At 31.7% G+C, this 72,089-nt stretch overlaps 2 protein-coding genes, 2 long non-coding RNA genes and 1 pseudogene across 8 annotated transcripts; 2 read left to right on the top strand and 3 right to left on the bottom strand.

Moving 5' to 3' along the window:
* LOC109345116 (telomere repeat-binding protein 3-like) lies at window positions 15,713–21,100 on the top strand. Of its 5 annotated transcripts, none has more exons than XM_019583923.1 (10): window positions 15,713–16,021; window positions 17,238–17,382; window positions 17,478–17,929; window positions 17,963–18,276; window positions 18,369–18,602; window positions 18,693–18,772; window positions 18,978–19,210; window positions 19,802–20,116; window positions 20,194–20,257; window positions 20,733–21,100. In XM_019583923.1, exons 2-10 carry the CDS (start codon window positions 17,302–17,304, stop codon window positions 20,916–20,918), a joined length of 1,959 nt encoding a protein of 652 aa, XP_019439468.1. In that variant the 5' UTR covers window positions 15,713–16,021; window positions 17,238–17,301; the 3' UTR covers window positions 20,919–21,100. The 5 variants fall into 5 exon arrangements, with proteins under 5 accessions (XP_019439468.1, XP_019439469.1, XP_019439466.1 ...); XM_019583924.1 differs by having other exon boundaries at window positions 17,478–17,980; window positions 18,083–18,276; XM_019583921.1 differs by having other exon boundaries at window positions 17,478–18,276; window positions 18,378–18,602.
* LOC109345115 lies at window positions 22,888–29,663 on the bottom strand (annotated as a pseudogene).
* On the top strand, window positions 42,855–43,854 carry LOC109344789. The gene is made up of 2 exons (XR_002107338.1): window positions 42,855–42,891; window positions 42,924–43,854. It is a non-coding gene; the product is annotated as an uncharacterized LOC109344789 (long non-coding RNA).
* LOC109344788 lies at window positions 42,923–43,947 on the bottom strand. Its single transcript, XR_002107337.1, has 2 exons — window positions 43,717–43,947; window positions 42,923–43,023 (listed from the first exon to the last, which is right to left on the bottom strand). It is a non-coding gene; the product is annotated as an uncharacterized LOC109344788 (long non-coding RNA).
* Window positions 46,230–47,048, bottom strand: LOC109344541. The gene has a single exon (XM_019583306.1). The coding sequence runs from the start codon at window positions 47,046–47,048 to the stop codon at window positions 46,230–46,232; it is 819 nt and encodes a 272-aa protein (XP_019438851.1).

The following is a 72,089-nucleotide window of genomic DNA, read 5'->3' as shown; positions in this document are numbered from 1 at the left end:
TATTCCTATATAATGTATTGCATGTATTTAATCATCTATGGTTTTGTGATGCCATGATTTGAAGTAATCTAGCACTAGAAACATTCATAATTAAACAAACATTGATTAAACAATTCAATACAACCCCTAATCCAAACCAACACAACATTGTAATTATCCAACTATGATATGCAGTAATTTAAACTCCTTTTCATTTCATTGTTGTTGACTGGTATAGAGAACAGGAGAGATGAAAGAAAAGGGGTTTAATACATGAATTAGGGAGTGATATACTTAGGCTAGGGTTTGTTGTTTTTTTGTTCCTCCTAGAGATTAAGAGTTTTCTGAAAAACAGTGAAATATAATTGAATATGGTTGAGTGAATGAGTTAAGTAATCAGCATATGGGATGTGGATTTTTAAAACACATATACCCACTATTTATAAAAGATAGTTACTAACGGTTTTAATGTTTGTTACTAGAATTAAGAGAGAGGAGAAGTAATGAGAATAGAAAAGACAGAGGAGTGTGGATTTTTAAAGATAATAAAGTATATGATGAAATAAAAAGATAAGTTACCTCCTTACTAAAATTATACATATTTAATTATTTTTTCAAAAATATTTCTAAAACTAAATAAAATATTACACATGTCATATTTTTATTAGTTGAAAGAAATAAATTATCTCATAGTATAAAAATATATTTTATTTTATTTTTAAAACACCTACAGCTATTTTTTTTATTATAGAAAGATAGGTATATAATACATACACTCACGGTTTTAATATTGGTTACTAGAATAGAATTAAAAAGGGACAGAGAAGGTAATGAGAATCTAAAAGACATTTTTAAAACACATACTTACTGTTTATGAAAGACAATAAGTATGTGATACATATATCTACAGTTTTAGTGTTTGTCACTAGAAGTGTCCGTATATATATCACAATTTTCTTGTAGTGACGTGATCATAGTTATAAGTGTAATAGAATAAGTTGAAGGAGAATGAGAATCCATTGAGTATTTACAAAAGGGAATTTATTCGCCATCAGTTTTTGTTAAACATAGCAAAGTTACTGAAATTGTTAAAAAAGGAAACGAAAAGTTGAAGATATAATTGTAATGCAAAATGGTAGATTAGTACAAAAACAGGGTGAAGAAGTATTTTAGTAATCACCACAATCATGATAAATGGTTGGGTTCCTCTTTAGCACTCAGACCAAAATTTTGACAATGAAACTATTTTTTTTAAGAGTTCAGAGGGATTACCACGTACATTTCCTTTTGTCATTTTGCTTCCTTGGCGGCATTCTCAAAGTTTGTGGGATCACAATCTGAAAATAATGCAAAATGAGTAACATGATCATCAATTTGATTAATTCCAGTTACCTCAAAATCTTCCATCCAATATGGCCTTTTTTGAATGCGACTTGTAGGAGGTTCAACATATGCATCTGTGTTGAAGTTTCTGCTTTTGTTGGTGTTGCAATTTTTCCTTCTCCTCCATGTTCAACTTGTGAATTATTTGTACAAGGTTGTTGCCAATTTTCTTGTTCCTCTTCTTCAATTCCAAATTCTGAAGTATTTGGAGTAGGTTGTTACCCATTCCACTCCCAAGTTCTTTCTTCATCAAAGACAACATCTCCGCTTGTCACAATCTTTTTAGTGAGAGGGTTGTACAACTTATATGCTTTGGAGGCCTCACTAACACCAAGGAATATACATTTTTCACCCTTACCATCAAGCTTCTTCCTTTTCTGGTCTGGAACATGGGCGTAAGCTATGCAACCAAAAATTCTGAAATGCTCAACATTCGGCTTGTGTCCATTCCATGCTTCTTCAGGTGTCATATTCTTCACAACAAAGGTGGAGCTTATGTCTAGCAAATGAATGCTCCAATTTACAGCGTTTGGCCAAAAGTTTCTTGGCACTCCACTCATCTTCAAAATGGTTCGAATCATATTTAAGATTGTTCAATTCTTCATTTCTACAATGCCATTCTGTTGTGGTATGCAAGCTGCTGTAAGTTTGATCGAGACTGTACCTGATACAAACAATATAACAATTAAAAACTGCAGTACTAGGAAGTGACTCGTAGGTCGTTTCCCAATGATTATCTTTCAAGCAAAGTTTCAAACACCTTATACTCACACACACTAGGGGTTTTGTTGTTGTTGGATAGTATGAACATAAATCAAATTCAGAAACAGTAGTTAAGCAATGTAATAAAACGGCTAAATCCCTTTGGTTCGTTTGTTCACAACTCAATCCCTGGTTTCAATTGATTATTTTCAGATTCCAACCATTAACTTCTGAATTTGTTGACAACCAATTAACTAAGCGATAATCAATTCATAGTTCCAAAATCTAAGCCTCTAACTAAGCGAAATCAGCATAAGCATGAAACAGTTAATAAATTCACACAAACTAAGCATTCATACACTAGAGAGTAAATCAATTAAGCGAAGATAAACTCATAAACCAGTTTCTAAGATAGAAAAAATCAACAATAAAGAAACCGAAAATGCATTAATGACAAAACCTCAAGAGTTGTAATACATTATCAAAGGAATTTAGTCTGCAAGTTTAGCCTTCCATTTGGTAGAAGATACAAACTGAAAAATGAAGAAGATAAATGAAAACCGAAAATGAAGAAGATGTGAAACCCTAGTGAGCAAAAGAGGGGAAAATGAAATTCTGAAAATGAGTGAATGTAGAGAGTGAGAGTGGAATTCGGGTTCCCTTTTTTACAAAGAGTAAAATCGAAAATGGGTCATAAACAATGGGCCCAAAACTAAAACCGAATTTACAAATAAAAACTACCAAAATAAAAATACAATCTTCACTTCAACACATATCTTCCACTTCTATAATACCTAAAATGTCATTGGTGCCAAATATAATCTGAAAATGATAATAGATTTAATCAGGCTAAATAATCTCAAATTAACTCATTTTAGAAATATTAGTCCAATAAAGTCTAAAACATTAAATCATGTGAAACAAATTCCATTAGGCACCAAGAATCATCAATCATGCTAAATTAAGGTTATGAATAGTGTGTAATATATTGTTCATCAAAGTTGCCTCTTGATTCCATGTGTGTCACAAAAATATGAAAATTCCTATGAGTTGTATTTACCACCACGATCACTAAAGAGAACCTTGATTGCATGTCGACTTCCTTTTTCAACAAGTGCTTTGAAGTGTTTGAAAACAGATAGAGCCTCAGATTTTTCCTGTAAAAAATAAACCACGTTTTTCGACTATAATCATCAAGTAATGTAATGAAGTAGCGTTTACCACAATTTGAGATAGGATTAATTGACCCACAAATATCAGAATGAATCAACTCTAAAACTTTCTTTGCTCTCCATGATTTTCCTTGTGGGAATGATGACGATGTTTTTGCCAACAACATATTCTTCACAAATTTGAGATGGATTGACTATTTGTGGAAGACCTACCACCATGTTTTTCCGCTGAAGAATGTTCAAACCATTGAAATTTAAGTGATCATAGCGGAAATGCCAAAGCCATGAGGGATCCTTCACTTCACTCATCAAGCATGTTTGTGCACTTTGAATCTTCAATGGAAACAATCTGTTAGAACTCATTTCAACAACAACAATGGCTCATATGATAGGATCATATATTTCATAAGCATCTTTTTGTATGGTTATTATATAACATTTTTCCTGCAATTGACTAGCACTCAACAAATTGTTTTTCAAGTCAGAAACATAAAATACATTAGAGAGGGTTTCCACCAAACCATTCTTGGTTTGAATTTTAATATCTCATTTTCTCATCACATTTATAGTAGAGCAATCACCAAAACTCACTTTAGATCGAAAGTTTTCATCTAAAAAAGAGAAAAATGACTTACTTCCACACATGTGGTTTCTACAACTAGTATCAACATACCACACTTCAGGCTAAAATTTATCATGAGATGTCATCAGCAATGTTTCTTCTTCCTTTTGCTCTACAAAGTTAGACATTTCTTCTTTTCTTTTGTAGTTAGGCAATTTTGTGTAGCACCCAGAGGCATAATGACCAAACTTATGGCATCTATAGCACTCTACCTTAGGCTTTTCATAAATTCTATCTCTTCCTTATTGTTGGTGAGGATTGCCTTTAAAGTTCCTACTGGAATCTCTATTTCCTCGATCTCCATGTCCTCTACCTCTACCCATACCCCTTCCTCTGAAGTTATTGGAATGGGTATTGGTAGAAGCCTTCAATGCTTGTTCCTCCGTTGTTGAACTTCTATGCATCTTTTGTTCATGAACCAGTAAGGAACTTTGAAGTTCATGAAGGGAGAGTTCATCAGTGTCACTGGACTCTTCAATTAAGCACACCACATACTCAAATTTTGGTGTGAGTGAGCGTAGAATTTTTTTCAACAATGAGGGTGTCTCCCATCTTTTCTCCATGAATTCACATGTTGTTTGCAATTCCCATGACCCTTGAACAATAATTAGTAACTGACTCATTTTCCTTCATTTGCAAAGTTTCGAAGTCTCTTCTCAAGGCTTGAAGATGAACACGTTTGACTCTAGAGGAGCCTCGATATTTCTTCTTCATTGAATCCCAAATATCCTTGGAAGTTTCTTTGCAAAGAATGGTTTCCAGGATAGAGCGGTCAATGGCTTGAAATTAGAAATTTTTGGCTCTCAAGTCTTTCAATTTCATTACATCATACTCTATGTTTTGCGCAACAGTAAGTTCTCGGCCTTCTTCTGGTATTGCAACCCTAAGAGATTTTCCACCAACATACTCCAGTAATCATAGTGACCATCAAAACGTGGGATAACTGGTTGCGCAAAATTATGAGTAGTCATTGCAATTTATTTATGGGGTTCTGTTACAGAATTTTGTCTCTAGCTCTTGATACCAATGTTAGGCAGAGAAAATTGCAAACTGATATCTATTATGTACTAAATGGTAGCCTTAAAATAGGCAAAGAAAGAAAGGTTACAATCAGTTTCAAAATTAAACATAATAACTCTCCTAAAATGGAGATAACTTGCAAAACTATATATCCTATCACTAACACAATGCATAAACCGAATAAAAATATCTAAAAGTAATGCTCATGCTGCTCAAAAAATGTCAAATTAAAGAAGGACAATTGTGCTACAATTAATTTATTTCGCTTTCTTCATTTTGAAATTTGTAATGCTATGCCATTTGACAATCAGATATTGGTAACGCTCTGACAATTTTTCTGCATAGCAATGTAATTTTATAGATGTTTAATTTCCAACCATTACTCAAAACAAAGATATGACAGTACATAAATAAATTCAATCGTGCATGCTGTTTTTAATATTTTGATCATCTTTCAAATCCAAAGATGTATCTGATTTGTGACAACAAGTAACATTGCTCACAAGTTAATACTAACAAACAAGAAATGATATTTAATCATCAACACATTTCTTGAAGACGACACACCTTGACTTATATATTATCAACATAGATATATATACCGTACTAAATCTTATCTTTATATGATGTTTTATGTCAATAAAAATATGTCATATTAATTTAAAAAATTAAATATTTTTTATTATTGTTATTTTTTATTCATTTTCCTTAGAGGAAGACAATATATGAGACTTGATTTTTTGGTAATACTAATGATATCTTTTTATCTTTTTGAGTAATGAACTAATCTTTTTTGAGATTTATAGTTGCCTCTCCCAACAAATATCGTTCTTAATAATCCAACTTTCAACTTTTGGTATAACAAATACTAGTTGTGATATTAAATATATATTTTGTATTTGTATATCTTTGAAGATCTAGTGATAGAGACCAATCCAGTGAGGAGTGGTTTGGCACCATGATTCCCAAGCATGGTTGAAATTGCCAACCCCTTGTGTTATCACTGAGAAATCTTAACTTTTGTAACGTGCTTGCTAGCTCTTGCCACACACCAAAACAAATTTTTCTTTACAACTTAACACTTTCTTGTCTTCACAAAAGATTTAAATTATTTTACTATATTTTAAATAGAAGAGCACATCTATATAGTGTTATTATATATTAAAAGTTTAGTACTATATTATATATGAAAGCACAAGTAAAATATATTCGTGATCGTGAGAGATAACAAGAATCTGAATGCAATGTATACAGTGCTATCCGACACTGCCCTTGTTATAAATATATAAGCACAATTATTGGATAGAAAGTTATGAAAAGTATTATTAAAACTGAAGCATCTAACTCTAGAGTTAAAGATATCATAATTTTCAGTGAAAAAACTTTTCTTCCACATTTTCGCGACTCATAACTTTCACTCTTAACAAATGTCATTCTCGGAAATTGAATCTTCAATTTTAGAAATCTAATAGGAATTTATATCATTAATCTAACGTCTTACTGATTATCTGCAGTTTTAGTTTAATTATATTCTTCTGGGCCCAAAAAAAGTTCCATCGAGTAATCTTTTGTGTACTTTTATATATATCCAAATCCTGATCAAAGCATCTAATAAAATAAAATTTTCAAGCAGTGATTATTCTCAGCCATCTACTCTACTATCAGCCTATCATATTAATTTAACCATCAAAAGTTTCAATGTTCACAATTTCACACTACTCATGGTACCTTTCTTCAACTTTCAGCTACCGCTTTATTAACCGACTTCTATTATTTGGTGTACAAGGAACCAACTCTTTCACCAACCATATTTTATTGAAAAAAAGTCGTCATAGGTAGTTTAAGTAATTCATAATTACGTTGTATTTAATGAGCACATTGCGTAATTACAATTCCTACCAATAAATATTGATTCATATAGATTATAAATAGTTTCCTCTTCTAATTTCAGGTTAAATTTAATTTACCCAATACGAAGAATTATATGATTTTAACTTCGTCATTTTGCTTATTCAACATAATGTTACTGGGTGGTTAGTCTTATTGGACGTAGATTTTTTCCCAAGTGAACATTAGTTGCAAGTAGGAGGAGCATGAACAGGATTAGGATTGGTTAAGACTTGTTTTTATCCGCCATAAATGTTTGATAAATCATTTTTTAATCTGGACCTAGACCTGAAGCGAACCCGACTATAAATATCAATTGAGTCAACCTTTAAATTCGAATATAACCCTAGACTTGATTAAATATAATGCACACTTATTTTAGATAAAATATTCCATATTCCATATATTATTTATTATTATGAATATGTAATTTGACATATAAAATGATATATGTATATATCATTCATATATATTATTATCATTCATATATAATGAAAAATTAGAAAATTAATTATATTTTTGATCAAAAAAGTATATTACTGTATACACATTTGAATAGAGACACATACAAACATAAGTGGATGACTAAAGACAAGTTGAGACATGTCATATTTAGTCCATACCCAGCCTTAAATATTATCTTGGTCTAGTCTTTGAACCCAATCTAACCAAAACTCAATGAGATCAGATCGTACTGGATGAACGGATATGATCGAGTCCTAGTTATTACCTTCAAAAGATTTTACCTAACCACAACGTCAATCATAAATTCAGAAGAATTATTTGATTTTAATTGTCATTTAGCTTTATTCAACTTTGATTAGTCGTAATGAAGACTTCGGGATGATTTTACCTAACCACCACAATTTAAACCTCAAAGTTATGCATATGCGTCATTTTTGCTTCATGTAGCTAATTTCGTTGGCACAAAATCCCATTAATTCTATTACCGGCTAAATATTTGGATGTATATTAATTAAAACTTAGTACCACTTAGAATTAGAATAACACGAATATAAAAATGGCGAGTGAGTAACACTCATTGGCTTCCAAATTAATTAAGGATATATATACCATGGCCATTAAATAGATACACTACATCTCAAATCACTAAAAGTCTAAAACAACATAGGGTATATATTTTATTTACTGATTTTATTGTATATTTGGGAGATTTTGAAGGAGCTAGATTTGCGATGAAATAAAAACTATATTTCATTCATTAGGCTCCACCATAATTTGTAATTAGAGAGGGAAAATGTTTCATTCTATTTCTTAGAAAAAGCTCTAGGATAATGAAACTCTTTTTCCTATTTCATCCCGTTCATTTCCCCTTTTATTTCACCAATACATATTCAGAGACAAATTATTTTTGATGGTCTTCTCCAGCAATGGTTGGATTATATTCTAATGTTTGCTTTATATTTTATATAATGAAGAAATTGTTAAAAAATCTTTAAAATAATAATAATAATAATAATAATTTAACTGGTGTCATCATCAATAATGAAAAAAAATTTGAATCTCCGTAGATTAAACGTTGAACAAACTATTAAACTCGTTTATTGTAGTTGATTATCTTAAACATGTTGCACGTGACAAGTTTATCCAACCATATAATTTCTCTATCCTCTCTCCTTTCGTGTGTTGTGGTGAATTTTGCTTTCTTTAATTAAGGCCAATATTATCAACCAATGACAAACTCCGGTTTTTTAAGAGAGAAAAATACATGAGAATTTTTTATATCGTTAATTATTAACTTTTAAATATAAATAATTTAAATAAAATATATATTATATATGTATAAATTTTTACATCTATAATATATAAATATTACGTTCTTTTTTAAAGTAGGTCAAAAGATATATTTTATCTATAAAATGATTATATAGGGAATTGACACATTAATAAATTAAAACTTGTGCTGTGGCTAAGGTTCTATTTCAACCTCAGTTGCCCCATCTGACTAAATTAAGAAACCATTAATAATTTCTTATCCCAAAATTAATTAAATAGAAAATAATTCAATATATATATATATATATTATTACCATAAATAATTAAAACTCTAAGTTGAAAACAAAATATTAATAGTTGTTACGTATATAAAAATTTAGTCAATCGCCAAAACGCAAGTAGTAGATGTTTGTATACCATTGGACCGTTAGAGAATGCAATTAAGAAGATGGTAATGGCTACAATAATATACCATCTCAACATTTTTATACATAGTTAGCATATTATCTATTATTGATTTATATATATTTTTAAAATATAATAATGATTAAAAATGAATGATAAATGATAAAATAACATTATCTAAAACAGTTATGTATATATATATATATATATATATGTGTGTATATTTGTCTTAGTATAAATAGTTAGAAAGTAAAAGTTGTAGAGTTTCTAGCTTGTACGCTTTTCAAAACATGACATGAGACCAAGAATACTTGCAAACATAAACCCCTAATTTTAGTTAGACATTTTATTTCTGGTGATGGTAGATCAATATGTAACCAATAAATGTAAGGCAGTGTAATGGAAGAAGGAGATAAGAAGAACAATAAATTAAGAATTAACGTAAACCAATGACCCATCAGGGTGCCCGAACCCATGGTGGCCGAAAAGTTTGACCCGAAGGGAAATTGAGTCATTGACACGTTTCGAACATATGAAACGTGGGACCCGCAGTAATTGTTGAAGAAAGTGGTGTTTCAGAGTCATTGGGAAACATAGTTAAGATAAGGTGATATAAAACTAAAACGTGCAATAACTGCAAGTACACCTTGACACGAAAATATGTGGGATGAGATGAGAGTAAACTGTTCGTACAAATTCTCTAGATGATAGTGTAGAAACGTAACCTATATCATAAAATGATATTTTATAGGTGAAATATGTTAACTTTAAGAAAAATTATAAAATAATTTGATAAGAGGATAGATATATCGTTATTTTATACAGTTTTACAGTTCAAGTTAATACCACTGCTAACACAATTTCGTTTACGTAAATACCTGGTTCCATTTACACGTCTATTTAAAATGAATTACACGATTCAAGATAAGTAGGTTAAGTTGAGTATTACTATAATATTAAAAATATTACAATGTTTTCATTGTATCCTTTATTTATAAATTTTAAGGCAATAAAGTTAAGGATAAAATTAATTACTCCTACTCCTATATCATTCCATTATTTGAAACTCGTCATTTTTATTACACTTTATAACTCGCCACATTATTCCATTAGAGGTGGTCCATTGGTAATGTAAAACAATAAAGAAAATAGGTGAAAAATGAGTTTATTTGGGAGATTGAAGAAGACAGTAATAAAAACAAATCAGGAACATAATTAATTACTCATATAAAACGTCTTTTATAACATAACTTTAAATATAATATATCTTATGTCCCACAAAATGTATCACTTTATGTGTTATTGATGTGATTGATTCAAAAAATATATTTAAATTAAAATTTTATTAATTATTATTTTTATGACTAATCACAACAAATGACACAAACAGTGATATACTTCATAGGATATAAGATACATAAGGTGTGCTCCCAACTTTAAAAGTACATTTTTATTATTCTCTCACATTTTGGTTAAAAAACTAATTTTTTTTTATTTCGAAATATGTGTCTGCCTCTCAATAAACATCATTTACATGAATCGAACTCTTAACCTTTAGTTATCCTAAATATCTAGCATAAGCTAATACTCATACACCGAGTTTTTTTAATCTCATTTAGTTGATAATTATTTTTTATATAGGAAGTTTAAACTAGTTAGATATTCCGAGTTGATCATGCACATCCCACGTGATCCTTAGTGGGGGCAAGTGTCCCAATTATATTTGATTCTTTTAGCAAATAATTCACATGGCCAATTATATTTACTTATATACACGCTCCACTCAAAAGTCAAAGTTAATCAATTTTTTATTTATGTATTTTATTTTTAAAATATAAAGTTCAAAGAGAAGTGAATAATCAATTTACATAATTTTGAATATATAGTTGTTTCTTTACAAGACTTAAATGCAAGAGATTCATTTTTCAAGAGAATTTGATATATTTGACTCAATTTTAGCGTTTAGATTTTTCTCGTGTAAAACTTTTCACGCTAGATAGTTAACTCAAAAATTATTCCAAGGATACATGCTTGATATGCATTTTAGAATTTGAGGCAATTCTTTTTATAAAGTTTGTGGAGACCAAAACAACATGTTGTATATTACTAATAAGTTATTCGATTTGATATTACGGAGGACAACCAAAACAATTGACTATCAACAATATAATGTGAAATCATTAGGAGATGATAAGTAAATGATTGTCTGTTTCTTATGTCTAGAAAGATATTTTTTATAATGTTAAACGTGAGAAAATTATTCATCGTTTATAAAATATAAAAACTCATCATAAAGACAATTATAAAATTTACGGTTGGATTTTTCTCTTTCACATTTTATTGTCATGATCCTATGCTATTATTATAACATTTGTATATAGCTCCATGACTCACATTTATACACATGTTATCAGAAAAATGTTATATTTTAAATTATATAAATTTAAGTATGCGTTGTCCCAAAACCTAAAGTAAATTATATAAATTTAAGTATGCGTTGTCCCAAAACCTGAAGTTCATGGTTTAAACTGTAAAGTAGAAGAAGGTGGAAAATATTCTCAATAATGAATTTTGAAATCAATAAATTAAAAGAAATCAATCATAAATAATACATCAAATAATGAATCTCCAATGTAAGAATTGACGTCTACTTTTCTTTCCCATGTGAATTTTAAATTTTAAAAATCAACCGATCAGTGTTATTACTTAAAAAATAATTTAAACATTTAAAAATAGTTTCAATTTCAACCTTGATGCCTATCTTTCCTTTATTTGGAATTCTTGAAGTCTGGGATCATTGAATTTTTTTCATGATTTTTGTTCTTTTACAAAATTAATGAGAAATTTGTGGTTAATATATATATATATATATATATATATATATATATATATATATATATATATATATATATATAATTATATTTAATATTATTCATTGATTTTCTTAAATTCAACCGATCAAACGGGTTAGTGAAATAATGTTGGTGCAGTGGAAACGATCATTGCGCAGCGTTGGCCACAAACAATCAAATAATGTGCATAAAATAAATAGAAGAGAAGAAACAAGAGAATTTGTTAACGCGGTTCGGCCAATTGTGCCTACGTCTCCGGGAGCATTGAGCGGCTATCAAGATATTAGTAGATAATAAGGATTACAAACCCTAGCACACTCATGGGCCTACCTGCCCATGAGGTGTTCCTATTTGGTGTTTATATCAGGTGCACATTATAACAATAACAAGGGACTTGAGTCCAATATATAACATTGATATTCTACTCTATTCTAATTCTAGGGAATATGAGACTTCATATAATAACATATTTCAAACATCCCCAACAATCTCCACCTTGATTGAAATAGACGAATATCTCGCTCCTTAGGAAATCTACACAAGAATCTCTACCTTAGTGAATATATGACTTCACATTGTTCAATGTCTAATTCTCTTTAATTGTTCCCCTACAGCATAGACCTTATGAGTATCATTGACGATGTTATCAAGAGCCTAGCTCTCCAAACTTATAGTGCAGCTTCCCGTACCGCCATCAAATGGAACACGCCGTCTAGCCTCCTATTGCTAGGAAGTCTTTCGATATATTGGAACCTCTACACAAAAGTTCACCAACAATCGTCCTCTTCAATACTCAGTCAAACTGAACCTTAGAGCTTCCTTGGAAAGCCTCAACCGCTACCACCATTGTCTACTTCGACAATCTTAGTTTAAAAGAACTATCATACTCCACCATAAGGAGTATACCCAGAGCATATACCTTGCATCAATGCTAACTAATGTCCGTGTCACATCCTTGCATCCAAGCCAATGCCCATGTCACACCTCTGCATCTCTACCAATGCTCGTGTTATAACTTGCATCAAAACCAATGCCTATGTCACACCCTACATCAAAGTCAGCCATTGCCCTTGTGCTTTTGTGGATCTGCTAACAGTTAATATCTTTTACTATGATGTCTCACACACGCCATTACGATATTATCTTTCTCATCTCCGATGAGAACATTCTCTCAATATCTAGAGAGATATTGTCAGCATCTAATTCAACACCTTTGTCTCTATCTCCACTTGACCCCAACCCAATACATGAACTTATGGGGTTCTGGATCAACACATACATCACCCACACTACAATTCCACCATGTTTAATTCTCATTCAACTCATCTACTCTATTTTTGCCATTACCTTTGACGCACCTTGTCTAGCCATCACGCCTTCACCCTCTTTAGCCATTATCTGACGTCTGGATTAAGAGACAACTACCAATTGGCTCTGATACCAATTGTTGGTGCAGCGGAAACGATCGTTGCACAGCATTGGCCACAAGCAATCAAATAAAGGACATACAAGTAAATAGAAGAGAAGAAACAAGAGAATTTGTTAACGGGGGTCGACACCAAGATATTAGTAGAGAATAAGGATTACAAACCCTAGCACACCCATGAGCCTACCTGGCCATGGGGTGTTCCTATTTGGTGCTTATATCTGATACACATTATAACAAGAGACTTGAGTCCAATATATAACATTGATATTCTACTCTATTCTAATTCTAGGCAATGTGGGACTTCATATAATAACAAATAAGTTATGAGAGAAAAAATGAATCTTAGATGATTTTTAAGTTTCACTTATTTGATCCATTAAATTTAAAAAAATCAATGAATAAGATTGAGTATAACTTAACTTGGGTGGTAATAAAACTCTCCATGTATATATATATATATAAATAAAAGGTGATTCAAATTTATATATAAGGTGATAAGATGGATAATATTTTTATATCAATGCAATAAAATTAAAGGAATTATTTGATAAGGATTCGTCTAATATTTTACAAAGACATTAGTTTGAATTCGAGTTGTAAAAAAATCTCCTAGAAGATAATATGAAATTGTCTCCATAAATGCGGTTCTTAAAATATGTCCCGACCTTAATAAACCACTAGAACATCAATCATCTAAACTTTAGTCGATAAAAAATGTAATAATAAAACTAAAGTGATCAACACATGATATATGCAAAGTAAACTAGTGTATGCAATCTTGGCATCTTATTCTTACTCATATTTGTTATATTGATTTTTTTATATATAGAACATACAATCATGTTCTCTTTTTTTTTATTATTATTATTATTATTATTATTATTATTATTATTATTGTTGTTGTTGTTGTTGTTGTCACGTATCATCTCTGCTGCTATATATCGTCAATACTGGCTCAAGTTATATGGACGATTTCTGTATAGCTTTGGTTTACATATCTCCAAGTTTTTTACATACCAATCTAAAAAAATTAAAGGAATTTGATTAAAAGGATTGGATTTTAATAAATGATGGAAGAAAAAAGCGGAAAAATGTCCTTCTTCTTATAGAAAAATGGCACCCCTCTAAAATTTTAATAACAATAAAAATGGGATATTTATATATTTAACAAAATTTTCACTCCCTCTAAAACTGCACCCCTCAAGGCAATATTTATTAAAAATTATATAAATAAATGATAAATAATATATTAACTTCTATAAATCTAAACTATGTATAAATGTTACCCTCTCTATAATGTTATCAGTTTAAGAAATGCGTGTTGAATAGAGCACCTCATCTAGACCAATCTTATTTCTCTTCTTGGTATGATTTGTAAATATAATGAGTAAGGTATACAAGTTTGAATAGAGGAGTCAGGGTTTTGAATTAGAGTCATTTACAACAAGAAAGTAAATAACTATAACCAAACCATAAGAAGAACTCACCCACAACGAGTAATAATAATTAAAAAGAAAAGATACCCATAAGATTTAATATAGTCAATAGATAATTGATTGCTTGTGAGTGCACTTTTTTGCTTTAGAATTTAATATGTATGATTCTAAATAAAATTATGATATAAGTTTATTAATTTGAATATAATAATATCAACTATTTATTATATTTACTAATTTAATTCCTACATAGAATATTTTAAAAGTTAGAGATTTAATCATTGACTTTGTACTCAAAAACAAAAATAAACTTCTTCATCTGTCTCTTAAAAGTATATCTTAATTTTGTGAGAATGTAATATATAAGTACTCATAATTAATATAAAGATTTATATACTATTTTGTATTTTTTATTTAAGAATTATGATGATTAAAATGAGTGATCAATAATACAGTAACAATGTATAAATTTTTTTAACTATCAATATATATATCTTTCTTTTTTCATCATTTTTAAACTATTACCAAACTGAATTGAAATAACCTCACCCAAAACAACAAAAATCATTAACACATAAAAGCTGAGTATTTAAAAAGAGAAGTAGATAAATATTCATATCCAAACTGAACTAAGATGAGCTCAGCCACAAGACACAACCACATTCAAAAAAAGGAAATAAAAAGTGGACCACTATAACCTTGTTCAATTCTCATCTCTTTATTTCCCAGACAAAGGTTTCGTAGGAAGAGAAGCCTCCACGTGGCAGGAGCTATCCTTCCCTGGGTTAAGGAATGGGTAAAAAAGAGAACAATAAGTTGTGGAAAACTATATCCTAAATCTTATCATACATAAAAAAAAGTTATATTAATTAAAAAATTAAATATACATTATTTTGTTGATTTTGTTTTATTGTCATGAATACGAACACTTGAAACCTTATAAAAAAAGGGATTTTGTGGGTGAGAGCGACCTCCTACAGCCGGTAACAATACCTTTTTAACTGGCTAGTCCGGTTATGTGGTGACAAAAGATATAAAGGGTTTAAGGGCACTGTTGCGTGGTTTTTGTTAATGGTATTGGTGGGGTTTTTGTCCTTTTAGAAACTCTCATATCTTCAATTTTTTCTCATTATCCTTCTGCTTCAACCATCTCACAATAACAAATAATTAACAAAAATGAAAAAATGATTTTTTTACCATCTTCAAAGAGAGAAACATAGAAAGTTCATAACTTTGGTGATATAAGATTGTGAATTCCCTTTAGATCTTGCATTTTCAGACAGAAACCTGGGTTTTGGATTTGCACCTCTACATTTTTATGGGTTTCTCCGAAAACTTTGTTTCTTGATCATAGTCTGGTTCCTTGGATCGTTGCTCGAATGTTATTTCTGAATCAGGTGAGTTGGTCTTGGAACTTTTTTTGCATGTCAAAGGTTTTGAATTTCAGGCCTCTTCTTCTTCTTCTACCTGTGATCTAATCATGGTTTTGTGGTGAAGATCGTTTTGTAAATTCTGCGTAGTTCTCTTTGTTTTGGAGCTGCAGAGAAAAGAATTATGGTAGCTTTTTATACAATTTTGTTCTGTCTTATGAAAATGTTTACTTTTTTGTTTTTTGAAAAATATGTGATTGAATTGAGAACTTGAGATCCGAACGTGGAAGTTCGGCTGTGTTTTTCATATGCAACTTGTTTTTGGTTCGTTTCAATTCAAAAAAATTGATATTTTTTGGTTGGTCGTGGACTTTTTTTTCTTCCTGTTGAGTTGGGGTGTATTCAGGTTTTTTGATTTGGTCTAAAACTCTGTATTTCATAGATCAAATAGGTTTTTGTGTTTTGATCTGTGCACAATTATCACAGAGCAACTTCATGCAGCTTGTAACTGCTATTTCTAGTTGTGATGTTGAGTTTTAGTGTTTTATGATCCTTCCACCATTAATTGTTTTTTCTTTCCTTGTGGCTTTGAATTTCGATCATGGGTTTCAATATGATTCTTTTATTTGATTACATCTTTGGAAATGACCATGGAATCAGAATCTTTTTCTCTTAGTTCTGTCACTTTCTTCTAATTCATCAAAATCAATTTTAGAATTCGGGTCTCATGCTATCTCCATTTCCCGTTTCTGCATTTGCTATGGCGTGGATTTGATTTTCTGTCACTTGTATGACAGTTTCCATGCAATTGAAATAAGTAGTTTTTGTTTTTTAATTCTTACCTTGACCGTTTCTTATGTATTTTTGGTAGATTTTGTTTCTCTGATGTCTTGCTTCTTTATTTAGTTACCAAATTAATTTTGTGAATTTTTCTCTCGTTCATGATCTATGATGGCCAAACAAAGGAATTGAAAAGGAGATCTTAATTATCTCCTATAAATCTATACAAATAGAATTTGCCCCATTAATTGAAGCTTAGATTATTAAAGTTGCATTCTTAGTTGGATGTGAAGAACCATTAGTTCTTTGGTTTAAAGAAGCATTTATGTTTTTTACTTTTGATTTGAAGTAGCTGCATATGTCTTATTACAGTGGTGATTAATATTCCTTTACCAATCTGCAAAATCTACCAAAATTGGGAAAATTGACTTGATATATTGTTCTTCCTTTAATTATATGACAGTGACAAGGATCTGCTGCACTGATGCTTTTGGTTATTTGCCGAGCCTTATATGTTTAATTAAGCTATGGTGTTGAAGAAGAGGCTAGGTTATGGATTCAATGGCTTTCAAGTCCCCTTTATACCTCGCCGTCCAAGATCTGCAAGAGTAAGCACCTGCTGAATTATGGCAATTGTTTAGTGGTGTACACTTCTTTTGATTTGGACTCTATTCTAATCGCTTTAAATTTGATAATTGTTCAGAGGAAGTGTCCTTCCAAGAAAGATGATCAAGTTTGTGCCTTTGAACTTCTGGCCTCTTTAGCTGGCAAGTTGTTGGAGGAGGGTGAAAGTTCCGCTTCTAGCAATGCATCTGAATGTAATCATCAGCCTTCCCTTAGCCAAGACGTCAACGAGCTAGATAGGCAAGAAGAAGTTAAACCATTAATAGCCGAGGACATTCATCATGTAAGTTGTGCAGAGAGTATTTCTGTGACTGATGTAGCCTCACAAAATAGTAGTCAGAAACCTCTTCTGCATGCCAAGACTGAATGTGTACTAGGACACAATTCCAGTGTGAAGTCTGAAATTTTCAAATTGGAGAAAAAAATTGAACACCGTCCTAATAGTTATTCTAATAAATTAGTAGAATCACCTGGAGATTTTAGGGGGTCTTGTGATGGTAATGTAAAGAATGGATTTAGACGGGAACTGGAGGCTGGCAGTTCGGGCTTTCAGAGATCAACTTCGGCTGATAAATGTAGTTTGAAGGACCAATTGGAGTTACATGACTCTCCTGCGCTAGTTGACTCAAGCAGCGATGTTAAACCACAATATCATAGGGAGTCTTTTCCCAATGCTTCATTTTCCAAGCATGGGAATGATGTTAAGTTAGGTTTTAGAGATGATGGCGAAAACTTTTTAAGGTGCAATGATGTTTGCAACAAGTCAAAGGCTTTTAGGATTCCACAACACATTGCACACCGGAAAATCAGGAAACAGCTGTTTTCCAAATACTGGAAGGCTGGTCCAAAGTTGAAGGATTGTGAACTTTATAAATCTGGTAAGTTGACTTATAAATGTGCTATCAAATGCAACATATTTTTGTGCATGCTATGACTATTATGAATAAGTTTTTCACTGAAATTAATATAGAATTTGCAGATGTAGAAGTAAAACCTCTTTATCATAAGCGGAAGGCTAGTTATGGTTTCATAACATCTCAGCACAACACTGTTGTTAAGAAGAGGAAATTCTTTGACCGAGTTTCGGGGGTAACTTCTGATGGAGTATTCAGTAGTGAGAGTGTGTCTAATTCACCCGAGAAAGGAATTGATGGAGACAACCCAGACTTATCTGCAAAGATGCACGCTCCTAAGGATTCTCATGGTAATCAATTGTCCGTTCGTTCATTTTGCTTATCTTGGTTGTTCATTACACACAATATTAATTATGTGCTTTTCTGTACCTTATGAACAGTGAAGTTTAGCATTAAGTCATTAAGGATACCAGAAGTATATATTGAGGTTCCTGACACTGCAACTGTTGGTTTTCTAAAGGTATAGAGATAGTTGAATATATGAATATCTATTTGTTTACTTCAAAAATATTATTACTGTTTTCACTTAGCCTCATACACATGTCAATGTGGAGAGTATCAGTTTTTCTCACTTGTGTTTCCCCATTTTCTGTCTTATAACTTGTCTCGTATGACTATTGTTTTGTTGTAACCTTTGCATTGTGTATTTTTAACTTTTTTTGTAGAGGAGAATCATGGAGGAGGTGATGGCTATACTTGAAGATAATGTTCATGTTGGTGTTCTTCTTCAAGAGGAAAAAGTTAAAGATGACAATATAACACTTATGCAGACTGGTATATCTTGCAAAGAAAATCTGGATACTCTAACTTTCGTGTTGGAGCCGAGTTCTCTACTAACTTCTCCAACTGCTTGTGTTGATGATCCTTCTTTTCAATTGGAAACATCCCAGCCTGCTAGGTGAGCTAAACTTGATAACATAGTTTCTTTTAATAACCATAGTAGCGCAGCTGACTTATGAAGGAAAAGTAGGCCTAGATTAATTTATTTTGAAGAAATAAATACAACAACCAAGCTTTAGTCTCATTAGGTGGGGTCAGCTACATAATTCGAATGAGACCATAATGTTATATCGTAAATAATGTCCATTGAAAAAAACATTGATATCTCTCTTGTCTCAACCGTCGCTCAATTATTCTCTCTCATAGCTTCATAGCATGGCTCAAGAGCTTAATCCCCATATAGTTTGCTTAATTTTGTATATCTCCTTGTTCTTATAAACATGGACTAAAATGTTTCTCCTCCGTTCGTCTAGCATCTTCTTAGACCCCATAATCTCATTAAATTGTGAGCCAACTAATGTCCTTCTCTCATAGAGCCTTCTAGGCCTCAATTGGTATATTATGTGGTTCAACCACTTTATTGTTCTCCATCCTTTTCAAAACTTCCTTTTTATCGTAATAACATTTGCTTATGATTCTATTCTAATCATTAGTCGAATATATGCTTTGACATGACACTATATCTAATATTATTATTTAATTTTTCTAGGTCCCCAATAACCCCAATCTTAGAGTCAGGGAATACTGATATTTTGGGCGACTCCTCCTTGCTGACAAATCCAGGCAATGTAATTGAAAGTAAACACGAGTCTACTACTTCCCCGGATGACACTATAGGTGACGAAATAACACCAGATTCCAAAGCGCTGGTTATTGTTCCTACTATCCCTGAAGCATTAGCTGTGGTTCCCGTGAGTCAGAAAACAAACCGTGCTGAGCTTGCCCAGCGTCGAACCAGGAGACCATTCTCTGTGACCGAGGTAGAAGCACTTGTACACATGGTTGAGGAACTTGGAACAGGAAGGTACGATATTATTAATATCTGACTTACCTGCATATTTACAGCAAAACTGGCTCGCTGATAATGTTTACACCATGCAGGTGGCGAGATGTTAAGTTGCGAGCTTTTCAGAATGCAGACCATAGGACTTATGTAGATTTGAAGGTACATTATTTCTTTCCTTTCTTGACACAATGTGTTCTTTATCTTGACAGGTTACTCTGCATGCTTAACTGATAAAAGATAGTATAGATAAGATATTTGAGGCCCTTATGGTTAATTTGGACTTGGCTTGGCCCTCATAATAATTTTTGTTTGCTTCTAAAAGGATTCTTCTACCTATGATAATATGATTAATTTTTGTTAGTCCAATCTCAATTTTGGATAGGTAGATTTGCATTGATTCAATTGAAGTTTATGGTTGGTTTGGTTATTAGTGGCTTGACATATATTTTAAGAGTGTAATATCTATCCACTGTCCGTGTAAATATTTATACATAGTCGATGCATCATCCACCATTCATTTGTATTATTTTTTGGAGAGTGTATGAAACTCTTAAACTGTCAGTACATACATTTTGTTTTTCGTAATTAATGCTACCATTGCGTGGCACATGATATAGCTAATTGGTGTGAACAGGATAAATGGAAAACATTAGTGCACACAGCAAGAATCTCCCCTCAACAGAGGAGAGGAGAGCAAGTACCTCAGGAGCTTTTGGACAGAGTTTTGGCTGCACATGGTTATTGGTCTCAGCACCAAGCCAAACAGAATGTCAAACATCAAGCTATGCCTGCAATATTGAATGTGTCTAATCACTTGTGATAGTGTAAAAAGGACTAATTTGTTGACATGACAGAGAGGAAAACAAACTTGTACATTTTGATTCAATTTCATGTAATATTTGCATACCAAATTCTTTTGCCAGCCTTTAATTTGCATGCAAGGTTGGTCTTTGTATATGATTTGATGCAATAAATGTTATAACTGGGAACTCATTCTCTTTATATGTGATAACCTCGTACACTGGGTCGTCTGAAAGAACATTATAGCAGTAGCAAAGGAAAATTCAAATGTTATATTTGTAAAGTTCATTCTGTTAATGGAAGTTGTCAATGGATGTTATTTTTCCTGTTTGTTTGATTTGTTACTCTCTATTTGTCAATTATTTTCTGTTTAATTTAAATCACTTTATACTATAATTCACTCTGTTTAAATTTCTGTATATATATACCATATTTTATTTAACTTAATTATATTCATTAATTATTTTTTTGTTTAAAAGATTACACTATGGGATAATTGGTATAATGATGTATATAAATTAAGGGTTATATAGGTACAAAAAAAATGAAATGGACAATTTATGTAATTTTACTAAAACTTATAAAATGGGAATGAAATTCAATCTAAAATGATAAAAGTATTAATATCCTCTCGGCCAATTATTTGTTAATGGATGATTGTTAAAAGATGAACCATATTTGCTTGCAAACTTAGAGCAACCACAATTATTGTTCTTAACATTATTCTTAAACAAGAACAATTATTGATTATTCTTAACCAAAAGAAAAAGAAGATAGAAAAATGTTATACGAAAAAGATAGATTTAGTGAAACCCAAATATGAATAAGAATGACATTTATCATTGTAAAAAAAGTAGATGTTATTATTCATGGTGAGTTATAATAAATTTTAAAATAATCGTGCAACACCTAAATAAGAATAAATATATTGTTTCTGAGGATAATGTTTGGCCCCACTATTATTGTAACTTTATAATTCACTTTATTTGACGTGAACAATTTGGATTTCAGTACATTGTCGCTGTACTAAAGAATATTCTTTCTTCAAGATCCTTATCCGCATTTTGCACTAAATGTGATGTGCATGTACACCATAAAAATTTCTTCCATTAAAAAATCATTACTATAATTTTTTTACGAGAGAAGAAAATCAGTTATTCCCTCTTTCTCTAATTATAAGCTACTTCAACCTAATTTATTTGGATTAGAAAAATGATAAAAATAGTTATTATTCTCATATTCATTAAAAACTATGTTAAGAACATCCACAATGGTGCAATGCATTTTTTGTTCTTAAATGAGCCACATTGATTATTTTATATTTATTTATACATTCCAACAACTTAAACAACTTAAATCAAAATCATCTCCAATAGTACAACTCTGTTTTCATTCTTAAATGAACCTCACAAACCTACCCTATATTTATCTTCTTCACTTTTATTTTATTTTATTTAATAATGATATCTTCTCTCTTCTAACATTTTTTTTAATACAATCTCAACTATAAGTATGGTGCCTATCTTGTTCACTATTGCGAAATAAACACAAAAACAGTCCTTCTCATGAAAAAATTGAAAAAAAAAATTCTTATTTAGCTATGAACTTAATTTTTTTCAACACTATAGGTGCTCAATATTCTAAAATTATCCGTCCATATATCATGTAATTATTATAACCGTATTTTATATAAGTTATTCGGAATGCACCAAACAAATATATAAGTTATTAGGTACTACCTAAACATTATAAAAAACTTATACTTATAAACAACGAAATTGTCTAAAATGTGATTTATAAATAACTTTTTAAGTTTTATGGCTTAGATATATTTAATACTTAAAGTTGCTACCTAATAAAAACTTGCCCATAAGGCTAGATATTTATTTTTCTGATTCTGGAACTACCAATTCATAGCTCATTCACATTTTTACTCCATGCAATGTTGCAAACCTACATGGTATGATTATGCATTAGATTAGTCTTATGAGAATGTGATGCATATGTATTATTGTGATGCATTCATTACTACTACAAGTCTCAGTGGACAAAAAAGAGCTAAGAGATAAATCTACCAAGTCAATTACAAAGATAAATCTACAAGCCTGGCTTCGCTTTTTTCATAATAATCCATCTTACTGAAAGTTTGTGTATAGAATTGCGGCGCTGACGCATAATCAGCAGCCCCACCCCACGCATCAATTACTGGATAAAGAGCTCTAACTATTTTTAAAGGCGATCCACAAGGTCTAATCATACCAATTCCGGCTTCGAGGCGATACCAGGGAAAAGGGAGCTTCCACCAGTCACAAGTATGGAACTAGTCAATCTCTCTTCTAAGCTCTTATCCATGTATGGTAACCTTCTTAATGAGACCCCTGCCATCTCATCTAATCCTAACTGATCAACCGCAATCCAGTTTGGACTAAACAGAATTTCGGGGCATCTGAAAAATCTTCTTTGGTGAGAGAATGCGAACGTGGCACATCAGCAGGTTCAAGGGTACTTGCTTCTGTCTTCAGCACAAATGTTGGGTCCAAGTCCAACCGAAGCAACAATTCGATTTTTGTTGTTGTTATGCATCAAGACACTATTTACAAGGGTGATTTAATAAAACCATGCCAATTGCTAATAAACTGTACACCAATACATAATAGCTGTAAGCTTAACATCGCAAAAGAAATAACCTAACCTGGAGCCTCAAAGAGATGCGAGATAGTTCTGTTTCATCCCGATCTGGTCCATCATCGTTCGTCATCATCATTATCTTTGCTCATCAGTTTGTAAAGTTGCCAATCTTCATCTTTGGCGCCAAATGTATCCTCACCCTTACCGCGATCAAAAGCAGCAGCTGTCAAGAGGCGCATCCTTTCCCTTTGAGCAGCACCCAGTCTCTCACCACGGCCAACACCTCCAGACAAATTATTTCCATTGGTATGGCCACCTCCATTTGTCTTGAGCCGTTTTCGCTGGTCAACTTTATTCAAAAGGTCTTTGTTTATCTAGCATGCAATTGTTCCAAGTAAAGCTCTGGGTTCTCTCTACAGTAATAAGAGAAAAAACCAAAAAGAAATGTTTAGAGTATAATATACAAGTACTGGATCCTTTACATTATTCAAGTCATGTACTGTGCAAAAGCCATGCCCGAAAAAATAGTTAAAGCATATAGTACCGTAGACACTATTCCCTCTCTTGTTAAGGCCTCTAGTAACCTTAAATTAGACAGAAGGTGTATTCCTCTCTCATTTAGTTGTACCCATGTGACCATGTTAAAAATGATTGAAAGCCCTTATACTCACATAAACAAGCAACAAAATAATTTAAAATAAAATAAAGCATGAACTGATGAAACATAGAGGTGTTTCTCCTCCTCAAGGTGTTGTTTCCTCTCTCGTTCCAATTCTTCTTCATGGCGCTTCTGTTTTAATCGCTCTCGTCCTTCAAACATGGATTTGAGTGATAAACGTTTCTTCTTTTCAATGAGCTATCAATAGAGCACAACAATGAATATTGTGAACTTCACTAGGCACAAAGAACAGCATGCAAAGAAATGACTTGCATATTAAGATTGTAAGCAAATATGTCTCGGAGCAAAACATTTACTAGTACATTTAAGGGGTCGGAAAACAGGTAGTTCAATCTAATGATGAATGTGATCAGCTATTTGATACGCAAACTGACCTGGTCTGGGGTCAGCATGTCATCGGGGCAGATTCTATCTCCTTCCGAGATTCTAGCCAGTCTCTGCTAGGAAAGATGGAATGTTCCTATCTCCAACTTGTTTGAGCTGATCTAAAAGAAATTTCAAGCCATGTAATTCATTTTCCAGTTCATTTATCTTAGATGACCTCTTCGCCTCAGCCATTTCTCCAATCTTTGACCTTGTTTCTCTTTTATTGCTGCTTTTCTGGCAATCTCATTCTCAGAAGGAGGCTCGTCAGTCGGGGGAGGAACCCAAGGGAGCTGCCAGCATCTGGTCTTTTCTTCAGCCTCCTTGGCTCCTTTCTGCCAGATGATTAATGAAGTAAAGTCTCAGAAACAATAGGGCTTAGGAAACAGTTGTAACCCAAAAAAAAGAAAGCCCGACAAACATAGACAGAATAGAACAATTCTTACCTGAAACAACCAAGCTTCAGAAACATAGTCTGGTGCAATATAACAATGTTCCATCTTCAAGTCTTCGACCTTTTCCCATGTAAATCTAGTCCTGCATTGAGAATTTAATGAAACTTAATAGGTACTAAGTATTTAGCACTCAGTTGGACAATAACAGAAGCTAGTGATTTAATTACTCACATATGAGAACGATATTTAAGTGAAAGAAGTTGCTTTCAATAATCAGTCACATGGTATCCACCAACATTAATGCAGCAGCTTCCTTTATAAATAGGCTCCCCATCTACAAACCGGAAAAAAACATTGCTATAAAGAATATTTAACACATTACACACTTGGTAAGCGATCTAAATGCTATCAGCAACTCTGCTATATAGAAGAACTGAAATACTGGATTTTTACATATTTCAGAAAACCAATTACCTATTTTTTATATATAGGAGTTCCTTATTCTTATATCAGTAAATCTTTTCGCTAGAGGCATATCCTCCTTCACAGAAAAGTAGGAACAGCTTTTGCTCTCAAGTCTCAACTACTCACACCCTCTTTCACTCGCTAGAGGCACATCAACCTTTTAATGTTTTTTTAACAGAAAGACCATAATAATGTCCCTTTATCTGTAGGTAGTAGTATACACCAAAATATCTTGACAATAAATAAACAAGACGCAGCCAGGCACGGCGCAGCTAAGAGCAAAATGAGGCATAGAGATACAAAAATTACATGCAACTGCTAACAAAGGCACATGCAGGTGCAAAAAGGAGAGTTGTTTCCATTACATTACAGCCCTCCCTCAGTGAGACATTCAACAAAGGCTCAAGAGAAAAGCAAGCACATAAAACAATATTAGCTATTATAATTACAATAACGACTATAACATACAAAACATATAGCATTTACAAATTTAACTATAATAATCTGCATCAAAGGATTATAAGCTCATTTCCATGACATATAAAACCCGTAGTGTTAATAACATAAAAAGAATACTGGTATCACATGGGTTGTAGTAAATTCAGGACACATAGCAAGACCATCTTTATCACAAACTCCTCATTGTTGATTATACTTATAATAGCTGAATGCTGCATCAACAGCAAAGGCTGCCATTGGCATAAAGAGAAAACCACAGATAGCTTTGTGAGTAAAATAGTGACAACTACGAGATACACTGAATATAATATTTTCTTTTAGGGCTTTACATAGAAATTGTTTTTCCCTTTGAGAATGGATCATGTGGTATGGATTGGGCATAAGCCATAAGGTAGCAGGCCAGCCAACATTTCTGCTTCGACTAAGGCCGCTTGTAAAATATGAAGACTATATTTCTGGTAAGGTTAACAATGTATCAATACCTATAGACGGAACTCCATAAGTCTCGAAAAGAAGTTCTCCCATTTTACTATGAGACTGAACTGGGTTGCATACACATTCTGTGATTAGGACATGATGATCATTCTGCTCTGGCACTAAACATAAAAATAGAAGAGTGGGTTAAAATTATGCAAATCCTAGAATGGCCAAAACAACGAAAATATGCATTTACTAAACCAAGGATCTCCTAGGCAACAAAATCATGCCGACCACCAAGTTTTACTTGCACTCCAAACTTAATCACATCAGAGTTTAATATCACTATACAATATCAACAGCTATGAAGCACGGATTCGTCGAACACCCTCGCATGTCGGTGTCCGACACGGATACACTCGAATTCACGAAGGATATGTATCCCTAGAGTATCCAAAAATTAAAAAATAAAATAAAATAAATAAATATCAAGACACGTATTAGATTCGTTTTCAATAAACACCAACTTATTTAAAGGCCACAAAGACTAATACCATACCGACTCTCCGATCCACAACATCACCGTCAAAGAGGAGATGAAACTGATATTATTTTTATTTCTAGGGCTAGACAATAAGTAATTTTATGAATTATTCTACTATATTTTCTAGTTTTGGTACTTGGAATTTTGGAGGACAATGATTTTCAATTTCCATTATATTTTTTACTTTGGATATTTTTAGATATTTTGATTTACACTTACAATTTTATTATATTTTATGTGTTTTTTATTATTTCATACACGTATCCTTGAACGTATCGTATCCTATATTTTAGAAAAAATACGTGTCAACGTATTGGATACGTATCGTATCCGATACACGTATCCGTATCTGTGCTTCATAGATCAACAGCATAAAAACAAACTGCATGCTAGTGAATGAAAATGAAAAAAAAAAAAAACACTGTTCCACATACAGCCATACCCGTGATCCATTTGCACCCAACCGGTCAAATCCAAAGTCAAGAATCTGTAGATGAAAGAAAATGTCAGCAATGCCTTCCTTGACAAGTTCTTCAGAATAAATGAAGCAAACACTTTAAGCATGTCGACAAGTGTGACCTTATTTAAAAAAAATTAGCATGGTTCCCCTCCTTCCTAGCTAGCTGTTATGAGCCTATGATTCCATATCAAGCCCCACTATATCACATAAGTTTATCTATTTACTTCGTCTCAGCATTGCCTAGAGCAAGGCACCACTGTCATTGTACTGGTGCTAGGACCGTAGGACTAGTGGGAAGTATCAATACGTAAGACCGTGAAGAAATGTTGAGATCTAGAATAGAAAATTATAATTATGAGATTTATCTATGAAGAAACCCTTATGCAATAGTTAAATATATATCGGCAGGATGCAACAGCTGATATCTATCCAGGGCAAAAGAGAAGATATTTTGACACATTTAGTTAGTAAATAAATATCTAAGCAGGATTCAGGTATTGCTTCTTGTATTCAATTTGGCTGAACCCTGAATCAACAACTAAACAGCATGGATATCTCTTTTAGTCCAAATGGATCTTAAAGCAATAACAGAAGTGACGCTACAATAAGTTCTCATCAAGTACAACTTCTAGTTATCAATAAAAAAAGGGCATGACATGCAATCACCAAAATAGACCATAGCCTGAATAAGAAGTGCAACTTCAAACACATATAGCACACATTACAGAACCAAATATCACAGACTAGTAGATGATCATTGGAAATTGAATCCTTAAACATATCACAAATAATACCCAAAAGGTTCAAAACACTAGTCCTATTTTCCTTCCTATATTTACAAAAAAGTAACCAGAGGATACTTACATATTCCATTGTTTCAAATTGGCAAACAACATTGCTGTCAAATGCTGAGGGTGGTCTAGAGCGAGTGCGATCAAAGTATTTCAATAATGCTGGATCATGGTCACCCACAATAGTGACAGTTTCTCCTGTTTTACAGAATGTTAAAGAATAACCATTCAATACAAGACATAATTGTCATTTTCTTTGCTGACTTTCATGCAGATTCTTCTTAAATAATAAAAAGGTTCAACAACAAAAACCAAGTCTTAATCCCACTAGGTGGGAATAAAAGGGTCAGACTTAATAAATACATGTCAATTCTTACAGAATGTAGTAAAAAATAATCATCCAACACGTAACATAACAGTGTTTCTGTATGCTTAATAGCAAATACAACAAGGCATTGTTCAAGTGGTGTAAGACCCGCTAGATCTTCAGGATGACCAAAAGGCCAATGGTTCGATTCCTGAGAGCGACGCTTGTTGGGAGCCATGCACCCTGAAAGGGATTAATTCCTTACACATAGTGTGAGGGATACCCTTGATAGTATCAAAAAAATACAATCTTCACATACATAAGGGCATAAATTCAGAAATAAATCATGGGGAAGTTATAAAGGAATCCAAGATAGAAACCTTACATTGGAAATTTGTGTATACAAATATATTAGTAGTTTAAAATATATGATTTCCAATGCAATGTTTCTATTTTATTATTTACCCAAGGTCCAGAGCAATTTTTTTATTGAGTTTAATTTGTGTAAAGTTTTTAGGAGGTAACATCACCTGTACAACTATGTGTACTCTTTGTGCCACTACTCAAATTGGTAACGAAAACGAAATTTAAAATTACGGTTTAAATATTAAATAAGTATTGAAATGTATCACATAGAATAAGAAACAGTTAGACCTTTAATCTTTTTTGTTAGCTCATATTCAACTATATTTTGTTTCTTTCCAACTATAATAAAAAGAATGGTGATAGTGTAGGAACATATGATACCAGTGATTTTATGGCGTGGCCTTTGCACAATGTTGCGGAAAATAACACAGGTTTCACTATCTCCTGCTCATCTAACAATTCACCAAAAGAAACGAACTTTAAACTTAAATTCAGAACCCATTTGTATCCAATTCCAAAACAAAACACGCCCACCAACAAAAACAAAAAAGTTCAAATTTTGAGGTGGAATTAGGGTTCAAGAGAGTACCCAATACGGAAATAGGAGTGGTTGAACTGAAGAGGTTGTAATCAGATTGGCGCTGAATTTTGGAAATGAATGGCATTGTTGTTGAAACAGGAGAAAACAAAGTGGGTTTAGAGAGGAACAGTGTATGGTAAGTTTCATGAAGACAAATGGTAAACGACAATCTAAGGAAACAGACATGGTGGACTCCGAAATTTGCTTCACAACACAGTTCAGATAACTCAAACCGGTTCTTGTCGGGTGAAGCTGAAACGGGTCGTTGATGGCCGAATTTATTTGTTTTTCTTTAGGGCGAAGCCCGCTAGGGAAAATTTACAAGGCAGCCATGTGATTACTGCTTGTAAGTTAGAATAAGGGCAAACGAAAAAAAAATAACCAAGAAAAAGTTTTATATATTGGATTATCATTTGTTGTTCATATTTATTATTATTTGTCTTCTAAAAAATAATATAAATGAATATTAAATAATATATTGATTGTATAAGTGTTTATATTTTTTGGTACTACTAAGGGTATTCTTTATCTTTTATGAGTAATGAATTAATTCCTTTAGGATTTATGGTTGTCTTCTCAACAAATATCGCTCACAGTAATCAAACTTTCGAATTTAAGGTTCAGTGGATTTTACAATCTAAATTTTCATAGATAAGTGGGACTAACTATCCCAACGGGTATTTTTTCCATCCACAAGACTCGAATATGAGTTCTTGCTTAAGGGGAATCATATATGTACCATTTGAACCAATGCCTGTTGGTAACTTTAATTATAATTTGAAACTGAACAAATTGTCTGCTAATTTTTGCAAAATTCTATTAATATTTATCTTTTTTCATTACCCTTATCTAAAACGTGTTTATGCCACTTAAAAAACGTGTTTATGAAAGTGCACTTCCAAAAACATGTTTAATAAAAAATAGTCACTCAAATTTTTACACAAAAAATAATTTGGAATCAGGAATGCTATTACCTATTTGGTTTCGTCATACCCATATTTATTAGTATGAGAATCCACTATCATGCAACATTCTCATGCAAGTCAATCCATGAATGCTTATCCTGCACTCAAGAAGACTTCAATTTCACCTGAAATTTTAAATGAGAGCTTACAATACGTCACTCCTTTAGGTTGTTGTTGCATTAAATTGTGTGGTAATTACATATGGTTCTGAGAAAATATGGTTGATGTGGTCACAATGTGATAGGGCCTCCATTGTTTCTTTAAGGCCCAACTATACCAAACTAGCCTGGTTGGATAATTGCATATTATATTAATTTAATTATTTTAAGTATTGTTAATTGTTCTTAATTAGTCAACTGCTTTTAAACTTCCTTAGTTGTAGGATCTGACCAAATGTATAGTCTAGATTATGTGACAGTTATATGTTGTATCTATATATATTCTCTATTAAGTATTGGAAATAAACATGAAGTAAATTTCTAGAATTCTATTTTCTAGTTTTACTTATTGCTATCCTTACTCAATTAAGAAACTCTCTAAACATTTTGGTGTTTTCATTACCCTCAATGCCTCCTAAAAATTCACACAAAGAACCTGATAAATCTTTTTTCTAGAGAAACTAAAAGAACATCAAGATCAACATGATATTCAGCATGACACTCTTATTATTGTTTTACACACACTCATTGATAAATTGGCTGCAATTCATGTTGAAAAACCTGTCCAATCCTAACCCCCTACTATTCCCTATGCTCCCAATTCTTCCTCCCATACCCCTACATACATTCCACCCCCATTTATGACATCTTCCACTCTCCCACATACACAAAACCATTTTCCTATTCCACCACACCATAATCCTTCCACTTCAATTCCACCATTGTTCTCTAATTCCCTACCTCGTCCACCCAAACTACAACTTATTCCTTTTGACGGTTCTGAGCCCTTGGATTGGATATTTCAAGCAGAATAATTTTTCAAATGTATTTAGTTCCCCGATTAAAGATTATCTATGATTTCCTTCTACATGCAAGGAGAGGCCCTTAGTTGGTTTAAGTGGATGTTCCATGATTCTCAACTTACTAGTTGGTTTTCTTTTACCAGAGATTTGGAGATTCGCTTCGGTCTCTCTTCCTACACAAACCATCAGGCCGGACTATTTAAATTGCAACAATTTGGAAGTGTGGCTCAATATCAACAACACTTTGGAAAATTGTGTAACAAAATTTATGGCTTATCTCAATAGGTCATTTTAAATTGTTTTATTTCAGGCCTCCTCCTTGAGATTAAACGAGAACTTGCTACTCTACGCCCTAAATCAATCTCTGATGCATTAGGATTGGCAAAACTAGTTGAAGCGAAATTTTCAGACTCTTCTCACTCTACACACAAATTTTCAGACTCTTCTCACTCTACACACAAATTTTCCTGATTACCCATAAACTATCCACAACATACTCTACCCAAACCCTTGTCCAACATTTCCACTACACCTCAACCTATTCCCACTACACACCTTATTCTTATTCATCATTTATCTACTGTTAAAAAATGCAAGAACGACGAGCACAAGGTCCATGTTATAATTGTGATGAAAATTTTATTTTGGACCTTCATTATCAAAACAAGAAATTTCTCTTACCATTGGATGATGATCCTAATCTATCCACTAACAATGATTTACAACCTATGGACTCTAACATTGAATTGCCCTCCAATACATTAGTTCACATGGATACTACTGGAAGTAAATCTATCACTCTTATTGGTGAACATACTCTTGGACCCCTACATTCTACCCTCCATTAAATTACTCGACTATTGCACACAGACAACATGGCTACCTTCCATGTTATCACAATTCTCTCACCAAACAACTATTCATCTACCTAATCCTATAATTCCACTCACCATCCCAATCCTCAAATCGAAACACTCCTAAATAAATTTGATTCCATGTTCGAAACTCAAATTGAACTACCACCATATAGACCCCACAATCATTATATACCCTTACTTCCTAACTCTACCCATGTCAGCATAAAACCTTACCGCTATCCTCACTCTAAAAAAGAAATCATAACTTCTATGTTGAAGGATGTGCTAAATACATGGATTGTTGCTCCTAGCACCAGTCCATTCTCTTCACCAGTTCTATTGGTGCGCAAAAAAGATGGTACTTGGCGTATTTGTGTCGACTATCGAGCTTTAAATTCTATCAATATTCCTGATCATTTTCTAATTCTAACGATCAATGAATTACTAGGTGAATTGGGAGGTACTATCATATTTGTGAAGAAGATCTTGCTCCTGACCTTGACACGATTTTGATGAAGACACCAACATCACATAAAGAAGAAAAAGAAGAATACTTATGAACACAATGAAGATAAAGCTTCAATGATTTAGAATCTAAAACTTTATGTACTTCTATCCTTATACTCTATTATATACAAATAGTAGTAATGCTCAAAAGTATTTTAAAAAAATTGAAAACTACAAGTATAAATAAAAACAATTTTCATAATATTGTGTAACAAGTTACTGGATCTAAGTCACAGGTTACTATGACTAAGTAGTTACCAGAACTAAGTAACATGTTACATGAGTGAGAAATGAGTTATCCAATAAAAATTGATCAGGGTAATTGATAACACCTTTTTGAGTAATCCATTACACAATACGGTAAACAATTACTTTGTTGGATAGAACAATTGGGTAATCGATTACAACCTGTGAGTAATCGATTACAGCCTGTGAAAATTAATTACTCGGTTGGACAGAATGTTTGGGTAATCGATTAGGTAATTGATTACTGAGAGCTGTTGCACCACTTTTTAGATTCAAACTACACAACTTTCATCCCAAACGAAATGGTTTCATTGCAATCAATTCCTACCTTTTCGTAGAGGTGTTATGACTGATGGGAAATCCTATTTAAAGGCATTAAAACTCATAATTCACAAGATATAACTCACATACACAATCTAAACTTTTCTGAAATACTTGCTTTACACTTCTTGCAACTTGTTCTTAACTTTCAGAATATATTTTCTGAAGTTACCTTAAGTGTTGGTTCAAAGTTATTCAAACCTTCTAAGCATTAGTATTAAAGTACACAAAAAGTTATTAGATTGCAAGAGTTCATAGTTTCAAATCTTGTAAAGGCAATCATTGCCATAGCTAAAGTTTTCTTCATTCAATTTGTTGAATTACTTTCTTTCAGAAGGATGTGATAAGAAAGGGGATATAGTAACTTGAAAACGGTGTTTTCCAAATAGTGATATATGTATTAGAGAGTGAGTAAGGTACAAGGAAATCTCGGGGTGAGAATTTGTAATTGCTACTCTTAATATCTAGGGATAGCAACGGGTGCGGGCGGGCGCAGGTAGTGCTTTCCTATGCCCAAACCCAAAATATTTGTGGGTACCCGTGCGAGTAACGGGTATTTGCAGGTACCCAACGAGTTTTTAATTTTAATTATATATTTATATAATTTGTAATAATCAATAGGTAAAAATAATTATTACATGAATAATATGATATTTATATGATAAATTATGATCATAATTAAATAGGTGTAATTTATTATGAAATAATAATAAAGTATATGATATATAATCTTAAAATAATAATTAATATAAATAAAAATTTAACTAAAAACTAAATATATAAATTTAACACAAAACCCACTCCCGCCCACAAGCTATTATTGTGGGTACCCGTTGCGGGTATTTCCAAGGGTACCCACAAGTCGGGTTGTTTTGTCATCCCTATTAATATCTAGTGAAGAAATCTCTTGTGTTGCAAGAGTACTGGATGTAGCATTTGGTGGACAAGAAGGTGAAACAATATAAAATCTTTGAGTACTCTCTTCTCCCTTAAACTCCTTAAATTTACTTGATATTTTCTGCATAATTTTTCCACTGCTATTAAGTCTTGAATTTTGCATAAAAACCCGTCATAGTTTTTAAAAAACTAATTCATCCCTCTCTTAATTGTCATCCCAGTCTTACAATTGGCACCAGAGTTTGTTTGAATAAATTATTCTCAAACCTATTCCTGAATCTAAGATAACCGCAATATCATTTCTCAGAGAAGGTTCTAACATTAATCGCCCTCCAAGTTTTATTAGAGAATGTTATGATTTCTGGAAAATCAAAATGAGAATCTTTGTAGAATCTCAAGATCTAGACATTTGGAACGCGATTGACGAAAGACCGTATGAATCCTTCATAGTTGTCAATAGTGTGAGGGAAGTGAAGCCGAAATCTTCATGGAATGATGAAGACAAAAAGAAGGTGCAATACGACCTTAAAGCCAAAAATATTCTTACTTCTGCTATAGGAGGGGGAAAAATAGAGTGTCAAGTTGCAAATCATCAAAAGAAATTTGGGACACTCTAGGAAGAATACATGGAAGTAAAGAAGTACAAAGGTCCACAATAAATAATGAAGTATCAACATCAAAGCAAGACTCCACATGTTCTATATGCAGAAAACTAGATCATCTTAAATGTACTTGTCCAAACCTACAAAAGGAAGTGTATGTCATTTGGTTGTATATTCAGATTTTTCTAGATGCAAAACTGAGAGAAAAAGTACAAGTGATACTTATTATATATTAAAATGCATTGGTCTCATGGTAATGCAAGAAACAAGTATGTGTTGTCCTAAGTACTGCTGAGGTAGAATACATAGCAGCAGGTTGTTGTTGTGCCCAAGTGTTGTGGCTTAAACAACAATTACAAGATTATGACTTAGACTTAGGATGCATTCCCCTAAAATGTGACAATATTAGTGCTATAAATCTCACAAAGAATCCAGTAATGCACTTGAGAACCAAACACATAGATATAAGACATCACTTCCTTAGGGACCATGTCCAAAAGAAAGACGTGTCTGTAGAATTTGTTGATACTCATGATAAACTAGGAGATATATTTACTAAACCTTTAGCAACATAACCTTTCTATAAAATTAGACGAGAATTAGGTATTTTCTGCATAACTTTTATGCTGCTATTAACTCTGGAATTTTACAGAAAAATCTGTCATAGTTTTTAAACAACTAATTCACCCTGACCTCTCTTAGTTGTCATCTCAGTATTACAATATTCTCAAAAATTGACTTGCGGTCAGGGTACCACCAAATTCGGGTCAACCCATCAGTTACACATAAGACAGTTTTCTGCACATTTGACGACCACTCCGAGTTTTTAGTTATGTCGTTTGGTCTCACTAATGTCACATCTACTTTTTAAGTTGTTATGAATGATCTGCATCGCCCTCATTTACGTCGATTTGTTCTAGTGTTTTTATGACATCTTGGTCTACAATGCCACCTTAGAATATCATCTTTATCACTTTGATATTGTGTTGACCATATTATCTTCTAACCAATTTTATGCAAAATTGTCCAAATGTGTTTTTGGTGTTGATTTAGTTTCTTATTTGGGGCATATCATTTCGCCCGAAGGTGTTCAACCAGATCTAGACAAAATTTCAAGCGACCTTGTCTTGGCCAAAGCCCCATTCACTAACAGCCCTTCACAGATTTTTGGGCCTTACTAGATTTTATCGCAAGTATGTAAAAACTTATGCTACTCTCGCCACTCCTATCATCGACCTACTCAAACAGAATACTTTTACATGGTTTGAGACGACTCATTCGGACTTTACAACATTACAAAATGAAATGACAAAAAATCAAGTTCTCTCTTTTCAAGATTTCACGAAGACATTTGATGTGGAAACTGACGCTTCGACAATGGCTATTGGGGCCGTCCTTTCCCAAAATTACTCCTCACATGCAACATGTCTCTGCCTATTTACGTGAAATATTTGTTATTGCAGAAGCAATAAAAATTTGCATCAGTACTTAATTGGAAGGCATTTTTGAATTTTAATAGATCAACAAAGCTTAAAACACTTCATTACACAAGCATTACATACACCAGAACATAAAAAATGGGCCACTAAACTAATCGGGTTCAATTATGAAATCAAGTATCGGACTAGTACCTCTAATAGAGTTGAAGATGTAAGATGGATACTAACATGAAAAATAAATTCTACTTCTCCAAGGTACTCATATTTTATAAACATAAAGTTTTCATACCTAGTCTTCTAGGACTTCGGGCTTCCCTTATAACTGAGTTCCATTCAACTCCTACTGCTGGTCATTCGGGTCTGAAACCCACTTTTGCACGTCTAGCCGCTTCTTGCTACTGGCCAGGTCTATACAATGATACCAAAAATTTTCTCCACCATTGCACCATCTTCAAATACAACAAATATATTCCTGCAAAATAAAATGGCTTACTTCAACCACTACCAATTCCAAATAAAATATGGGATGACATTTCAATGGATTTTATCACCTACTTACCTCTATCCCATGGTCATATAGACATTTGGGTCATCATCGACCACATTTCCAATAGTACTCACTTTATTGGACTTACAACAAAATTTACTACTGAGATTCTGGCTCACCACTTCATTACAGAGTTCGTACGTCTCCCTGGTGTTCCCCGATCTATTGTTTCAGATCAAGATCATATACTTCTCAGTAGCTTTTGTAAGGAGTTCTTCCGACTCCTCGTCACAAATCTTTGTTTTACTTTGGCTTATCACCTGTAATTAGATGGACAGACCGAAGTTGTCAACAAGTGTCTCCAAACGTACCTTCGTTGCTTTAACGGCAACTAACCACACAAATGGTACCAACATCTTCTGCTTGCAGAATATTGGTACAATACCAACAAACACTCTTCCAGCAGCATGTCACCTTTTGAAGTTGTCTACGGTTGATAACAACCATCCCTACGCACTAACTTCGACTCCTCTAATAATGATGTTCTAGTTGCACAAAGTCTACAAACAAGAACATCAATCATTTCCACTCTTAAAGATAATTTACTACGAGCCAAACAAAGAATGATAGCTCAAACAGAATTAGGAAGAAGAGCCATTACCTTTGAAGTTGGTGATTGAGTATTGTTAAAAATTCAACAATACCGACAAAAATCCCTTGCAAATCGTAGATCCAACAAGCTTTCACCGAAGTTCTTCGGTCCTTACCAAGTTCAACGCCGCATTAGAGTTGTTGCCTATGAACTATCTTTACCTCTGGCTGCATGTATACATATAGTTTTTCATGTCTCTCTCCTACGATGATTCTATGGATATCCAGAAGCTCACTTCATTCCTCTTTCACCTCTTTCACACCACTACAGATATATGCAATATTCAAAGTTCAAAACCTGAAGACACTAACCACTCAATAGAGGTTTCAGTCACTCCCAATAAAACTTTTAGTACTACCCATAAGGAGAAGAATATTTTAGAACCCTCACACGTCACTCAATAGACCCACAACTCTGCAGAAAACACTCTCACCAACCACAACTTAAAAAATCTCTATGGAAACCAATCGTCTAAACTAATACATAGGGAGTTTCTCTCACATGTTAAAAAAATTAATAATGTATTTCCCAACCCATCTAAATCGTCCACCTCAAAATAAAAACCCCATCTGCACCACTAATTTCAAATGACAACTGCCTCATTAATGCACTAATTAAAAGTGTCATTGAAACCTCCCATTGTCCAAGAAAGAGTTGGACACGTACTACACAAACGGGACACAATCTACTGCCAACGTGACACATGTCCCTAGGCCTGACTGCATTCCCACTAAACTGTTGCACCCATGTGAAGACTGGACCACATCCAACATGTCTTCATCCTTCTACAGACACGACAACACTCTCAGCCATTCGATCTTCCCGCCCAAACATTGCTGCATCTGAACCGTCTGTTTCCTTGGATTCCTTTCTCATGGATTCCAGTTGTTCACCACCAATTAAATCTTCTCTCCCTTGTGTTGACCAAGTCATCCATGCTAACTTCTCCCAGGCTAATACCATGGGCCAACATGCTCCAACAACTCACACTAAAAACCACGAGGACAAGGTTTTTTTTATGGAATGAGCAATGATAGGGCCTCTATTGTCCCTTTAAGGCCCAACCGTACTACAACCAAACCAACTTGGTTGGATAATTACATATTAGATTAATTTAATTATTTTAAGCATTGTTAACTGTTCTTAATTAGTAAACTATTTTTAAACTTCCTTAGTTGTAGGATCTGATCAAATGTATGATCTAGATTACTTGACAGTTATATGTTGTATATATATATATTCTCTATTAAGTATTGCAAATAAACATGAAGTAAATTTTCAGAATTCTATTTTCTAGTTTTACTTATTGCTAGAGATGGAAAAACGGGCCACCCAGCCCGTTTAGTCTGTGCCCGTAAATGCCCGCAAAAATTTAAGCGGGCGCGGGCATGCTCGTATTGGTTTAACGGACAAAATTCAATGTCATGTCCGTTTTAAAATGGGCTAACAGGCGGCCCGCGAACATTGTTGTATAGTTAAAAAAATAAAAAATTCATATAATAAATGAAATGAAATTAAATAAAGTAGTTGAAGATAAAAAATGAATATTATTTTTGATATTTTATGTGAAAATTAACAAATCACATTAGATTACAAATTTTTTTAGGGATTAAAAATCACATTATATCATAACTTATTTAAAATTTTCTAATTTTTTCCTTAAATTATGTTTATGGGCCACCCGCATGCCCAACGGAAATGTCCATAAACTTAACAGGCAAAACGGGCAAATGTGCAAAATTTGCCTGCAAAAAATACGGGCATGCCTGCAGGCAATGCCTGTTTTGCCATGTGTACTTATTGCTATTGTTATATTCAATTAAGAAACTCCCTAACATAATGTTATTGTGAATATTTCCAAAACCACAAATTATAATTATCATTGCAATTGTAGAATGCAATTTAAAACTCCTATCAATGGTACCTACATGCAGGAAAGGAGTTGGTTTATACTGGCCTAGCCGAAATAGCCATGGGGCAATGTTAAGGAAAGGGTTCATATTTGAAAGTGAGAAACTGACATTGGCCTATTGCTGGACGAAGTGCTTGAATAATTGCTCCTGTAGTTAATATTCGTATGCTAATCAGGATGAAACTGGCTGTTCTTGCCACTAATTTGATGAGAGAAAAAAAAAGTCTGCATAGACAATATAATAAATTTATATATTATCATTGTATTATACATTATTCATGTTTAATTATTATTTATTCTTCATAAAAAAATGCAAATGAATGGTAGATAATCTATTGACTGTGTATAAATTTTTATATTAATATTATATAAATATTACACGATTAAAGTTGTTTGTAAAATTTACTTTACCAGTAACAAAACCAAAGGTAAGTGCTCCAAATTAGTTTTGTATTAGAATGAATTAAGGTTTCTTTTTTGGATTGGTAGATGAATGTTAAATAATATCATTATATATTTGTTAGGACCTTCTACGTAATCTTTTTTTATGAATTGGGCACCTTTTCTACTCCACCAATAATATATTTTCAATGATAAATAAGGCATCTCCAAATTTAGTTTTCCAATTTTGCATCTATTTCACTCTCATTTGTTTGAAAAAATGTATATGACTTTATTATATACGTAGTTTCCTTATTTGCACAAATGCATCTATCATATTTTTATACTTTAACGTATTTATTTATATTTTTTATTTTCAACTTATTATATCATAACATAAATAATCAAAATTAGGGAGTCCAAAAATGTATTTTTTTTTCTACACATCCATCGTCAAGCTCACACATATGTGACATGAGCATCAATCATTTTGGACTGGGTGCTACGGTCACCCCACCTTTACTAAAAATGCGGGGAAAAGAATTGTCCCACAGATTAAAAGAAATAAAACAAAATATTCATGTTCTTATGTTGGCAAGTGACAACAAATTGTACTATATATAATAAATTTTGGACCCACTGAAGATATGGTGATATATGTACACAAAAACGTTTCACTTTAATCTATTAGCTTGTATTCTTGTAACATGTAAGTTAAGCCATACATACACTTAGATAAATGTAAAATACAATCCAATTTTAGGATTTCAAACACTAATAAATTACATTGTTGATAGTTCTTTTATATACAAAGTATATATACATATATAAAAGAGTATATAATGATATCAAGGAACTAATAAATTTTGAAGTGTATTTCCCTCGCAAATATTAATCACTGAAAAGAAAGAAACTAGGTCTTTGATATTTTATAATAGGAATATATTCACTTACTCAAAGAGTAAATTAAAAAACATAATTCACATCTATCCTTTTATTATATGAACAATCTAATGATCCAGATCTACTCATTAATTCCAATTATTAGAATAGATGGTTAAGATGTGGAATAAGTTTTTTTTAACTTACTCTTGGAGTAAGTGGATCCCCTCTTTTTTATAATACCTGAAATTCTACAGAAATAAATATCTTACATTAAGAGGAAAAAATGAGTAGAGAATATGGTAATATCATTTAAAAGAATCAAAACTATCAAAATAACTTTAATTTTTATTATTATTTAAAAAGGTTAAAAGGATGTAAGAAATAAATTAATTATTTAAAAAAAATTAATTTGATATATGCTATATTTGGTTCAGGGGAAAAAATGAGTGGAGTGAAATTAAGTGGAAGATTTTTTAATTATATGATATGAAAATAAAATAAAAAATATATTAATGAATTGAAAATTATTCGAAAAGCCTTATTAATATTAAGTTAAGAGCAAATATGACTTTTCTATCTATTTTTTCTCCATATATGAGAAGAAAATATTTTAGTAGGCCATATATATATATATATAGTTCACTTGTACAAAATAAATGAAATTGCTTTTAACTAAAAACAAGATGATAAAACTAGAAGGAACAAAATAGAGTATATATAATTGGTTTATCTCTCTTATATGTAAGTGATTATGAAACCTTAACTACTCTATGAGATACATTAATTTGGGTCAAATAAATTAAGTTTTATATATATATATATATATATATATATATATTTTGTAACATGTACGTTATTAATACTATATTAGTCATCACACCATTGGATCCACATAGTTGAAAGTTCAATTCCTAGGAGCGACTCTTGTTGGGAGAGGTAGCCATGAACCCCGAAAGAGATTAGTTCATTACCCAAAAAGATGAGAAGATACCCTTGGTAGTACCAAAAAAAATATCAATCATCACACGAACTGGATAATGGTATGGTTGTATAACAACTCAACTGATAGTTCATTAATTAAATTAGATACCAATAGAATTAGATGTACATGTATATTATACTAAGATTAATGTTAAAAACTTACAAAGAATGTGATAAAACCAAATATGTGGTCGGATAATAGACCATGTTTTAGAAGTATAACCAAATATGTGGTTGTATCTTTGATATTCCAAAGCAACATTTTGGTAAAAAAATAAGTCACTTTAATACTTTTTTATAATTTTAAATGAAAATATGTCAATATGATTGATACATTTTAAATGACCCTAAAACCAATTGGTAGGACCAATTTGACTTGTATGATTGTATAATCAATATTATTAGGATGAATTTTACAGTTGAACCGAAACGGTAACATTTTCATAATCATGCCTAAAAGGCAATCTGACTTGCTAACTATGCATAATTTGCCAAGCCTAGGTAACAAATCCACTTATCTTTATCTTTATTTTCTTGGATTGCTTGTACCAAAAGGTTTGAATGCTTGACAAACATATGCAGCTAAGATGCTAATGAAATCTGAGTATTTATGTGTTTGTTCTTCCAAAATAACATTTTGGACTTACCCACTTTCATAATTTTTTGTAACTTTAAATGAAAATATGTTAACCATCAATACAATTTAAATGAAAATCAGTTAATATAACCGATATAATTGTTGTGACATATTAGTATGTGAACCGATTTACCATTTCAATGTTGAATACAGTTTTAATAATCATGCATAAAAGAGGAACTGAATTGCTACCTATGCATAATTTGCCAAGCCTAGCTAACATATCCTCTTATGTTTTGTGTGTAATTTGTTATCTTTATTTTCTTGGACTGCTGGTACCAAACGGTTTGAATGCATGACAAAATATATGCAGCTAAGACACTAATGAAATCTGAAATATAAGTATATCATGTAGCATTAATTATATGCATGGTACAGAAAAAACAACATCATTCATTCATGGGGACTGCTGCATGATGGAATGTGGTCTTTTGAGAGTGATGGACAGAATATTAAACAAGTGGAGGTATAAAATAAAAAATAAAATAAAAAAGGTTTTGGTTTATGAAATTTTTTGCTGTCTTGATTGAAATGAAAAAAAATCAAATAATATCAATTGAACTGCTTGATTTCAGCAAAATTGGAGGGTGCTCTTTTACATTTTCGGATTTGTGTATGACCCTTTAGCTCTTCAATAATATTATCTTTCTTAAATAAAAATATCAATTGAATTTCTGGTGACCATCAAGAATATCAAAATACTGATATTTCCAACTTTTAAATGGTTCTGCAAGCATTCAAGAAATTGAAAGGACTTTTGGCAACAACTTATAACCCACTCTAGATAAAAATTATTATAATTTGTTTTGTTACTATTATTTTTTAAATTCTTCTTTTCAGAGTCAAGTTATTGCAACTTTAGTTTTCATAACAACATAGGGAATTATTTCTCAGTTTGAACTTATCCTCCAAACTTGGTCTGCTTGAAAGAAGATCCATACTGCAAGAGAAGGTAATAATAGCTCATTACTATTCAACCATAGTAATAAGAAATTAAGTGCTTACAATTTTCAGATTATGATTTAAGGTAATATCAAAGCAAAACATCACTAATCTAAACATAAATCACATGTAGAATAGATCATTCAAATAGACAGCCAATAATGGGTAATATGAAGTAATATACTATAATAACATACAATGGCCAAACCATATATAGCACTAACAATTAAGCCATTGTCATACCATATAATATAAAACCATAAAGAACAAATATTCACATGATATTCTTGAAGAAATCAGACCTAGTAGAATGAAGACTTGATTCTTATTGTTTAAAGTGTTTTAAAAAAGCCAAATACACAAGTAGAAGAAGCTGATATATACACACATCCCACTGAACAGCACCATCTAGAAACTAAAGAACCTTTTCAGTTCACAAAATTATGCAAACTGATGAAAGTGCAAATATTTCACATGGATCGTGTCAAGTAAAAAGCTGGTCATGCCCAAACTGATTTGAAAACTGAAAAGAGAAATATGCTTTAAAGAAAATTAAAATGTAAGATCAAATTTTAGATTATAAAAGCCATAGAAAAATGAATAAAAGAAAAGAGTACCCCAAGTGTCCATGAAGTAAAAGCACTCAAATATCTATGTTAGTAGACAAAGGTTCACAACCGTACAGACTTACCTGCTGAGCTTTGCAGAGTGGAGGGTTTTGCAGTACAAATGCCAGATCTATCAAAAGCACCCAACTCCATCATTATTACTCACTACTAAACCTCAAATTGGCACAAGAATGGATTACAGTGCATTATCTGTGAGGCCAGACACATCATTATCTCTCATACTAAATCTAAACATGGTTCACCTGCATTTGATTAACTATTTCCACAGCCAGCTACTATAAGTGATTTAAATTGCACATCACCCAGGCAATTTCAACCACAATATTATAGTTTTGGAAGTCTTCATATAGTTGTTCAACCACAACTACGATTTATTAAAATAACACAAAGTATTATAAAAAAAGTGTCTTAATATATATAACTGGGGGAGGATAAAGTTATTCTCCCTTACCTTATAATTTTTTTACATAATTGTTGGGATCACCTGATCTTTTGTTCCTGGTATATACCACAGTTTGTGTGTAGTGAGAATCTGAATCCCCAAGCAGAAGCTGGTAGTATGAGTCATCTATTGCCACTGCAGCATCATCAAGATTCTCATATCACAAGGGCTAGTTGTTTTGGAACAACAAAGGGACCACGCCTCAAACAAAAGCCCTCTAAAGCTTGTGAATCTTGATGATGCTCCACCAGCAAACAATGACTGGTTTCTTTAGTTCAGATCTATGTGACCATCAAAAGACAGTGTAAGAGGGATAAAAGGAGCATGAAACAAAGGATCTAAGAATTAGAAAGGAGGACGAAAAGAGAGTAGAACAGCCTAACCCTAACCCTAAATCTAAATCTTATAAATCCAATGAAGAAAAAGTAAAGCAAATTAAAAGGGCAAAGATGAACAAAATAATGTAAGGCCTCAAAGGCTCAAACCCAGGTGTACTGTATGTGTAGGCCAACAAATTGAAACAAACAAGACCCACTTGGTAGTGTTATTGACTCATAAGTCTCTTTACAAAAAAGAAGGGTATCAAAAGTGCTATCTATGGTTAATGTATAGAAAACAAAAGAACTGTTGAAAGGTTAAAAGGAATGAAAATTAAAACCATTGGGCAAACCAAGAAAGTCCCAAATCATAAAATGAAGAAGGGTCGAAGAGAAGTAGTAGAGAACTGAGAATGAAGAAGGATGAGTAGTGTGTATATATAGAGAGAGTTCTCAACTAGAAAAGAGAGAGAGGGTGTGCTTCTAAGTAATAAATGTGGAGGAAGTTGGTTGGTGCTTAAGATCTGTCAGTCAGAGAATGAGGTAGAGACACTGAAAGAGAGAGATAGTGAGAGAGATAGGAGCAATAATACCCACAACAGTTATACATCGTAATCCAAGGCACCAAATTTACCAAAAACTTAAAACCTTTCTGACCAAGTCCTTCTTCCACAGATGGAAACAGAATAAAAGCTACTATTTGTGAGATTTGGAAAATGAAAAGTTACTAAAATTAAAGAGAGTAATGAGGTGGTGTTAGGATTGGAGGATGTGTTTGCGTCTTCTACAAGCATTTTCAAATGTGGGGGCCGGATATTGACAGGCCCTGCATCCCTCTATTCCTGTGACCTGACCCTTACCTTAGCCTAAAATGTTAAGGTTGGAAATGGGGAGAGTTCTTTCTCTCCCTTCCCTAGGGTTTTGCTCTTTTTTCTCAATGAGTACATGTTTTGGGTGCTTTGGGTATACCCCCTCCCCAAGATAATGATACGTCTTCAACATTAATTAATACTTATTGGAGTACTTACATATTTTTTATGAATATTGTATTCTAAAAGGAATCAAATACTAGTAAACATAATTGATGCAGTTGGTCCTTACCAATTATCTTCTTATGTGAAAAAGTAACATTAGTATAAAGAGAGGAAAAAAAATATATGCATTCATGTTGTATGAGTTTTATATATTATCATTATATCATTCATCATCTATATTTTACCATCATTGACTCTTCAAAAAAATATTATAAATGAATAATGAATGATGTATTGATCATGTATAATTTTTACAATAGCAATACATAAATATTATACTCTATTATAAATATACCAAACGTATAAGAATCATGCAAAGAATAAGGAAATGAAAATTAGAAATTATAAGTAAAATCAAGATAAATTCACAAGACACTTATATGAATTGGTTATCTAGTGAGAATAAACTATTGCATACTTTCTCATTTTCCTATTAATTCATAGTGATGACTTCAACTTCATTATTTATACAATCTCATGCATAAATGTAATGATTTAATTATTTTATTAATTCATAGTCATGACTTCAACTTCATTATTTATACAATCTCATGCATAAATGTAATGATTTAATTATTTTTTAGCAAATGTGCTTTAGCACACAATATATTATAAGAAAGAGTTCATACAAGTTACAAGTTCCTAAATCTATAGTTAGGAAGGCCTAATAAGTTCCTATTGTAGTCATTAAGGATGAGAGTAGGAGGAGAATTCCATGAAGAATTAGTTCTAGATTTAGCCGCATGGGATGCCAATTTGTTTGCGCAAGAGTTTCCTTCTCTCTATATATGAGACATTTTCCAATTCATGTGTTTCAGGATTTTTGTGCACGGATTCCATTCATTATGGAGAGTCCAAGGAGGTTTAGATTCGCCATTGAAAATTTCCGTCACCAAAACCGAGTCCACTTCCAACCACAGTTGCCACCACCCTCTGTTATATGCCTTTTTGACTGCTTTAATTGCAGAAAAAAGCTCTGCGTGAAGAGCACTCTTGATGTTCAAGTAACATCCAAATCTGTGAAGGAATAGGCCCTTGTGATCACGAAAAATCCCTCCCTCGCCAGCATGCCCAAGGCAGCTTAAAGCAGCACCATCAGTATTTACCTTAATCCAACTATTCGTAGGTCTCTGCCAAATCACTTCTGTAATCTTAGGAGCATAGTTATAAGTGATAGTGATGTTGAAATGCTTTAGCAGGATGAGCTCTCTTAAAGTAGGATTGCCGGAGATTGTAGAATAGTTGCCAGAGAAGGATGAGTCCCTTGATATCTTAGGAATTGCACCATTAATAGAGACATCTCTATCCTGAAATCTAATCTGATTCATGCAGAACCAGATTGCAGAGGTTGTGTGAACAGCACAAATGAATAGAAGTTGTTGTGGTTGATGTGTGAAATTGTTCCTGCAGGATAGAATTAAATCTTTAATGGAGAGCAGATTAAGATTTATTGAGAAAGTCCACATGATCCAATTCCAAAGCTCAGTGGCAAAGTAGCAGTTAAGGAAAATATGATCCGTGTCTTCAATAGCATGGTTGCAAAAATTGCATTTCGAAGCTAGAGCACAACCTCTTCTTTGCAGGTTGTAATCGGATGGCATTTTCCCATGAATAATTCTCCATGCTATGAAGGAGTGAGATGGAGGAATCACCTTAGACCAAACGTGCTTACACCATATTAGAGGAGTTACATAATTTGAGACAAAATTGTAAGCATCCTTTAAGGATAGCATGCCATTAGATCTGGAAGTGATTGCAATGGATTAAGCAACTTCAGGGAAAGTCATTTTCAAAGAGGCAGGAATGACCCATTTAGTGTTTGGAATGATACTTAGATGGATTTAAATATTTAATATTTATATGAGATAGTTACGTTTTGATTTTTAATTCTAATTATATAAGATTTAAACTTATTTGATACATTTTTGTTTTTATTTATATGTGTATACATTATGCAAAACATGATATTGGTTAGTGTGTTATTACTTATTATCTTATTTTAATTAATTATATGGTATATATAATTACATATGATATTATGACATCATCCGGTTGGACCGGGCCCTAACCGATTAAACTTGTTAAAACTTGTACGAGACCTCTTCCGAGTTGATGTCCGACTCGAGTTTCATAACATTGATTTGAATAGTAAAATTGACAATTAGGCATAGAGGTAGAGCAATACTAAAATCTATATAGTTATTTTTAATTTACCAAACAAAATAAATGAATCTATAAGAGGAACAAATGTTTGTTGTGCCCAATTTCCAGTTGAGCATCAATAGCAAGACGATTTAAGAGTCACTACTACATTTTGGGTCAAAATGTAGAAAATTCTTTTTAGGTCCACTTCTAGGAATACTCTTATATTCAGATTCAAGAGTCGGTTATAGACTAAAGAATTTATTAGCACCCTTTCGTCATTATAGACGATACTCTTACTAAATTGTATAGGTTTTTTTTTATACCTTCAACTTTGTTTGGTTATTCAATTAATTATTGAACATGATAAAATTTATTTATTTTATTTTCGTGTCTCACAAGATTTTTATACTTATATAGAAATCAAGAGTACATAGTTCTTTAATAAAAAAATGTTTGTTGATTGAAGTTTATTTTAGGAGTAGAAGTGGTATAACACAACTGACTAAATGATGAGTTGATAAAATATTTATTTACTTTTTTTACATTTACCGAATATTTATTTGTTTTACTATTATTTTTTGGAAAATAATTTTTTTCATATTTCATTTTAAGAATAGAAGTATTGCAATAAGATCATTCAAGATGATTTGAGTCTAAAAAAATGAAGTTGCGACTTTCCTCCGTCTTTATTTTATTAGCAATTAACTACGATGGAAAAAATATTTTATTGTAAAATATTTGTTAATTATACAACAATTAATATTGGTTGAAAACATTATATATGGTTATCACGTTACTTATTGATATTAATAATACTAGTGTGTACATGTACTTCGTGCCTTCCGGCGAATATTGTGGGATACTACATATTCAATTTTTATATATTTCATTTTTTGAATTAGAATGTATTTGTTGTGTTTGATGTACTTTATATTATATTTTTGTGTGTTTATGATAATGTTTAATTTAATGTGAGATATGTGGTTAATTAATGTATTGGTGGTAGTTGCTTAGGATTATATAGTTTTTTTGTAAAAACTAAAAAATGTGAAGGGCAAAATAGGAAATAAAAATTGCATCATGAAGGAAGTTATTTCAAGTTCTGGCTTTATATATAATATAGACAGATATATATAGATAAAAAAAGAAACATGATTATCATTATTATTAATACTACTATTATTAAAAATAAAAATAAGAAAAACAAATAAAACATATTTTGGATGCACAAATTAAGAGGTCTAACTATGGAGGAAGTGATGTAGCACATAAAAGGGAGATATTGCAATATATGGATGAAGGAATGACACAACCTATAAAGTTCGTTCTCTTTGTATTTTTTTTTTGGTGCTTTTCTATTATTATTTTTGGGTTTTTGTGGCATTTCTCTTTTTGTTTATCATATGTTGAAGACCTCTATTTATAGGAGATTATGACACATGTAAAATAAAATGAAATTATATCATTAATGACTTCAGTTAAAACATTTTAGTTTTTATTTGGAATCAAATCAGTAATTAGTTAATTTTATTTAAAATTTGAATACATTGTGTATGATTGCTTCCGGAATATCAAGAAATATCTCTTAATAATTTTATAAAGTTATAAAATATTATTGTGATATTCGTATTGATTCAACTTTAAAATTAAAAGTATTTGAGATTGAATTTCTCTTTTTGAATAGAAATTTCATGACAACTATATAAAAATTCCAAAAAAGTTATCACAATACCGGCATATGAATAAAAATAGTGAGTTGATTGTTATAAAGTCACAAAAAAATCAAAATGACTTTTTTAATTTAATTAAAAAAATGAAAATTGATGATGAATCAAACATGTTTTTTTTTATAAAATGAAAGCTCTCAATTATTATGCTAATAAGTCTCTTAAACTTTTTTTATTTTCTATTTAAAAAAATGAAAATGAAAAATGTTGGGGAGAAATAGTATTCAACCATTATTGATTAAATAGGTGCTCTTTAATTATTATTTTTATTTTTCTCAGTAAAGGAAACAAAAATTGAGAGGGAAGTAAGTAGATTTTGATGTTGTATCTAACATATAAATGTTCATTAAGCCATTTAAACCATTTTTTAATATAAATGAGAAATCGAAAATTATCTTATTCCTCGAATTATTTTTTAAAATGAAATCTTCCTTCATTAATATTTTTTAAAGTCAAATTTGATTAAAACTTTTTTATCACATTGATTTGTTTTTATTATGTATTTTTTTTTATCATATTATTAAAATTATTTTTTTGTTAAAAACAATTTTGTTGGTCTTTTCGAGCCGAACAAAATTGAGTGTTTACATAGTTGTTCATTACAAAATTTGCACAAAAACCCTTATCGGAATTTAGAAGTGATTCTCCTTCTAATCAAGGTAAGAATAATTGGCAATTTATCCTAGAAAAATGGTCACACAATTATGGTGAACTTCAGAGGTGCTTTTGATTCTCATAGAAGATTGGTAGACAAATTGATGTACTCATAGTGGTTTATGTGTCTAGAAAGGAGCTTATAAGTAGATTTGAGTGAATAAATATTTGTTTTATCATTGAGTCACCCTCACGAATCTAGAATGTCTATGGGTTGCATATTGTTTAAGATTATGCATAAGATTATTGATTGCCTATTGTTCCTAAATAAATGGTGATTTTCTCCATGTTAAACTTCACTCTCATTACCTCTCTGACTATCATCCAAAATCACTTATAAGTGTATTATGATATATACTTAGATTATATAATATACTATACTTCTTCAAAAGAGTACCATTCCCTAACCATTTGTCTTAACAAAATTTAGTATTTGTCTTATCATCACTACTTCATTTCAAAATTAATTTAGTGATTTTGTCCCCTTAAGAACTAACTTTCTAAGGTCTCTATACCATAAGGAACTTAGACCTCAACACTCGACATCAAAGACTTTTACTTTTACTAAACATCTTCCATTTTCACTTCCCTGTAAGGTTGAAAAGATTTATATCATTAATTGCTAGCCCACTCTTTGCCATTACTAAAGGGAATCAAGTTCTAGATAACTTCGTTTATGCAATTGGTCTTTATCAATTATGTCATTGTTTGTATGATTTCCTTATTTTGATTCTTGGATTGATCCCTCTAAATAGAATTCATTGAATGAATAAGAAATGTAGATGATGATATTATTGAATGAATTGAATTGTGTTACAAGAGTATAAGGCTTACAAGAATATATAGCCTAGATTGCTTGTGAACCAAGCAACATAACAAACTTAACTAACTTGTAACTAAACACCTAACACATTTAACACTTGCTGAAAATAAAGGAATAACTCTACTACTAAAACTAATCCTAAGTGAAAGGACAAAACATCAGCAATGATGCACAGACTTGGCTAAGCTAGGTGCGCCAAGGTGCATCCTGATGCATCATAAAAGATGTGCCAAGGATGTTGATTGATGTGCCAAGAAGCATGTTGATGCGTCAAGGATGGTGCGCCAAGGATGCGTGTTGATGCGTCAAGGATGGTGCACCAATGATGTGTGCTGATGCGCCAAGGATGTCTCGGTCAAGTCTTTATTTCTCGGTCAGGAATCCTCGGTCAGGTGCTCTAGATGGCTCAGTCACGATGCACCAGAAATCCTCAGTGAGTTGCTCTAGCTGACTCGGTCACGATGCACCAAAAATCATCGGCCAGGTGCTCTATTTGATTCGGTCAGAATACACCTACTGCAATGCAAAATACGCATCATACCTAATAAGACATGTGCATGGAATAAAACAAGGAATATATATTTAATATCCCCCTCAAGGTGGAGAGTAAATGTTTGCTATTCCAAGCTTGCTCAACAGGTAGTAAATGAAATAGATTGTTTTGAAGTCTTTCTCTAGCAACATAGCAATCAATCTCTATATGTTTAGTTATTTCGTAAAAAACAGCATTAGCTGCAATATATCTAGTAGATGCACTATCACAATATAAGAGAGTAGGTTCTTTAAAAGAGATTTGAAAATCATGACACAAAAAGGTTAGGCATTGTATTTCACATGAGGCAATGGCAATGACACACTATTCAGCCTCTAAAGAGGAACGAGAAACCGTGTTTTGTTTCTTAGATTTCCATGATACTAAGGAATCACCTAAAACCATCAAATAGCCAGAAATAGATTTTCTTGTATCAGGGCAAACTGTTCAATCAGAATCAGAAAAAAGCCTTAATTTGAATAACACAACTAGCTAGGTAGAAAAACCCTTGGCCAATGGTTCCCTTTATTTAACGAAGAACACAAGTCATAGCCTTGTGATTCTTAATAGTAGGGGCAACCATAAATTGACTTAGTTGTTGGATGACAAAACTCAAGTCAGGACAAGTATTAGTAAGATAAAGGAGTTTTCCTACAAGTTGTCAATATAAAATAGGGTCATTGTAGGGATCACTGTCTTGTTGGTGTAAGGATGTAATTTTAACCATAGGAGTGCATACAAGTTTGGATGTGAGAAAATCAGTATCCTTGAGTTGGTCAGGGGCATATTTTCGTTGACACAAAGAAATGCCAAGATTAGATTTGGCAACCTCAAGGCCAAAAAAGTATTTTAAGGTGCCTAAATCTTTGATTTTAAATTTTTTGTCAAGGTGGGATTTTAAAGATCCTATTTCATGAAAATAATTACCAACTAGGATCAAATTATTCACATAAATCAATAGAGCAGTGAAGTGATTATGATGAGTTTTGGTAAATAAAGAATGATCATGGGTTGATTTCTTGTAACCCAAGAAATTGAGGTGGGAGGATAGTTTGGAAAACCATTGCCTACTAGCTTGCTTTAAGCCATAAAAGAACTTATTTAGTTTACAAACTTGGTTGGTTTTGGTGCAGGGAACTCCTTGAGGTAAGGTCCTATAGACTTCCTCATCAAGGTCACCATGGAGGAATGCATTGTTCACATCCAATTGGTGTAATATCCATCCTTGAGTGGATGCTAAAGCTAAAAGTAATCTAATAGTAGGAGCTTAATAACAGGGGAAAAAGTTTCATAGTAATCCAACCCCTCAGTTTGAATGTATCATTTGGCGACAAGGCAAGCCTTGTGCCTTTATGCTACCATCAGAGTGAAATTTAAGTTTGTAGACCCATTTGGAACTTATGGCTGTCTAATTTGGGGGTAAGGTGACAATGGTCCAGGTGTTGTTGTGATGTAAGACTTCCAAATCATTATTCATGGATTGGACCCATTCATGGGACTTAACATCTTGATTGTAGGTTTTTAGTTCAACCGTGGTGGTGATAGAGAGGGTATGATGCAAGTGTGTGCGTGAAAGAAAGTTATAGGATAAGACAATATTGAGGGGATGCTTAATGATGGTAGGAGTGGTGGTGGGTGTGGTGGTCAAAAGGGCACAATGATAATTATGAAGATAGTTAGGCATGTGATGAGTTCTCTGAGACTTTCTAACATGAATGGGGTTAGGGGTTGTAATAGTACTAGTGGAGATGGGTTGAGTAGGGGTAGGTGTGGAAGTATGTAGTGTGGATGTAGGAATATGGCGAATGTGTTGGGTTGTGTCAGGTTTAATGAAGAGCATATGGGAATTGTTGTCATGTATAGGCGAATGAGGTATGCTTGTAGGTTGGTCTTCCTTGTAAGGGAAGATATTTTCATGGAAAACAACATTTCTTGAAAGAACAATGTTTCTAGAAGAAAGAACATATAATAGAAATCCCTTGGTTCCTACCTTATAACCCAGGAAGATGCATTTTTGTGCTCTTGGGTCAAGTTTTCCTCTCTGATTGGCAAGGGTGGATACATAGGCAAGACACCCAAAAACCCTGATGTAAGTAAGGTTAGGTTGTTTTCCTAGCAAGGCTAAGGAGACTGGAAATCTAAAACATGTGTAGGCAACCTATTAATCAAGTGAACAAAATTCTTTACAACATATCCCCAAAAGGATTTAGGCAGACCAACTTGGAAGAAAAGAGATATTGTTGTGTTTAGAATATGTCTATGTTTTCTTTCTACCAAATAATTTTGTTATGGCGTTTCTACATAAGATCTTTGATGGATCACACCTAATTGGTCACAAAAGTTGGGCATAATGAACTCAGGTCCATTATGAGTCCTGATAATTTTGAGTGTGTGGCCATATTGAGTGTTAACAAGTTGGAAGAAATTATGGACAAGAGTTCTGGTTTCAGCTTTACTTGTCATGAGATATACCCAAGTGTGTCTTGTGAAATCATCAACAATTGTCAAGAAATACTTCTGACCATGTATGGTTTGCTGACTAAGGGGACCCCAAATGTCCATGTGTATGATATTAAAGGGCTTATAAGTATGAGTAATGCTCTTAGGGAAAGGAAGCTTAGACTACTTTGCAACATGACAAACATGACAAACTAAACTTTGATTATATTTCACAAAAAGTAATTGTTTACTTATACATTGCAAAACATGATGAGAGAGATGTTCTAATCTAAAGTGCCAAGTATCAAAGACATATAAATGCTTATTTAAAGAACTAATAACATGAGATGATTCATTAACAATTTTGTGATCTTTATTCAAAATGTATGAATTGTCACAAGCTTCAGCAAGTCCATCGTCCTCGGGGAAATCATATCTTGAATGAAACAAAAATTTCTATCGGAGACAAGTTTGCACTTTACGGAGCAAACAAGCTTATGAATAGAGATCAAATTAGATTCAAAGCTAGGAATGTATAAGACATCATAAAGAATAAGATTGACAACTAAGTTAATAGTTCCTACAAGTTTAGCAATTATAGTGATGTTGTTAGGGAGTTTAACCAGAATAGGCTTAATATAGATGAGATTTGTAAATCTAGAGGCATTACTACTAACATGGTCAATAACTTCACTATTAATAACCCAAGAATTGTAAGAAATATTGTTACCTGATATAGCAGGCTTATCATCATTGATCAGTTCATGGCTAATCTGGTTGACTTTGTGATCATGAGTGGTATCTATTAGGAGTGATTTCTCTTGTTGATAGTTCTTTTCTACAGGTCATTCTTCAACTTTCCTTTATTTTAACTCTTGGTTAGTAATGATGTTGTTGATGACTCCATTTTCTTGCGTAGATTTGAATTTGAAGTTGGGGGAAAACCATGTTTGAAATAACAAGTTTCATCAGTATGCCCTCCCTTTCCATAGAAGCTGCAAACTTTATTATTATTGTTTGAAGCTGGACCCTTTCCAATAAGTCCAGTCCATGTGTTCCCTTGGTATCCCTTTGATATTATGTTGTTGTAGCTAGAATTACCTCTGCCTACATTTCTAGTTCCTTGATTTCTCCAATATTTGTTTGAGTTGAAAGAGTTGATGGTGTTCTTGTTGTCTCCACAACCTGCTTCTTCATGTTGTCTCTCCTGTTGTAGTACCACTGAAAATACTTTGTTCATGGAAGGTAGTGGTTCCATTAGGAGTATTTGTGCCTTTATTGTGTCATAATGGTCACTGAGTCCTTTTAAGAAGCACATGATGTAATCAAATTCTCTGTAGTTCTTGTTTATCTTTCTCATATTGCAGCTACATCTTATAGAGCACGTGCATCTTGGTAAAGGCCTCAAATCTTCCAATTCATCCTATGAGGTCTTCAAGTCAGTATGAAAAGCTGATACATCCCTTTTCTCCTTGTTTCATGGAATGTATCTCTTGTAAAAGATCAGATGTTCTGAAGTGATCTCCTTTTGAGAATCGTTCATTTAAGTCTTCCCAAAGATCTTGAGCATTGTCTATGTAGACAATGCTTTGTGCTATTGATTGTGTTAGTGACTTGGTGATCCAAGAAATCACTATGGTATTGCATATATCCCAATCATCATAGGTTGGATCTGATTCTTCTAGAGCTCGTATCCTACCATCTACAAATCTCAAATTTTCTTTGATGAAAGGGCACTCTTCTTAATCATGACCATGAATGGTAATTCTTTCCATTCAATGGTGGAGTAACCAATGCGAAGCCTGGATTTTCTCCTGTGCGTAAATAGTAAGGATTTTTTGGGTTCTGTGAGGTATCCATGGCTTGGGTTCGGAGGAAGAAAGAAGAAGAAGAAGAAGAAGAAGAAGAAAAATGAGACAATTGTGTTTAGGGATCAGTTTTAGCAATAAAGCTCTCACTAGGAGAGCTCTGATACCATAGTGGAATTCATTGAATGAATTAGAAATGTAGAGGATGATACTATTGAATGAATTGAATTGTGTTACAAGAGTATAAGGCTTACAAGAATATATAGCCTAAATTGCTTGTGAAACAAGCAACATAACAAACTTAACTAACTTGTAACTAAATAACTAACACATGTTGAAAATAAAGGAATAACTCTACTATAATAAAACTAATCCTAAGTGAAAGGACAAAACATCAGAAATGATTCACATACTTGACTAAGCTAGGTGCACCAAGGTGCATCCTAATGCATAAGAAAAGATGCGCCAATGATGTGGATTGATGTACCAAGAAGCGTGTTGATGCGCCAAGGATGGTGCACAAATGATGTGTGTTGATGCACTAAGGATGGTGCGCCAATGATGGGTGCTGATGCGCCAAGGATGTCTTAGTCAAGTCTTGACTTCTCGGTCAGGAATCCTCGGTCAGGTGCTCTAGCTGACTCGATCACGATGCACCAGAAATCCTTGGTGAGTTGTGTTGAAAGAGTTTTTATGCTTGCTTTATTTTGAGGCAACAAGTTTCTGATTGATTTATTTAATGATAGGTCGATTCTTTGCTCGCCATCTCGGCTTTGTTGGAATAAATTCCAACACCGATATAATGGTTGCAAGAATATTCCTTTAATAAAAAACTTAGCTTTATTGAATTATTAACAATTTCATACCATCTTGGCTTTGGTGGAATAAATTCTAACACCAGCATAATGATATGAATTTAGCAAATTAACACAAGTGATAATGAGTGATATTTATTTTCGTTTTCCTTTATTAACCGAACTACTTCCTTATGGAAGGTTGGTAAAGAACAAATAAATAAAGTAATAAAGTTAGAATTTAATCGTACCACTTCTTTCAAAGGGTTGGTATAAAGAATAAAGAATAAAGCAATAAATAAATGTTAGTTGTGGAAATGCAAATGATAGAAAATAAATGACAGAAAGTAAAAGTTAGTAGTTAGATCACTCATAATAACTGTATATTTTTCCTTTTCACAAAGTTATAATTTATGAATTAAATTGTACTTTGATTCAAGGTTTCTTTCTTTGTCAACAAATAAAATTTATAAGTTAACACTTTACTATTTTACATTTGCATCTTTTTCAAGATTCAATTGTAGTATAGTAATAGGGTTATATCGAACCACAATGAATTGCCTAATAGAAATGTATTCATACTTTGTATATTTTATCAAAAGTAACAAAGTAACATATAAAGTTGTTTTTGTGATTTTATGAACTAAGAAACATGAAAAAGTAAATAAGTAACTGTTTACAAATTCAGAGGGTAAAATTGATTTGAAAGATGGAATTATTTATTGACTCAAATGATTTTGAAAATATTACAGGTTATGTGTTATACTTTCGGTTAATTCCAAACATCAGTTCATAAAATTTCCCCCAGTCCCCCAGAGAGAAAAGGTGATTTTCAAACCTTGCAAAATACACTAATCAATAGAAAATTGTCACTCGACGAAATAAGTTGTCATACCTTATTTCAAGCTCCGTAAACATTGATTAGCCTTGATTACAAGTTGCTAAAAAATTGTGCTTTGATTTGGCAAATGAACTAAGGTGTATTCCTACTTTTTAGTTCACTTGTCAAGATTTTAAGAAGAAGCATTTTCGGATCTTTAAATCAAGTTTTAGGTGATCAAGCTAAAATCGCATTAAGAACTTCATAAAGAATCAAAACTTAACCAAAAGTAATAAGAATAACTTGATTGTATTGAAATCAAAATATGATACAAATGAGGAAAACAAATAGCCTTACACCATAATACAAGTCAATATGCAAGAGCATGAGTCATCTATCCAAGGATGAGATGTTTTTTATTTTAAATGATGTTACAAAATCATGTTTTTGCACCTCATTTTCCAACTCCATTCCCTTTGAATTTCTATGAACTAAAGGCCTAAGAACAACCTAAGAACACTCTAAAAAGAGAGAAAACCGAAATGGGAAGAAGAAGAATTTACAACATATGTACAATGTTTTTTAGTGAGGAGGTGGGTGTGCCTTTTATTGCAAAGTCATGGGAGCTTAGTTGCCCTGTTTGGCCGCCCAGCGCTTGACCAGGCTCACCCAAGATGGTGTGTTAGCAGCTTGTTCCATCTTGGACAGTTAGCTTGGACAGTCTATTATGGGCTAGGTTACATGCATAGTAACACCTCCTACTTGCTTGTTCAGAACATATGTCATGCATGTGGTCATGTGCTTGACTTTCTAGTAAAGAATAGGCAAGTTGCTTGATGAGTTGGCCAAGCTTTCTTCATGGCTAGGTTTCTGACCTGCTTGGCCACCCAGCTCACACCTGGTCCACGCCCAGCTGCTTGGTTCCTTCATGGTGAAGGAACCAATCTTTATTCAAGTCGAAGCAACCTTTGTTCCATGATTCATGAGTTGATTTTAGTTGGTTACTTGACACTTTTGGCATGATTTCTTCAAGTCTAGGTAAGCTTTTGAGTCCGTGCTTTGCTTTGCATACCTAGCTTGGGTTTCTTAAAGTTGAAGAAATGTACATTTCTTCAAGTCTAAGTCATCTTTTGGTGACACGCTTAAGCATACAACATGTCGTACTTAGCTTGTTTGTTTTGAGCATTTCCTTTTGGACTTTTGGCTTGTGATTTGACATGCATTCTTGACTTTCTTTTGTATTAATCAATTTCCTACAAAATTCAAGGGAAACTTGGACAAGAGGTGATAAAAAATTATATTATTCAAACATACAAAGTTTATCTAAAAAGTTTTGAATTAAGTTGATTTTCACATTTTTAAATAGGATAAGTGCCATAAAAAGTGTATAAAATTAGGTATTTTTGCCACTTATCAAGTTGCTATAGCTGACTCGGTCATGATGCACCAGAAATCCTTGGTCAGGTGCTCTAGCTGACTCGGTCAGAATACACTTGTTGCAATGCAAAATACCCATCATGTCTAATATGACATGTACATGGAATAAAACAAGGAATATATATTTAATACCCTCCTTACTTCGCCTCTTTTGGGCTATTCGTAACTTTCATTAACAAAGAGAAGCTAGTATGTTGATCAACATGTGGTAAGTTGTTCTAGCTTAATTAGAAGTTATGAGTTTTGAATGTTGTATTGAATGTTTAATAGTGAGACTTTTAATGCTAAAATGATCTTATTCGACTCAATCAAGATTGTCTCTCTTAAGAATACATATGATTTAAAAAAAGGATAAACTAGAACATAAAACGATTTCTTATATTCAGTGGCTCTTTTGGTTTACATTATTCAGTACTCATGCACCATCTTCCCACAGGCAAAATGGCTTCATTTTTCTTGCAGCAATTAAGTGAAGGCTGGCCATCGGTGAATAACATACGATTTAGATTCCAATCTTTGTAAATCAATCCAAATTTAAGCCGCTCAATCTTCCTCCAAAGCCTTAGATTTTTATAAAAATTGTCATTTTCAAAGAGCAGCTTGTCATTTGTAAACACCTACATCGTCTTGGTTTGGATGTGATAAGTATATAGGTTTGTTTGTTCCGACAAAAATCATGCCATGCAACAAAATCATACCTGATTGGGTCTAATTCATTTTTACCCAAAACAATCAATCCACAAATTTTGGATTGAATTGATTCAAGATACTTGGGCTGGTGGCAGCTACGATACTCATGTGCTTCCGTACTACCATTATATGGCTGGACATAGGTACCATGAGTGTGTTTGTCGACAGGGTCCACAAAACAACTGATAATTATTGTAAAAAAACTTGCATGAAGACACGTGTAATATATCACATTTAGATACAAATATATTGATGCTTGTTGGGACTATTATTTGTGATTAAATTTTAATTAAAATTAAACTTTTAATCTGTTGGCAATATTTAATTGGTTATTTCTACATATGTGAGTCTTTCTCTTTAGTTTATATATATATATGTATGTGTGTGTGAACGGCTATTTAAGTAGACGTTTGATTCTAATATCAATTATGAGAATTTTTATCAGCAAACGATTAAAACAATTATTTTTTAATTTATTATTTTAGAAATTGTGACCGGACAACAATTTTCATTGGTCTTTTTTTTTTTAAAATTTCAAATTCAAATAATGTTATGTTTGACCAATACGTCTTCTGATTAACCTAATTTTTAAAAAAAGCTATAACTTATAAGTCATGTTAGGCAAATATGACTTGTGAGTAATCCATTTTTTTTAAATAACCCACCATCTTTCTTAGTTTACTTACAACTTTTGTGTCAATAATATATTCTATAACGAATCAAATACTAGGTAACATAATTCATGCAATTGGTCTTTACCAATTATGCCATTGTTAATGGGAATTGAGTTCTAGATTTCAAGCCAACTTGGTTGGTGTAATTGGTCTTTATCAATTATGTCATTGTTTACACGATTTCCTTGTTTTGAATCTTTGATTGATCCCACCTTGGTTTGCCTTTTTGGGCTATTCTTTAGTTTTATTAACAAAGATAAGCTAGCATGTTGTTGATGTGATCCATTCCTCCCCCCAGAAGTCGTGTTGGCTAATATTATTTTTAATGAACTATTTTAAGTTTTAGGTAAATATATTCAAAATCACAATTAATAATTGAATAACCGTGTGTTTTTATAAATTATGTTTTTAATTTCAATTCATAAACTGTGAGATTATAATATACTGAAAATGAATATCTTAACTGAAAACTGAATATAAATTAATATATTTTGTTTAAGTAAAGGAGAAAAATTGTCTTTTACATAGTAAATTACAGCAAATGTATGAGGTTATTTGTTTATTTTATGATTATTTTTTAAATATACATTTTTTAATATTTATCATCATATATATTTAATACAAATTTTAATATTGCATAATAAAGGCTAAAAAATATATTAAAATAAAAACAATATAAAAAACAATATTAAGAAACAACATGACATACAAATAAATAGAAGTTACTAAACTTGAATTATACAATTCACGAAATAATACATAAATATTAAGTTTTATACAAAAGTTTTAATAAGTTATGGAGATGATGTGAAGGATTATGATATTTGGTGGATGAGTAAAAAGAGAAAAGAGATAAAGTTATTATGAGGTAAAATGAAAAGTGGAAAAAAAATAAGTTAACAAAAAATAAATCAACTCATAATTTTGGAGCTTCTAGTTTTGGCTTATTTTAAAAAAAAAACTGAGTTTATAATTTCATTTAGTTACCAAATATACATACTTTATATTTTCAGCTTATTTTTCAAAACATAAACATAATCTACCAAAAATAAACTATACCAAACATGAGCTAAATTGTTCTAGTTTAGATGTTTATGTAGTTGAATTGTACTCAATGAGGATGGGTTGGATTCCCAACAATATATAATTTTTTAATGTGAAGTTTTACTAAAAAAATGTAGGAAATGGAAAAGGCAAAGATCAAAGCACAACTAGACTATTGGAGGTCTTCTCTTAAAATATTGGATAGAAATGTTGACACATAACTTAAAAAAAATTAAGGGCCCAAAATTTTAATTATTTTTTAATTAAATAATTGAATTTTTTTATGAATTTCTTACTTTGCTCACATTCTAGTACCGGAAAAGTCCAATACTAAAAAGAATTTTATCTCTAACTAGACATGTTCATAATATTAACTTTGAATATTTACCACCAAACCACTTGGTCATTCATTGCATAAATCTTAACTTTAATATTAATATAAAGAGTATATATGAGTATAATAATATAATATCAATTTAATAGTGATATTTGGATAAAAACAACTTCAAACATTATTATTAGAAAATAACTTAGACTTTTCAATTTGAAACTTCACATTGTATTTTTCTTTTTTACTAGCAATTATATTTAGAGTGTAATATATATATATACTGACAGTGCAAACAATTATAAATAACTAGTATATTATCTATTATTTATTTGTAGTATTTTTATTTTAGAGTCACTAATAATTAAAAATGAATGGTAAATGATACAGTAGCAGTGTAAAAAATCTTACACTATTAGTATATATATCTTTTTCTTTTATATTTACATAGTAAATGTGATAATAAAATATATGTTTAAACAAAAAGTGAAAAGTTGCAACCTTCTATTTCATATGTGTATAACAAACAATTCACAAGCAAACAATGTATCACTTAGTTATATGATTTGTTGAGATGTGGTTAGCAAATTATGAGGGTACACACAGCAAATTATGAGGGTACACACAGCAAATTATGAGGGTACACACAACTGGGTCTTCTGTCCCATAAAAATTTATATCTCATGTTCTAGACTAATTAGTATTTGCCAACAAGTCAAAAACAATACATTATTTTATTTTTAATTTATTAAAATAATATATTAAACCCACATATCAATATATAAGTGGAACGAGACATGAATAGGTACATCAAGTTAAGACAGATCATCACATTTTGTTCCCATTTATCCACATCAAATATTGTAGGCATTACGGGTGATTTAAGTGTTTTGTAAAAATGGTTATAGCCTGTTCAGATGGATTATATTTGTTGTCTCATATAATATGTTAGTATATATTATTGATTGTGATTGATTAAAAATATATTTAAATTAAAATTTTAATAATTAAGTATGTTTTAACCAATTATAATCAGTGTCACATAAATTGATACAATTTTTAGAACAGAAGATGTGAGTGTGGATTATATAGTGAAGAATTTTTAGGTAAGCTCTTCATGCCAAAAGAAATCCCATCAATCATATCCCATCGAGGGTTGGATTTTAATTACTTGTGGGGAATCTGAGCATAGTATGGTACGTAATACTTGTTGAGTTACACACCAACTTTAGGTACCTCGTCCTTGTGTGGGGCTCTTGTCCTTAAGGTAAAGGACCCTCACTCCCATGCATGCATGTCCATGACTGTTTACATCACTTCCCTCTCCTCCTCTCTCGGTAAAGTTCAAGGAGTAATTAATTTTGTGCAAAGAAAATCTAGCTTCCAATCGATTGAAGCTTAGTATTTATCAGTGTAAACAAGAAGTTTACCTAGTGAGGATGAACCATAATTATATGATTCCCTAATTTAATCTATATATCGTGTATCGAGTTTTACGTATACTATGTACCATTTCTTGATACTGGGAACCATGTAACTATGATTGTACAATAGTGCGACTAGATGACTATATAGAGTAAGAATGTCACTGCAGATCACATGCATGAAGTGTATATAAATGAGGATGATGATATATGATGCTATGCGAAGCAGACTATATAATTGTAGTTTCCTCTTATATTCTTTTACATTATTTATAATTTATGTCCCGTCTAAAATCACATGTCCCTATTCTGCTTATTATGTCTCAAACCAATACAAAGTCACATTTAACTAAGAAGAAAAATAAAAATAAAAAAATTATTATTTTATTATTATTTTATGAAATTTGATTAATTGAAAATATAGGGAAAGAAAATTATGGGTAGAAGATCCTTATCTTCTACTTTTCTCCGGTAACAATTTTTTTTTTCATTTTTTGAAAAGGAAATGGGGAGGATACACTTTTGTGGTTTGAACAAAAGTTTACAGTGTTGATTTATTGACTTAAACCGAAAATTATTTAATGATGTATTTGCATATTACTTATGTACAAAATTCTTATCTCAGTGAATATATTCAAAGTCAAACCTTTATAAAATATAAGTAAAATCCGATATAACCAAAGTTTCATTCATTAGCAATTTTACTACCATTTGAATATAACAAAATGTCTTATTACCTTGTCAGCTTTGGTTGCTATTTGTATATAAATCTTGGAACATAAAGTTACTAGTGGGGTCGATTTCAGAAGAGAACAATCAATAATGTATGAAAAGTGACAGCCAAAAAAGTAGATTGATAAAAAAGACCAAGAGATTTTCACTGGCTTTTAAAAGATTTTTACAGCAAATAACATCAGAACAGCTAGCGGTTCTTCTTTTATCTCCCTCAGGTAGCAAATATAGAAGGATAGAAAGAATTAACCAAAAATGTCATTTTTTCTTATAATGTTATTGTTATTACTATTTACACCATCTGGTCTTTTTATCGGATTCCTTTGGTTATTGCACGGAAATCAATGAAAAAATTAATATGGAAAGAATCGTAACAAATCAAGATCAATCTCTTCAAAAAAATTAGAATCACCGAAGATATTATTATGTTTATAAAAAAAAGTAGACACCATATAGGTTTTAACTTTTTTGTAATATTAAAAGTATTTTTATATTTTTGGATAAAAATTGATCTTTTTTAGAGTTTATGATTTTTTCCAATAAATATTATTCACAAAAATCAAACAATTAGTCTTTTAATGGTTCTGATGATATAGCAAGTTTTAAACCACTTGATTAAGACATTATTTTTTAGATAGTTTTTAACTTTTAACTTGAGTAGGTAGTCTGTGGTCCTAGGAATATTGCAAAACTAATTACAACAAGAATTAAACTTGATAACTTGCTTGAAGAGAGAAACTAAAAACAAAAGAGAAAAAAATGTAACTTATGGAGAAGAATAAAAGTAAAAGAAATAATAAACTGAGTGATATGTACTATTGTGTGAGGTTTTGTTTCTGAATTTGAAAAGATTCTCACTTACTAAAACAAACATTTAACAACGTTTATTTAAGAAGTACTACTAAATATGTGAAGCTTTAAGAGTGTTTGCTTCAATAAGCGCTGTTAAAGATAACACATTTAACATTGTTTATTGAAGAAATGATGTTAAATATGTGAAGTATGACTTTTAATAGTGATTGCATCAATAAGCTTTATTAATGATAATAAAACCTTTAACATCGCTTTCTTCAATAAGCGTTATTAAAAATAACACCTTTAACAATGCTTACTGAAGAAGTGCTATCAAATATATGAAGTATGACATTTAACAATGCTTGCTTCAATAAGCGTTGTTAAAGATAACAAAAGATAGCACATTTAACAATGCTTGTTAATTCTCTTCCGCCTTACATTTAACAGCGTTCAACATATAAACGTTGTTAAATATCAATTTTGGCGTAGTGTAATTTAAGATTTTTATATATTGTCCACCATTTATATTTAATAATTATTGACTTTTTAAAAAAAATAATATAAAAAATTATAAACAATATACTTATTATGAATAAATCTGTATACTATTAGTACATAAATATCTCATTCATAAAATATTTTATTAACAAACCAAAATATCTTGAAATACAAACTATGTTTACTATATAATATCTACAATAAAAAAACATGGACACCTTAGTATAAATTAAAGAGTAAATATTTATTTTGGTCTTCAGAATTGAAAAACTTAAAATAGTTTTAAAAATATTAAATGTGAGTCAATTTGGATTTTTAAATTTATAGAAATAAATTGGTAGACGCAAATTTTTTTAAAAACTAAAGTGAGTATTTACTCTAAATTAAATATCACCAATTACATATTTAATGTTCCATTAATTAAGCAATGCTTTAAATTGTAGTTGATTGATATTACATTGTGTTTATTGTGGTTGTAGAAAATTGTTGGAATTGGAAAATACAATATAATTGTAGAGACTCCGGAAACAATAAGATTGTGGCGCAATGGCAATAGAAGAGTGCAATTTAAACAATTGCATCAAATCTTGTTATGTTACTTTTGTTTTTATGGTGATTGTAGAAAATTGTAGGAAATTACGGTACTAATTGTGGAGACTCCCGAAACAATAAGATTAGGAAACAATCCCAATAGAAATGTACAATTTAAACAATTATGTTAAGTTGTGTTTATTGTGGTTGTAGAATATTGTAGGAAAACGCAGTTATAATTGTAACACAGTAGTCATAGAAGAGTAGTTCATTTTAAACTATTGCATCAAATCTTTTTACGTTAACTTGGGTTTATTGTGGTTGTAGAAAATTACAATCATAATTGTGGAGACTCCCGCAACAATAAGATTGCGATACAATCGCAATATAAGCGTGCAATTTAAACCATTGCATCAAATCTTGTTATGTGAAGCTGATTTTCATTTCCTACCCATTTTTGACTATAAGACAATTGGCAAGAATAATATTAGGGTCAGATTATGTTATATCTGTCTACATGTGCTTTCTTGTACAATCTTTGAAGCAGTTACGATTTAACTGCGATGTGAATATGAAAAAATTGTTCATTCAGGCAGAGATTAAGGAGAGATGAGAGGGCCCCGAAAATAGAAGAGCTACATAGGCTTCTTTAATTAACTGTAGAGTACGACGGAAAAATAGGCATGCGAGATTTCAAGGAAAAAGTTTAACATACTTTTTTAGGAAATGGAAAAATATACTTAATCGTGTGTACACAAACAGTTTGGAATTAACAGAAAAAGTCTATAAAAAATTGGTTCATGAACCTTAGAATATCATTTCATAATTTATAGTTTAAATATTTGTACTTGTATCATGCCATCAACGTGTTCACAATTATAGAACAAGCAAAGGTTGAAATCCAGAGTTTGCTAGTAAAATTTACTACTTAAAAATATATGTACTTCTTTCATAAAATTTATACGTGTTAATAATTCACAATTTAAACAAAGATTATGTATTGCGAAAATATTGGGAAAGCGTAAAATGAATATTATGAATATTTCTCATTATGATCAAAGCATGAAAAAATATTATTTATAGTACATGAATAAGTAACAAACTTACCTAATCAACTAGCTAACAAACTAATAAACGCATGTTATAAAACAATTTCAACATGTGTTAAATGTGTAAAACGTGCATTTTTCTAATTAGTTAATCGGTTAACACTTACCCAGTTAATCGATTAACTGTTATTGTTGTTGTCTTGTTTCTATTTGGCAACTTTGTTTTCCAATAGCCCCCTCAAGCTGGAGGGTAAATGTCAATGACTCCAGTTTGGTAATTCGATTTGATATCATAACAAAATGATGGATCGAAATCTTGATCTTGATATGATTGTATTTTCTCAATCACTTGATTATTTTCCTGGTCATAAATCTTGACCATATTCCCATGGTTTTTCCATGGTTTAACATTGTTGGAAGATTCTTTGAGTATGCAAAAGAACCCAAGAAAATGCATCTCTTCTTGTTCTTTGGACAAGATTGATAGTGTGATGATGAGAGTGTGTATGGTGTTAGATATTTCCTGATGATTGGTGAAATATCAATCCTAGGATATTGAATCTTATGATTCTCGCACATAATATAAAACAATGATATAAAGTCATACTTGAATTCATGTTCTTAGATATACTTCTTTGAGATACCTTTTGAGAGAGAGTTTTGGTATGATGGTCTTCCTCAACCAAATCATTAATTCCTATTGGACCTTCATTTTCTCTCGGGTGGGGAGAGGTGAAAACTATTTGTGATTTGGTGTCTTGGGGACCATAACCGTTCCTTATGTGTTAACTTATAGGGTTCTCATTATCCCCTATAGGCCAACCATTTGTGTATCCACTCATTAAGCCTATATCCGTTATCAGTTTCAGAAGTTCTTTAGATTGTCATTAATTAGATCATTTATTTTGTAACCCCAAAATAAATAGGCAATATAATTGTATTAAATATATGATGCCCACCTTAATTAGAAATTATGAATTTCTAACAATCTCCCACTTTGGCTTCATATTTTCCTAAAACAATTATATCACATATTTTTTAGGCATACATTTGTATACTATTTATATTTAGACTTCTCATTAATACAATTTGGTTATTCTCATATAACAACTATGGAACCACCATGACCTTCATCACATTCAAACGTGACTCGACCATGATGATCACCATACCAATATACTAAATGACATAGATCAAATATGGATGAGTGACATGGAAATTTCATGCAATGTGATCTCAAACATGTCTATTTCCAACTGATCCTTCTTTATTCTTTAGTGAGATCAATCCAAAGTCTTTAATTGCAACATAATAGTTACAATATACACGTTCAAAATATAACAATAAACCATCAACTTTATTATGCATAAAATTATATATACATCCAAAGTATATCATAAAACACATAGACTCCCACTGAACTAAGGTATCCTAAGGAGCAATACTCATATGAGAAATATACTCATGAAATACTTTAGGTACCAAACCCTTAGTTAGTGGATCAGCTAGCATAAAATTTGTCCATTTATATTCTATGGAACTTTGTCTATTTTGAACACTTTCTTTAACAACCAGAAATTTGATGTCAATAAAATTTGATTTTGTAAAACTCCTATTATTGTTGGAGTAAAGAACCACAGACTTACTATTACAATAGATTCTTTGTGGTCTTTTAGTACCATCAACCAGACGTAAGCTAGTGACAAAATTTCCGCAATCATATGTCATGGTCTGATGTTTCAAAACAAACCATGAACTCCACAACCATGGTTGAAGGAGCTATGAACGTCTGTTTAGCAAACTTCCAAGAGGTAACACCTCCAGCCAAGATAAACACATATCCAGATGTGGTGTGTCTATTGTCTAGACACCCAAGAACGGAGTCAGAGTACCCAATAATCTCTAAATTCTCAAACCTCTGATAAGTGAGCATGTACTACTTTGTTCTTTTTAAGTAACGCATAACACGTTTGATTTTCTTCTAGTGATGCATTACATAATTGCTCAAATATCTTCCAAAAACTCTCACGACAAATGCTATGTTGGGACATGTGCAAACTTGAGCATACATTAAACTTCCCACTGCAGATGCATAAGGAATCTTTGCATCTCGTATCTTTCAATGTCATTTTTGGGCAATGTTCGAGACTAAACTTGCCTCCCTTAGCTATAGAGTATCCCTGGTTTATTGTCTTTCATGCCAAATCTATCTAGGACTTTATCTATATAGCTTTCTTGTGACAACCTTAGTGTGAATACCTAATTTTGTCCGCCCCAAAATACATTTTTTCAAAAAAATTATAAACAAGTAAAAAAATAATTTTTTTGGCTTAATGATTCAACACATAAAATTTCAATTTGAATTTCAAAAGGGGTTTAATTGAATTCCCTCACAAAATTGTTTCCAAGAATAAAAAATGGAATTTTGAAAAGAGTATTTAATGGATAATGAATAAATTCATGATGACTTATATTTTATCCATTTTCGTTTTTATTTAAAGGAAAATTTAAAAATAGTTTTTAAGTGACTTAATGGTCACTTATTATCTAGAATCATTTCTTTAAAAAATGTTTACAATAGCAAATTTCATTAATTCTCATGCATATTGTAAGAATATGAAGAAAAAACATTTGTTACGATCCTACAAAAATAACAATGCTTTTATAAGTTTCGCGTGAAAATTAAATCCAAATCTAGTTTTTTTAGAGTAAAAGTTATTAGTCCTATACTAACGTAGGTTAAAATAGTTTTAGATTTTCTAAGAAAAATTGTTTGGCCATTTTAATTGAAAAAGTACTTTTGTAAGGATCCCAAAATACAAAAATATATATTATAAATTTATTTTGTAATTATTGATTACTTTGAATTTTCAAATATTGTGTCATAACGATGAAATTCAAAATTTTGAAATTCTTTTTAATAGTAAAAATCGGGTTTCCTTTTTTCTCTCCTTTGAATTAATTAGGAGATTGCATTTGACTTAAACATGTGCTAAAATTCTTAGCCTATAAAAAGAGAAAACCACACCATTTTTTATTTTCTAACAAATCACAATCCTTTAAAAAATTATTCATTCTTAAAAAAATCATCCATTCTAAAAAATCATTCCCCCATCATCTATTTCCCAAAATCCTCCATTCACAATCCCAAAATCCCTCATACACAATGAATTCAAATCATCCATAACAATCCCAAAATCTCACACACACAACCACCCATCAACTCACTCATCAATTTCTCATTCATCTTTTACTCAACCACAAACGCATAAGAATTTCATCCAAAAAATCTTTCATTCATCATCTATTCCCAAGAATCTTCAACCACTCTCTCAATAAAAAATACACTCATCAATCATTTTCTTCCCTAAACATCATCTTCCACGCACGATCATCAAAAAACAATCATCTTCAATCCAAAAACAATAATCCAAGATCTTCCATATACAAAAATGAGAAAAAAACACAAAGAAACTCAAGAGAAATTATAATTGCATTATAATACATTGTAAAAGAAGCTTCAATTACATGTTAAAGTCATGTCTCTGAGCTTGTTTTTGCACACAAACTTCCTTCATGCCTGCTCAGTGTTGGTTAACCTTTTTTGCACCACTTTTCCTAAAAGTTGCAACATTCCAGTGTTGTTGGAATCAACATGAGAGATATTTCATTTTCATTACTTTCTTTTATAGTAGTTTTATTTTTGTTTTTAATAATTGTATTAGTAATAATAATTATCATGATTATAACATATAACTATAACTATATCAAAAAAATAAATGTATAAACAATACACTCTTTGCATACACACTACAACATTCTTTTTAATAAATATTTAATTTTGAAGCAAAATATGTAATTAATTAGTTTCTTACCATATATCAATTGAAAACTTATTCAAAAAATATATAAAACAAAGATCTATGAGTCAATAAAAAATGAAATCACATTACCACAATTTTAAGATATGAGATGCGGTATTGGAGGTAAGGGTTGTGCTTCGTTCATATTAAAAAAACGGTTTTTAAATAAAAAACGTAAAATGGAATTTCTTAACTAAGTTTTAATATTAGATGCGGTATCAGACTTAAGGGCTATGCTTCACTCATTTTAAAAAATAATAATTTAAACGTTACTTTTTTTAAGAAATAAAATCAACCCAACAAACAAACTTTTTCAACCTAAAGAACTACGTAGTCTGGATTCCCAAAAAGGATACGTAGGACCAAGTTCACTCTTGTGAGACATAATAATTAAAAAAAGTTTTTTTGTTGGTAAAAATATAATAATAACACAATTAGTAATCCATGCAATTAGTAGGGTACCGTTTGAAACGGACAACTAGGATGCTAATACCTTCCCTAGTGTGTAATCGACTCCCAAACCTGGTTATCAAAGTCCAATGCCCAATGTGATTGGGCCAAAGATTTTTCTACATTTTTGACCGGAAAAAATATAGTGGCAACTCTAATGAGGTCGTGCAACCATTTTTGTCAGGTCCAGAAAAAGCCCAAAACGTATTTAATAAAAAATAACAGAATTCCAAAAATACTTTTCTAAAAATAATATAACTAAACATATTATGTTAGGGTTCCTAAATTTAAATGATTAGATTAACCAAAATTCAAACTTAAAATAATAAGACTAAACCATTTGTTAAAGTTCCTAAATCTAAGTGATTAGGTTAACCAAAATTCAAGTTTAAAGTAATTAAATTCTCAAAAAAAAAAAATGATTTTTTAGAGTTATTTTAATAATAATAATAATAATAAATAAATAGAAATAAAAGATGAGTGAATTAAAGATTTGATTGGATTATCGGATAAATTAAAGATTTGAAAATATGTATTTTGAATCACATCATATCCATTTGATTAAGTTGCATGAATCACATTGATAATAACTAAATCTTTAAGGATTCAAAAATCAAATCAAGATTGTGATATGGAAATACGTAAATCAAATCAAATTAGAAAGTTCATATCAATCTAATTGTGTTGCACAAATCAATTTGATTAGAAAACTAAATCTTTAGAGATTTGGAATCAAATAAATCAAGGTTGCAAATCAATAAAATAAGTTAAAGATCGCAATTAGGAAATATGCAAATCAAATTAAGATTGAAATTTTTATATCAATCTGATTGTGTTGCACAAATAATTTTGATTATAATAATTAATCTTTAGAGATTTAATTCGATGGAAAATTAAACCTTTTAGAGATTTGGAATCAAGGAAATTAAGGTTGCAATATGAGAATAAACAAATCAAATCAAGAAAATTTCACATGAATTTGATTATGTTGCAAATATGATTTATTTCCCTTAACCTCCTCTAATCAATTAATGGGAGATATTCTCCTCATTAAGCATATATGATAAGTTATAATCTATAAATAGAGTATCTTATTCACCAAAGAACGGGGGATCCACACAAAAAAACACTAAAAAGACAAGAATTCTATGTAAAAATTACAATCAAGAATTACATACAAAAATCTCTCAAAAAAGAGCTCTCCATACTAGTTCACATATGCGTTGACCAGCCACTCATAGCCAAACAAATCTCGAAACTGTTGAAATGAGTTTTTTAGAGGTTTTCCCCCTCAATAAATTGTCCCCGGCAGCGACGCCAATTTGTTGAAAGGAGTTTTTTAGAGGTTTTCCCCCTCAACAAATTGTCCTCGGCAACGACGCCAA

This window comes from Lupinus angustifolius, chromosome LG04 (genome assembly GCF_001865875.1).
Source record: "Lupinus angustifolius cultivar Tanjil chromosome LG04, LupAngTanjil_v1.0, whole genome shotgun sequence".
NCBI classification, from domain to species: Eukaryota; Viridiplantae; Streptophyta; class Magnoliopsida; order Fabales; family Fabaceae; genus Lupinus; species Lupinus angustifolius.
Note: the sequence above shows the minus strand (reverse complement) of the source record. Positions and strands in the feature narration are given on the sequence as shown.

Bases quoted from the DNA above. Each gene is read 5' to 3' on its own strand.
- LOC109345116 (XM_019583919.1), top strand. From the start codon at position 17,302: ATGGTGTTGAAGAAGAGGCTAGGTTATGGATTCAATGGCTTTCAAGTC. The intron at 18,603-18,692 runs GTAATCAATTGT...CCTTATGAACAG, and splicing joins CGCTCCTAAGGATTCTCATG to TGAAGTTTAGCATTAAGTCA. The intron at 20,258-20,732 runs GTACATTATTTC...TGGTGTGAACAG, and splicing joins GGACTTATGTAGATTTGAAG to GATAAATGGAAAACATTAGT.
- LOC109344541 (XM_019583306.1), bottom strand. From the start codon at position 47,048: ATGCCATCCGATTACAACCTGCAAAGAAGAGGTTGTGCTCTAGCTTCG.